The sequence below is a fragment of the Zingiber officinale genome, chromosome 7B (genome assembly GCF_018446385.1).
Source record: "Zingiber officinale cultivar Zhangliang chromosome 7B, Zo_v1.1, whole genome shotgun sequence".
Classification (NCBI taxonomy): domain Eukaryota; kingdom Viridiplantae; phylum Streptophyta; class Magnoliopsida; order Zingiberales; family Zingiberaceae; genus Zingiber; species Zingiber officinale.
In genome coordinates this window covers 91,171,773-91,236,434 of record NC_055999.1, presented here as the reverse complement: position 1 = coordinate 91,236,434, position 64,662 = coordinate 91,171,773, and the positions used below count along the sequence as shown (strand labels likewise).

The 64,662-nt window shown below is 37.5% G+C and overlaps 1 protein-coding gene and 1 long non-coding RNA gene across 2 annotated transcripts; both read right to left on the bottom strand.

Moving 5' to 3' along the window:
* Positions 1-25,793: 25,793 nt before the first annotated feature.
* On the bottom strand, positions 25,794-26,663 carry LOC122003925. Its single transcript, XR_006118162.1, has 2 exons — positions 26,412-26,663; positions 25,794-26,213 (listed from the first exon to the last, which is right to left on the bottom strand). It is a non-coding gene; the product is annotated as an uncharacterized LOC122003925 (long non-coding RNA).
* Positions 26,664-34,172: 7,509 nt separating this feature from the next.
* On the bottom strand, positions 34,173-37,530 carry LOC122004534. The gene is made up of 4 exons (XM_042559408.1): positions 37,101-37,530; positions 36,555-36,765; positions 36,229-36,319; positions 34,173-34,250 (listed from the first exon to the last, which is right to left on the bottom strand). Exons 1-4 carry the CDS (start codon positions 37,528-37,530, stop codon positions 34,173-34,175), a joined length of 810 nt encoding a protein of 269 aa, XP_042415342.1.
* Between the last annotated feature and the right edge of the window lie 27,132 nt (positions 37,531-64,662).

Below are 64,662 nucleotides of genomic sequence, written 5' to 3'. Positions count from 1 at the left end.
GGCACGCTCTGAGTGGGATGCAGATTGCAGGCAGTGCCCGCATCGACAGGATCGAATTAACCCTCCATCTTAGACTCAACTAACTAGCAGGGATGCAATGCAGAATGGTCATTTAGTTTATGAAGTATTCATGATTTAATTTCTAATTGTGATATATAACAAGATATTTTTTTGATGATAAATTTGAAACGCGGTGAGCCCTTCTGTATTTAATCTGATGATGAAAATTTATTGATGATTCTCATGGTTAGTCAGCCTAATGAACTAGATAATTGGTGCTAATTAAAAAATTAAGGATAGATTACTTTACAGGCATGGTGCAACGGTTAAAACATAACGAGAATTCTCAAAGTGTCACGATTCAATTTTCTATTTGGACATATTTGATGCTAAATTTAATAAAAAATTTAAATTGTGCGGCAATGGGCCAAAGTATCCATGGACCGAAAAGTGCATGAGTTTATCTTCATAAGTAGAGTACTGATTCAATATTGGACAATTTTACAGAATAATAAAAACCATGGGAATCTATTGTGATTTATCCTTGAGAATTGATAGGAAACTTTTATAAGATTGAGGCAGTGATCTTCAGTATTAGTCTCATTATCTGAATTATTTAAAAAAAACTAAGAGCTCTAAAAAAATATTATTAATTAATTAATTTTAATTCTTTTTTATTTTAGATAACTTAATTATCAGTATAAGTCAAAAGATATATAAATAGACATATCTTATTGTACTAATCGAGGTGGTTCTCATAGTGATTGAGGGATTTGAAGACCAAGAAATAAGTCATTTATACTCAATATTCTTCTTATTGCTAGTTTCAATCTCCTCATCCTTAGGGAAAGAAAAAAAAAATCACGTTCTTCCTTCGAAAATGAATACTTAGAAAAGTCATATTAATTGTTATTTTCTCCGGATCTCTGAAAGAGTGAAAAAAAAGGCTCAAATAGTTCTATCGCTCCATCATCCCAAACTGAAAGCGAAAGGAGCAGGGAGTCCAAAAAAAAAACTGTAAACAAATTAGGTTGAAAAAGTTTATAACGCATACATGCCATGATATAGTGATAGTTATGTGATGATGCTAATAAGTAGCACAAATCGATGGTATAATTTATTTCTTTTGTCAATGTACGTCTTCTTCATTTGATCGAGAGTCGAGACTTCATAGGTATATTTTTTTTTATTAATTGTTATACTCCATGTAACTTGAGATTGGTTTTGTTTCAATTTTGATAGATACATTTTCTTTCTAATACAACTTATTCAATCTTGGTAAGTGTTGCGGGGTTTAGGGACTTTTTAATCTACTTCAATTGGTTAATGAGGTAACTTGTGTTTTTTAATTTTTGATATCTTTGTATTGTTTAGTTAATTAATTTAATAATATATATTAGTTTTTTTCACGGTACAAATTCATAAATCGGGTGTAATCGAGATTACTTCATTGTTGCTTAATTGACTTGAGAATATGGAAGACTAAAAGATGATTCTACAAAGTTAGGTACTCATTAAACAATGACTCCTCAATATTTGTCTACTCTCAAAAGAGAAAAAACAAAGAGAAAATATTAATTCAAAGCTAGGTAAGTGATATTGATAAATATTTTGCAAGCGATAATAAAATATTGATAGAAGAAATAACTAATAATTTTATGAAGGTGGATCCAGAACTTCATCAATCTGCGAAGGAGAATGACAATAAAGAAGTAAGTCAATCTCTTATTGCAAATGAATTTAATGATGAAGATAATGTTAATATTATGAAAGTTTTTTAATATGAAAATAAAAATATAGATGATTTATTTCTCTTGAATATTGATGATTCATGAAATTAATATAAAATTAGTCAAAAGACAAGGGACTTCTTAGTTGAAGAAGGAATTAGAATTGATGTTTTTATGATTAAGAGAACGATACGAACACATGAAAATTTATTTCATGAAATTTCGATAATTCTAGGTCAATATTTAAATTTGTAGTCTATATTTTAAATTTTAAACACATTTTCAAACATGCGTTAAACGCTACCATAATTAATTAATACTAAACTATCTATGTTTTACTAAATATGGACCTAACGATCTCAGAATTTCATGAAACAAGTTTTTATGAGTTCTTAATTTTCTCATGATCTTAAAAATGTCTTCATCCATAATTTTAACATATTATATTGAGTGCGGTAAATTTTTTATTATGAATTAAGTTATATTCATGTTAAAAAATCACCACACTCAATATATTAGGTTAAAATTTATATTTTGGATATTTTTAAGATCAAGATAAAATTAGGAACCCATAGAAACTTGTTTCATGAAATTTCGAGATCGTTAGGTCTATATCTAGGCCTTCCAAATGATTTTTCTTTTATTTTTTTATTTTTTTTAAATTTGGGACGAATCTAGGATTCGTCCCAGAATTTGGGATGAATCCAGGATTCGTCCCAAATTTAAGAAAATTAAAAAATAAAAGAAAAATCATTTGGAAGGCCTAGATATGGACCTAACGATCTCAGAATTTCATGAAACAAGTTTCTATGGGTTTCTAATTTTCTTGTGATCTTAAACATATCTTCATCCATAATTTTAACATAATATATTAAATGTGGTAAATTTTTATTATGAATAAGGTTAAATTCGGGTTAAAAAATCATCACACTAAATATATGAGTTTAAAATTATAGATGAGGATATTTTTAAGATCATGAGAAAATTAGAAACTCATAGAAACTTGTTTCATGAAATTCCGAAATCGTTAGGTCCATATTTAGGCCTTCCAAATGATTTTTCTTTTATTTTTTTATTTTTCTTAAATTTGGGATGAATTCTAGATTCGTCCCAAAATTTCATCCTGGATTCGTCCCAAAAATTGGGATGAATTCTGGATTCGTCCCAAAATTTGGGACGAATTCCTGGATTCGTCCCAGAATTTGGGACGAATCTAGGATTTGTCCCAAATTTAAGAAAAATAAAAAATAAAAGAAAAATCATTTGGAAGGTCTAAATATGGACCTAACGATCTCGGAATTTTATGAAACAAGTTTCTATAGGTTCCTAATTTTCTTGTAACCTTAAACATATCTTCATCCATAATTTTAACATAATATATTAAATGTGGTGAATTTTTTTATTATGAATTAGGTTAAATTTGGGTTAAAAAATCACCACACTTAATGTATGAGTTTAAAATTATGGATGAAGATATGTTTAAGATCACAAAAAAATTAGAAACTCATAGAAACTTGTTTCATAAAATTTTGAGATCGTTAGGTCCATATTTAGACCTTCCTAATGATTTTTCTTTTATTTTTTATTTTTCTTAAATTTGGGACGAATCTTGGATTCGTCCCAAATTTAAGAAAAATAAAAAATAAAAGAAAAATCATTTGGTAGGCCTAAATATGGATTTAACAATTTCAGAATTTCATGAAATAAGTTTCTATGGGTTCCTAATTTTCTTGTAATCTTAAACATATCTTCATCCATAATTTTAACATAATATATTAAATGTGGTGAATTTTTTATTATGAATTAGGTTAAATTCGGGTTAAAAAATCACCACACTAAATATATGAGTTTAAAATTATGGATGAGGATATTTTTAAGATCATGAGAAAATTAGGAACTCATAGAAACTTGTTTCATGAAATTCTGAAATCGTTAGGTCCATATTTAGACCTTCTAAATGATTTTTCTTTTCTTTTTTATTTTTCTTAAATTTGGGACGAATCCTAGATTCGTCCCAAAATCTGGGACGAATCTTGAATTTGTCCCAAAATCTAGGATGAATTCCTGGAGTCGTCCCAGATTTTGGGACAAATCCAGGATTCGTCCCAAATTTAAGAAAAATAAATATGGACCAAACGATTTCGGAATTTCATAAAACAAGTTTCTATAGGTTTCTAATTCGTCTCAGATTTTGGGACGAATCTAGGATTCGTCCCAAATTTAAGAAAAATAAAAAATAAAAGAAAAATCATTTGGAAGGCCTAAATATGGACCTAACGATTTCAGAATTTCATGAAACAAGTTTCTATGGGTTCCTAATTTTCTCGTGATCTTAAACATATCTTCATCCATAATTTTAACATAATACATTAAATGTGGTGAATTTTTTATTATGAATTAGGTTAAATTTGGGTTAAAAAATCACCACACTTAATATATGAGTTTAAAATTATGGATGAAGATATGTTTAAGATCACAAAAAAATTAGAAACCCATAGAAACTTGTTTCATAAAATTTTGAGATCGTTAGGTCCATATTTAGGCCTTCCTAATGATTTTTCTTTTATTTTTTATTTTTTATTTTTCTTAAATTTGGGACGAATCCTGGATTCGTCCCAAATTTAAGAAAAATAAAAAAGAAAAGAAAAATCATTTGGAAGGCCTAAATATGGATCTAACGATTTCAAAATTTCATGAAACAAGTTTCTATGGGTTCCTAATTTTCTTGTAATCTTAAACATATCTTCATCCATAATTTTAACATAATATATTAAATGTGGTGAATTTTTTATTATGAATTAGCTTAAATTTGGGTTAAAAAATCACCACACTAAATATATGAGTTTAAAATTATGGATGAGGATATTTTTAAGATCATGAGAAAATTAGGAACCCATAGAAACTTATTTCATGAAATTCTGAAATCGTTAGGTCCATATTTAGGCCTTCCAAATGATTTTGGGATGAATCTAGAATTCGTCCCAGATTTTGGGACGAATCTAGGATTCGTCCCAAATTTAAGAAAAATAAAAAAGAAAAGAAAAATCATCTGGAATGCCTAAATATGAACCTAACGATTTCAGAATTTCATGAAACAAGTTTCTATGAGTTCCTAATTTTCTCGTGATCTTAAGCATATCTTCATCCATAATTTTAACATAATACATTAAATGTGGTGAATTTTTTATTATGAATTAGGTTAAATTTGGGTTAAAAAATCACCACACTTAATATATGAGTTTAAAATTATGGATGAAGATATGTTTAAGATTATAAAAAAATTAGAAACTCATAGAAACTTGTTTCATAAAATTTTGAGATCGTTAGGTCCATATTTAGGTCTTCCTAATGATTTTTCTTTTATTTTTTATTTTTCTTAAATTTGGGACGAATCCTGGATTCATCCCAGATTTAAGAAAAATAAAAAATAAAAGAAAAATCATTTGAAAGGCCTAAATATGGACCTAACGATCTTAGAATTTCATGAAACAAGTTTCTTTGGGTTCCTAATTTTCTTGTGATCTTAAAAATATCTTCATCCATAATTTTAACATATTATTAAGTGCGGTGAATTTTTTATTATGAATTATGTCAAATTCGGGTTAAAAAATCACCACACTAAATATATGAGGTTAAAATTATAGATGAGGATATTTTTAAGATTATGAGAAAATTAGGAATCCATAGAAACTTATTTCATGAAATTTTGAGATCGTTAGGTCTATATTTAGGTCTTTCGAATAATTTTCCTTTTATTTTTTATTTTTTTTTTAAATCTGGGATGAATCCTGGATTCGTCCCAAATTTAAGAAAAATAAAAAATAAAAAAAATCATTTGGAAGACCTAAATATGGACCTAACGATCAAGGATTCATCCCAAATTTAAGAAAAATAAAAAATAAAAAAAATCATTCGAAAGACCTAAATATGGACCTAACGATCTTGAAATTTCATGAAACAAGTTTCTATGAGTTTTTAATTTTCTCATGATCTTAAAAATATCTCCATCCATATTTTTAACCTCATATATTTAGTGTGGTGATTTTTTAACCCAAATTTAATCTAATTCAGGTAAAAAAAACACGTAACTCAATATATTATTTTAAAATTAAGGATGAGGATATATTTATGATTAAGGGAAAATTAGAAGCTCATAAACTCTTTTTTCATGAAATTCTAACATCTGTAGTTCTATATTTTAAGTTTTAAATACATATTCAAACATGCGTTAAACGCTAACATACTTAATTAATACTAAACCATCTATGTTTCACTAAATATTGACCTAACGATCTCGGAATTTCATAAAATAAGTTTCTATGGGTTCCTAATTTTTTCATGATCTTAAAAATATCTTCATCCATAATTTCAACATATTATATTGAGTGAGGTAAATTTTTTATTACGAATTAGGTCATATTTATGTTAGAAAATCACCACACTCAATATATTAGGTTAAAATTTAGATTTAGGATATTTTTAAGATCATGAGAAAATTAGAAACCCATAGAAACTTGTTTCATGAAATTCCGATATCGTTAGGTCCATATTTATGTCTTCTAAATAATTTTTTTTCTTTTTTATTTTTCATAAATCTGGGACGAATCCAGGATTCGTTCCAAATTTAAGAAAAATAAAAAATAAAAGAAAAATTATTTGGAAGACCTAAATATGGACCTAACGATCTCAGAATTTCATGAAACAAGTTTATATGGGTTTCTAATTTTCTCATGATCTTAAAAATATCTTCATCCATAATTTTAACATACTATATTAAATGCGGTGAATTTTTTATTACGAATTAGGTCAAATTCGGGTTAAAAAATCACCACACTAAATATATGAGGTTAAAATTATAGATGAGGATATTTTTAAGATCATGAGAAAATTAGGAACCCATAGAAACTTATTTCATGAAATTCCGAGATCGTTAGGTCCATATTTAGGCCTTCCAAATGATTTGTCTTTTTATTTTTTATTTTTCTTAAATTTGGGATGAATCCTGGATTCGTCCCAGATTTTGGCCCGATTATTTTTTATTTTTCTTAAAAAAATTTTCGATTTTGGGACGAATCCTGGATTCGTCCCAGAATCTGGGACGAATTTTGCAACGAAAGTAATGTTCGTTGGGAATTTGCGACGAAAATATTTTGTTGCAGATTTCGTATCTAATTTGGATCAAATTTTGTGTTTGTCGCCAAAATTGTTGCGATTTTGGGACGAAAATTTTTCGTCCCAAACTTTCATCCCTAAATTATTGTTTTTTTGTAGTGTTCAAAATTTTAAATTATTTTATATTTAAATAAGAAATTACAAATTCAGTCAACTAAAAATTAGGAGTTTGTGTATCATCAACAGGTAAATTCAACAAAAAGGATGATGATTTGAAAAATTCAAAGTTAGTCAACTAAAAATAATTAGTAGGTCAACTAATCACCAAGTCAGTCATAGTAAATGGTCAACAAATAACTCTAGCCTCAAAGTTAGACAACTAAAAGTGAAAGTTGGTTGACGAAATTTGAATTCAGCAGAAAAACTAATCAACGAATATAAGTTGTGAAGGGCTAGTTGACAAAATAGGGTAGATATGATAATCAAAGATGATCATGTTAATTTCAAAGGTTCTTAAGAGTCCGTTTTTAAATTACATAAAGAGAGATAAATCATAGGATCAATTTATAACCGACCGCCAAGTTGATTAAAAGGTGAAAAAGATTTTTTTTCTCCGAGAATATATATCTGTTAAAAATTAATCTCTTATTTCATTATAATAAATTTGTCATCCTCTAATTAAAGGTATTATAATAAATTTGTCATCCTCTAATTAACGGTACATCTTAGAAAGATACTCATCTAAGGACTTAGCATATAACATAGCCAAGAGAAATCGTCGGAATAACAGATTAAGAGGATGTTTGCCTAAACTTATTAAAAACAGCTTATAAGCTCGTATAGCTTATAAGTTATTTTAGGAGCTTATAAGTTGTTAGGTCTTATTTTAAAAATAAGTTGTTAAAGTGTTTGGGTGAACTTATTACAATCAACTTAAAAATATTGATGTGTTTGGTATTATAAGATCTTTTTATTAATAAAATTACCAAAAAGGGTATAATACTATTAATAGAGGGTTTTGAGATTTTTATTAATAGAGGGTTTTGGGCGAATTTCTGCACCGGGGGAGAGAAAATTAGAAAGAGGCGTTGGCGGAGAAGATGACACAACGTTGGAAGAAAAGTCGGCGGAGATAAAAAGATATTAGGCTTATAAAAATTTATGGAAGATAAGATGGGGATTTATGAAATTATATAAGGATATTTTAGAGAAACAAATTATTAAAATAAGATATTTTTTAAAAAAGTAGGGTCTTCCATACTTTTTTAAAAACAGCTTATAAACTCCAAAACAGTTTATTTTGACAGCTTATAAGCTGTTTGAAAAAAAAAATTACCAAACAAATTTGAAGAGTTTATAAGCTCCAAAATAGCTTATAAGTTGTTTTCGAGAGCTTATAAGCTCAGTCAAACACCCTCTAAGTCTCAAAGTCTATCCAACTTAGTTGACCAAAATTTACAAGTTAGTTGACCACAGAACATACTCAACAAACACATGGTTCAAATCTAGATGAAGCGGCCTGCGTGGTAGGAAGTTAGTCGACCAAAAAGGCAAAGTTAATTACTTAAGTTTAGATACGGTTGAAAAATTAGTTTTGGTGATTAAAAAGGATAAGATGGCTATTTCATAAGTAAATTGTTTTAAATTAATTTTTCGAATGAATGAAAAAGTAATGTCTAATGAAGGGTTGATTCGATATGATCGAATAGAAGTTTAACTCATATACGAGTTGGATTAATGGATGAACGGTAATTCAAGTATATGTAACTATTGAAGGGTATCAACTTATATAATTAATTTCGTTAATTAATTAATTGATTGATTAAAAAAAATAATTATTATTATATTAATTAATTGATTGATTAAGATTTACAATAGATTAAATAAATTATTTAATCAGATTAATCAATTAAATTAATTATAATGAAAAGATTTAAGTGAAAAAGTTTAAGAGAAAAGATATATCCCATATTCTTTTACCTCTTGGGAGAAACCTTTCATCCCTATAAAATAAATCTTATTCTTTCCATTCAACTTACTCAATTCTTAAGTTGTGAATTCTCTTCTTGGGTCCTCTTCTCTCTCATCTCTTAAAGAGTTTCAAGGTTTCAAAAGTTCGACAGGACCCAACTGATGGATCGAAACCAAGTAGATCCTTCAATCACATATAAAAATTTCCAACAATCTTAAGATGATATTAGCGATTATGGCGACCGTGGGTCCCACTCCTACTAGAGAGAAATTGGAGATATTCTCTGTAATCGTCTTTAAGCGATGATAGTAAAAGACACTGTATTATTTGAAGAAAATATATCTTTTAAGGTTACTATCAAAAGATGTCTTAGTGCATCTAAAAGTGAATCTCAAGAAATGTGAGAATTACTCGCATGGAAGAATAGAATTTTCCTATGTGAGAACCATGCCTTAAAAGGATAGACAACAAAATTATACCATGGGTATAATGTAATAATGATGGTCAAGGCTTTGTGGGGGTCATTTGATTAAAGTCACAAAGTTAAGGATAGTGAGTTTAAACTATCCAAAAAGATGGCTAATGAAAATCTTCAGATAGAAGATCAAGCCCACTTAGTAAAAAAACTAGACTTGAGTCTAACTCAATAAAACCTAAGTGGAGGTCAAAATAGATGAGTTAGAAGGATTGCATTACATGTGTTACAAGTAATGTGTCTCACAAAGAATAAATGCAATCATGGTCAGCACTCCAATCAAACGACTACAGCTATGGCTCGATAAGATTGGAAGACCAAGGGATGTATACTTCTTAAGTTGAGTATCTCTCGAAAAGTAATATAATCTTGGTCAACACTCCAATCAGATAATTACAGCTTTGGCTCAATAAGATTAGAAGACTAAGAGATGTATACTTCTAAGTCAAGTATATCTCGAAAAGTATTACAATTCTGGTTAGCACTCTAATCAGACGACCGTAATTTTGGCTTGATAAGATTGGAAGATTAAGGGATGTATACTTCTTGAGTCAAATGTCTCTCGAAGAATAATATAATCTTGGTCAACACTCCAATCAGACGACTGCAGCTTTGGCTCGATAAGATTAGAAAATTAAAGGATGTATATTTCTTGAGTCGAGTGTCTCTCGAAGAGTAAATACAATCTTGGTTAGCACTCTGATAAGATGATCACAAGTTTGGCTTGATGAGATTGGAAGACTAAGGGATATATACCTCTTGAGTCAATCCTGGTCAATACTTGAATTAGACAATTATAGCTCTAGCTCAGTAAAATTGGAAGACTAAGTGATGCATACTTTCTAGATTGAGCACATTTTTGAGAACAAGTATAATCATGATCATCATCCTAATTAGACAACCGTAGTTTTAACTCAGTGAAATTAGAAGATTGGATTTATAGAGACTTGCTTTTAAGCAAGATTGAAACCCTTGAAGTGTGTTATAAAACACTAGAAATGTGGTTGAAAAAATTAACTAAGCAAGATTATCTATGATAATTGAGGGAGAGAATACATGATATTGCTCAAGGAATGTTTCTCAAGGAAGAACAACATTTAATAATTGACTATATCACATTCATCTCAATTTGAGAAGATGATAAAAGTGTAACGACCACCCTTCTTACTACTACTACATTCTAAGGATGACCGTTACTTAACTACTAACTCTACTTAACTGGTATGATTAAAAATTACATGGAAACCCTACCGAAAAATTTCGACAGAATCTCCCCTGTACTGGTGACCATATTCAACAATACATGCAATATATACTCAGCCACAAGCGGCTGGAACACATATCAATCAACCACGCAGTTAAATAAGTATCAAACACACAACTATCTACTTACTAAACTGGACTCATCCTACATGCAATCTAAACAGAATAATCTCAAATGACATGAACTTAAAATACAACTCAAATGTTTACAATAACTAAAATGCGGAAACTAAAATTAAAACTTCTTTCCTAGTCCCAAGGCTTCCATAGTCCTGGCATCACACATCCTTCGAACACCTCCTTGTCGCCTTCCTTTCTATATCTTTTCCTTTCCTGTATCTGCAGTAAGAGGAAGTGCAATCTATAAGCAAAATTTGCTTAGTAAGCGCTATCTAACTCACAAAATCACGAATGTGCATGTATACGAAAAGAACTAGAAACTATATGCTCTAAAGAGAAATAAAGTATAAACATAACTGCTCATGTCAAACTAATAGCGAAGAAAAGCTAAGGAATTTACTCATGAAATTCTAATGGCTAATCATGTTACTCATCCAACAGGTAAACATGAAAACTACTCATCCACTAGATAAACATGATAGAATAAAGAACTAAACTTACTAATTTTTAGAACTATATGAAACTTATTTCATTTGTTCTAAACTTAATTTTTAATACTTTATGTTTATGTAAAACTCGTTTTACTTGTTCAAAAAACTTATACTTATAATACTTCAAAATAATAATCAACTTCTCTTGGGCCCGGCAACTGTGCTTTTACTTTTATAACGACCCGACCCATTTGGCGGCCCATTTGGCGACCCTCGGGTCGTCGACCGTCGGCCGTGCCGTTACTACTAGGTTATCTAAATCTAGGGACGACTATGGGAGTCCAACCCAAGGACAACTGAAAGTCCAGCACAGTGCCACTGATAAAAGTAAAATACTTGTTATCTTTTAATACTTCTATATAATGTCTCGGTATTTTCTTTTGCACCTTGTGTGCCAAAATCCCTAAAGTCTTGACTTTGGGATCTACTTAAGGCCTTGGCCTTTTTCTTTCTTTTCTTTATCTTTCTTATACTTGTTAATACTTCTAAAAGAATACTTCTTTAAAAGAAACTGAAATGTTTAAGCAAAATCTAACTTTGAAATGCTTAACCCAAAAATCTGCCTACTATGCTAATAAAATTCTGCATATTAAAATCTGCATACTATACTTATAAAAATTTGCATGCTATGCTTATAAAAATCTGCACATGTTCAGCTAAGGGTAAATGAATTCTACACACTAATACTTAATAAAAATCTGCACACTAACATGCTGCATATTAAGTTGACACAATTCTGCATATTAAGCTCTAAAGATACTAGAAACTGATTGTTTTAGAAGGAAGGCTACTCATGCACATCTAATAACATAAGAAACTAGAAATCTGCTCATGTTATTCCAATAGCAAAGGAACTAGAAATCTAAATCTGCACATGTTCATGTTATTTACTAAATCTAAATAGCAAAGGAACTGAATGAATATATAAATGCACACTTGAATGAATCTGTTCATGCCTACTTCTACTTGAATGAATATAAATGCTCACTTGAATAAATCTGCTCATGTTATTCCAATAGCAAAGGAACTAGATGCTAAAAGGGGACTAAAATTCTGTTAGTCAAATTCTCGCATGAACAAGAAGAGAAATGCATAATCGTTACCAATAAAACATGCATTGAGTTTGTAGCATGCAAAAGCATAAAACCAAAACTAACATAACCTACTAATTTATCTCTTAAACATGGTTAGGTTTGCCATTCCTAAACATTATTATATGAACTGAATATTATATAAATTAGTTTAGAACATGCACAATTTATATAGAACCAAAACATGATATCATGATAAGAAATCAATCTAACCTTACAAGCTGTAGAATTACCAAATTCACAAAATTATAAAAACTAATTAAGAGTATTAACATAATTAAATCATGCACAATTCATTTAACTTAAACATGATATCATGACCAGGAAATAAGCCAACCTTCTAAGCTATAAAATTTCCAACCTTCACCAGATTATAGAAGCTAATTAAGATCATTAATATAATTGCTCTACTGAAAATATAGCAGCCCTAAAGGACCACTGTTAATGCACGGCAGAAACAAAGGGAATTGCTACTGGAATCCCAAAATCTGCATTGTTTCTCATGCTCACTGCCAAGAACAGCAAAAATCCGAAGCAAGCAAACTACAAGCTAAACAAACAAACAAGCAAACCCCATTTCCTTTCATTGAAGCACACGGCAGAAATCTCAAGACCAAAATTTACAATATACATCGCATTCCAAGAGAACCAGATCCGGAACCCCTCTTACCACATGTGAGTAAGCGACTTACCTCTTCTTAAACCTACAACCGGAACAACTTCTAGGGCTTGCGGAAATTGCAAGCTTCGACTCCTTCGTGCTTACGGTTCCTCCTCGACGCAAGGATCACGACGGTGAAGAACCACCCCGAGTTAGCCACCCGCCGGCCGCCAGAATCGTGCCCTAGCCGCGGCTTGTTTCCGCCCGAGCTGCCTTTGTCGCGCGAGAGAGGAAGGGATCGGGAGGGAAAAGGATTAGGTTTAGGTCACAGGAAAATTAAGCCTTAAGTTTCTCTTTTAAATTCCCGGATTCTGAGAGTACGTCGATAACCGAAAGAGGATGCTGAGAGTATAAATGAGACAAGGTCCACATCGCTATAATGAGTTCCACTGGTTAGAGTCATCGACTCATTGTCAAGATGACTAACCAGATCCAACTGATGAATTGAAACTAAGTCTATCACATATAAAAATTTCCAACAGATACAACAAGGGACTAAATGCTACTCAACAGGTAATCCACAAGCTTCATTTATCACTTAATACACTCTTTAAGAGATTTTCTAAAAGCAGTGCATACCTCATTGATGCGGTCTGAATCTTTCGTCTTATTTCAAGTTCTTCTGGTTTGGCTGTACTACTTCCTTCAAATTTGAATATAGCAGAGCTTCCAACATCCTATGATCTACTATCTCTGATTGACTCCTCTTGTGACTTGCTATCTTTGAGTGACTCCTCTTGTGACATGCTACGCCCGAGCTATGATGTCACGCCCCCAGAGGAGTCCATGCAGACGAAAATTCGACAACATCTCTCCTGTACCGGTAACAATATGAATCTTGAATACATAGTCCTCAGGTCCTCTCAATCCTCAGCCAATACAGCCAGAACAATACAATAAAGAAAATACACATTCCATGCAGTTTATAGTAGTACAACCTTCGGTTGACTATACATCAAATCACAACCACGTAGTTTCATAAAGACAGCCTCTAGCTGACAACATAAAACAAAAGGAATACAACGATATTTAAAATATCATAGATATATATAATACCTACTCCACTACAACAAGGAAAAACCAACCCACCTAGAAAACCTTCGCAGTGGCAAATGAGGGTAGCATACCCAAAACTCGATATAAAAATCTACGGGTGTAAGAACTATACATCACCCGTTTGTAGGCCACATAGCAAGGAAACAAAAGATCAAACATAGAAATCGTAGTGACATGGAGAGGAGACTAGCAGTTGGAACCTCCTGACGGCTTCAATCTAAAATAGGTTTAAATCAATGGAGTGAGTTTAATGAACTCAGCGGGTATCAAGCAAACATGCATAGTAAAATATAATTATCAATAATAGTCATGTAGTACAGTCTCCTGAACATTTATAGGTAATGCAAGACTGGATAACGGAAGAAAACTATACTTACCAGGACTTCCTATCCTGACATAAGGGTGTGAATCATACAAACAGATGCAGGATCATCAGATCAAATACATAATGCCTCCTGTATGCATGTCAATCATATGCAGCCATCAAAATATAATATCCAAAATGCAGCAATCACACACAAATAAATGCAATCCATACATATGGTGCAAATGACATGGTCACCCCTGACGTTAGTTAGCCATCGCCATCGTGATGATGAGGTCGAGTGGGTAGGGCTATGACAACTATGCACTCTGCCGTCACTACTCCTGAGTAACCGAGTGGACAGGATGTCGTCGGAGTACACATATCCTCCTACCCCAACTAAATGAGGGAGCTGAAGCTCTGATCTCCCTATTTCATAGTGAAGAGGAGGGATCCTTGTCCGCTACCACGCTGCATCACCACTACCCATGAGCGACCGAGCGAAGCCTTGACAGAGCAATTGCACACACCCTGCATAATGTACCACTAACCCATGAGTGGTTGTGTGTGCAGATCATGTAACTGACGATGTGCTCAACTACAAAGGAGCCGACAATCGCTTAACATGCAATCATACAAGATGGTGCATGACACTAAAACATGTAACACCTGACAATATGTGCCTCCATCTAATATATACCAAAAAGAACAATGAATCCATAACAATAAACTAGGTATCATAGTCTAGGTACACATGCCAGGTATAACTAGTAGCTAGTCCTATACCAGTAATGCATTGTATGTCACTACTTCTATGAACATAAGTACATAGGGCAAGAATCAAGATGATATAGGTCTAAACGCATATCAAATAAAATAAAGGCATACCTTAGGTATCAAGTAGTGACATACCAAGGTAGATATAAACATAACAATTACTACTAGCTATAACATACTATGCATATCATAATGACAATATCAAAAGAAGATAAGTCAGAGGTACCCACCTCGAAAAGAAAAATTATGCTAACCAATCTCACGTCGAAACGCTCGTCTGAAATCAACATCCTGCAGACCACATGATGTATAGTTTAGCTAATTACATATGTAACAACTAGTTAAATCCAAAGCCAAACTAATTAGGAGAAACTCTAATCAAAATAATTACCCTCGACTATCTCCTTATTAATCATATTAGATCAAACCCAACATCAACCCTAGTTTAATCCATCCAATTGATTAAATTACATCCCTATCATCAATAGATTATTAAAATTCCAAATCTAACACAACTCCTAATAAATCCACATCTCCATTGATTCCTTAATCTAATCCAATACATAATGTAATAAATCCATAGCAAGACTCATCCAAATTTGGATTTCTCCTCCCTCTACTCACGTCCAGAGAGGTTCACCGTCAGAACAATATGGTCGGAACTGTGGTTCTTCGAGGAATAGTACTGACCGAAGCTACAAAGACCAGTCAGGTATCAAATCTCCTCATCCCAATATAAAGAATGTAAAACCGACCTCTGTTATTCTAATTTTAACCATACCTTACCTCAATCCGGGTTCAAAACTATCTAATGAAGAATCCACAAGTTGTTGCGATGAACAGGGGCTCTATACTCAGATCTGCAACCACCCGATGAAGATCCTGGATGCTGCTGTGAGGAAATGGAGATATCCTCTCATTGATTGCCCTCTTCTCTCAATCACAGCCGGTGATGGCACCGTCAGGCTGGAGATCCGTCCAACAATTGTTCGGCAACGATGAGGGGATGACAGTGATGGATCAAAAAGAGGAAGAGCTCAGCCGGAGAAGGATCAAGGCTAGGGCACGAGAGTGGTTGCGGTGGAGATCGTCGAAGCCTAGCAGTGCATCTTGCGGTAGGGGGCACGACGACTAGCGATTGGTGTCAGACCGTGGTCGACAACGACACAAGGAGGTGGATAGGAGAAAGAGCTCGAGAAATCTACCCCTATTGTCGGCTCGCATGCTCGGCTCTGACAAGCAGTTGGTGCCCGTGGCCAGGAGAGAAAGACAACACCATTGTCAACGAGGAGACGCGGTAATGGTAGATGGCGGTCTGCATTTAGGCAAGACAGCAATTGAGAGTCTCAGAGTGATTTAGGGAGAAATGAAATTGACGAGAATGAGAAGGAATCCCGAGTTTAGGGTTTAGGCTTTTGATTTAAATACCTAGGTTAACTTAATTAAACTCTAACTTAACTCTTTAATCAACTCCCTCTAAAGGGTTATTCCAAACAAGTTTTTCCCTGGCCTATAAATTCATCCTCTAAAATTACGCCATACGAGTTCCGAAAGATTCCTAGAAAATTTATAAAAATTTTGGTAAGGTTACTCATCCATTATACCTTATTATTATTATTATTATTATTTTGTTATGGTATTTTACATTTATGATATCAACACCCATCAATAGGTGCCGACCTCGTCACAATGCTGAAAGAAAGATTGCCCTCTTTGAGAGAAGAACTTTCATCGAAAGAGAGAATGGCTTCCTTGGGCGAAGCGATTTATCAAGCTAGAAGAATGGAGAAGAATCATAGTATGTGATTAGGTCAACCTACTGTTTTTACTCAGTGAGTGGTTTTGCTCAAAAAATGGCCGAGAGAGCCTCTTCATCAACCTTAAACTCCTTATATAATCACCTTTCCACATGGACTAGCCCATGCTTCTGTTGTAGTCTCCTGAGTGGGCGAAAGTGAACCTCCAGTGTGGGTAAAGGTAAGACCACAGTTATATCCAATCAGCTCCAGTCAAAGACGGGGTCTGACCTAGGTAAGGGTCCAAGTACAATATTGACTTCCTCTTACCATGTTTGCTGTCTGACCTGCTCAGTGTGCTGACGTTATCAGATGAAGGTACGTGGCTGACTTCGTCTCACCTCACGTAACAGCATGTACGTCTCACCTCATGAAATCTGAGATTCAAATTTTTTATAATCGAGATAAATATCTTCCTTATATATTAGTCACTATTCTCAAGGTTAGTAGTCATCCGTGATTTACCTCCTCCGTGTTAGTCCTTGAACGAATTAACCGGGGCAATAGAAGCGAATGTATTCATTTTTTGCCACCATGTACGTCTAATTTGATGATGTCATCTGGTGAGAATCCATGGTTGCCTTTTCTTCAACCACACCACTTGCTTCAATCCTGGCTTTGTCGCGGGCTCCGACCTTCTCAGGATTAGGAAATCATTAACATCAATGATTAAGCAAAATTAATAGAAGAGTCAGGGTCCATGGGAGTTATTTGTAGAGTGAGATATTCTTGTGGCTTGGAAGGAGTCGGAGCCCATCTGAGATATCAGTGGGTGGGGTCATTCTTGTGGCATGGATGACAAAGGGATCAAAGTCCAGGGAAGATATCTATGAGTGAGGACATTCTCGTGGCCGGAATAACAACCGGATTGAAATTCAAGGAAGATATCTATGGGTGGGAACATTCTTACTACCTGAATGATGAAGGGATCATAGTCCAGGGAAGATATCCATGGGTGGGGACATTCTTATTTTTTTTTATGCTTGCGCCACTTGTTGAATTGACAACGATAGACGTGTTAGCGAGAATGATAAGATAAAATAATTAGAGGCGTAAGAGTTCAGAGTAAGGGGGTGTTTGGTTCTCTCCTAGGGATCGGAATGAGAATGTGTATCATAGTATTATGGAATGAGAATGGGTATGAACTTGGGTATCATTCTTAAAAATGATGTTTGGTTAGTTAAATATTTTCAATCGGAATGAACCTAAATTTTCTTTTTTACCCTTACAGGAAAATAAGAGAAAAAATTATATGAGAGAGAAAGTTAAATGTGAGAGAAACATATGATGAGAGAAAATGATGAGAGAGAAAGTGTGATGAGAGAAAAATGAGAAGAGAGTGCATGATAGGAGAGATTGAGAAGAAAAAAGGTATGATGAGAGACAAAGTGTGTTGAGAGAGAAAGAGTGATGGGAAAAAATGAAGAGAGAGAAAGTATTATGAGAGAAAATGAAAGAGTGAGGAGAGAGAAAGTATGATGAGAGAGAAAGTAGATTGAGAGAGAAAGAGTAATGGGAAAAAAATAAAGAGAGAGAAAGTGTGATGAGAGAAAATGAGAGATTGAGGAGAGAAAAAATATGCTGAGAGAGAAAGAGTGAGGGAAAAAATGAAGAGAGAGAAATATTATGAGGGAAAATGAAAAGTGAGGAGAGAGAAAGTATGATGAGAGAAAAAAATTGATGGGAAAAAAATGAAGAGAGAGAAAGTGTGATGAGAAAAAATGAGAGACTAGGGAGAGAGAAAATATGATGAGAGAGAAAGTATATTGAGAGAGAAAGTGTGATTAGAGAAAATACAGAGAGAGTGTGTGATGAGAGAGAATGAAGAGAGAGAAAGTGTGATGAGAGAAAATGAGAGATTGAGGAGAGAGAAAGTATGCTGAGAGAGAAAGAGTGATGGAAAAATGAAGAGAGAGAAAGTATTATGAGAGAAAATGAAAAGTGAGGAGAGAGAAAGTATGATGAGAGAGAAAGTGGGTTGAGAGAGAAAGAGTGATGGAAAAAATGAAGAGAGAGAAAGTGTGATGAGAGAAAATGAAAGACTGGGGAGAGAGAAAGTATGATGAGAGAGAAAGTGGGCTGAGAGAGAAAGTGTGATTAGAGAAAATAAAGAGAGAGTGTGTGATGAGAGAAAATGAAGAGAGAGAAAGTGTGATGAGAGAAAATGATGATAGAGAGATTAAGGAGAGAGAAAGTACGATGAGAGAGAAAGTATAATGAAAAAATAAAGAGAAAGTGTGCAATGGGATAGAAAGTGTGATGGAAAAGAATGAAGAGAGAGAAAAATGAGGAGAGATGGTGTATGATGGGAGAGAATATAAAGAGAAAATGGTAGAGAATGTGTGATGAGAGAGAATGAGGAGAGAGAAAAGTATGTTGAGAGAGAAAGTATGATGATAAAATAAGGAGAGAAAATATGATGAGAGAGAACAAGGAGAGAGAGTGTGAAATTAAAAAAAAATTGAACAAATATACTAAGAGTATTTTTGTCTAAAACTTAATTCACATTCTTGTTCTATCAAAACCCAAAAGAGGGGGTGAGTTTTATCCATACCCAAGTTTTTGGGTTTCATTACAAAATTTTGATTTCATTCCCTTCAACCAAATACAAGGTTTAGGAATGAATCCATTCTCTCATTCCCAAACCCATAAACCAAATGTCACCTAAATATTTCCATGGGGATGTTCTCAGCCCGGCTGATGGGCTGAGGACGTTCCCTGGCGAGAATTCTCATGTGCTGTCAGTTGGTCGTGAAAGGGTAGCATTTAAGGGGTTTATCCAAGAAAGTACCTATGTGGATTTTTACTCGTGCTAGTCAACAAGGGCGGGTTGACTGCCACTTCCACACCCGAGCAATTCGATTGCGATGCCTCTCTGAAGATACTCCTAGGCTATGTAGTTCCAAAGCTACAAACTTTCCAAGTCATGAACTTTCAAATCCTCAAACTTCCAAGTCCATGAACTTTGGAGTCTACCAGTTTCCCAATTCACAAACTTCTTCCCATGCCATAATCTTCGAATCCACGAATTTTCTACTCCATAAAGTCCACGAATTTCCTAAGCCATTGATACGGTGCATGATCGTGGGGTCAGGGAGATGACGTGGTCGGAAGTCAAGCCCATGGGATGGTCAAAAGTCAAGCTTACGCGACGGTCAGAAGTCAAGCCCACGTGGCGGTCAGAAGTTGTTAGAGTGTATACTAAAAGCCTAGCTTTTGGTATAAACATTTATCTAGAAATAAGAATCACATTGGTCAAATGTTTACATTTATGATAAATGTAGTTGTTCAATTAATTTATATTGTAGATAACATGGTGTGTGGTGTCACACACAGAAGATCATGTTATCAGTACCTTATAAATTATAAACAGTAGCTCACGACCATAATGGAAAGGAACAAACCATTGGAAGGTCGTAGTGTAATTAGGTATTAGTTTATCTTAACTATATAATTACACTAGTACACTTAGAGTGTATTGAGTAGGACCATTAGAGGTCGTTTCTTTTATACTGACTTTATAAAGAAACAAAGACCTCAGTTATTATGGAAGTGTGTGCTCTTAATCCTAATATAATAACAAGCACATATATTTGATATTTATTTCTTTAATTTATCAATGGGTGAGATTTAGTTCGATGAATCAATAAGCCCGATAAGTTGGGAAATGATATCACTTATAGTGTGTGTTGTTGATTATAGAAGGAAACTGTGTCCTAGTGATCTAGGTTGAGAATGTCCCCAAGAGGAGCTCATAAGGATTGTCATGTTAAACCCTGCAAGTGGACTTAGTCCGACATGACGATGAAGTTGAGTGGTACTACTCTTGGAGCTAGATATTAATTAAGTGAGTTGTCAAGAACTTACTTAATTAGTGGACATTTGTTATCTTAAACACAGGGAGACTAACACACTCATGATAAGAAGGAGCCCAAAATGTAATTTGGGATTGGTGCGATAGTTCAATAATAGTTCTCTAGTGGAATGAATTATTATTGATAAAATTAAGTTGTGTGTTCGGGGCGAGCACGGGATGCTTAATTTTATCGGGAGACCAAAACCAATTCCTCCTCTCGGTCCCTATCGTAGCCTCTTAATTATAGAGTACTATACCCACCTATACCCACCTTCTTACCCATCCTATAGGGGCCGACCAAGCTAGCTTGGAGACCAAGCTAGGGCCGGCCATGGGTATGTTCATGGGTGAATTCATGTGGCCGTCCCTATTAAAATAAAAAGGAATTTTAATTTTTCTTATGTGGATAATATAATTTAAAAGAGAGTTTATAAATTTAAATCCTTCCTTTTATAAGATTCTACAAAAGATTAAGAGAAGAGTTAAAATCTCTTTCCTTATTTGTAGATTAAAAGGTTGATTTTAATTTTGGTAAAAACTTTTCTTTTAATTATATTCATGATTTAAAAGGAAGTTTGAAAATTAAAAATTCTCTTTTATTAGTTTCTACAAAAGATTAAGAAAAGATTTAATATCTTTCCTTATTTGTAGATTGAAAGGAGATTTTAATTTTTAGAGATAACTTTCCTTTTTGGAAATTATCCACATGTTTAAAAGAAAGATTTTAATTTATAAAATTTCTTTTTATTAACCAATCATGAAGGGATTAAAATTATTGGAGAAATTTTTATAAATTTCTAGAAACAAATTAGGAAGTTTTAATTTTTGTTTTAATTAAAACTCTCCTTGTTTTGGGGAGAAGAGTGGCCGACCATTATAATTTGAAAAGAGAAAATTATTTTAATTAAATAAATTTTCCTTTTCAATGGCAAAAGAATTAAGGAAGTTTTTATTAAATTTTCCTTATTTGCCAAGACCAAAGATTATAAAAGAGGGGGTAGAGGAGGCTTCAAAGTGAATGACTCTATTCTATTTTTCCTTTCTTTTCTCCTTGGGTGTGGCCGGCCCTTTCTTTCCTCTCCTCTCCTTTGTGTGGCCGAAACCTTCTCATGGTGGAGATATCTTTGGTGGCCGGATCTAAGAAGGAGAAGAAGGAGAGAAAAGAAGCTTCTTTTCTAGCATCCCTTGGAGCATGGTGGTGGTGGCCGAACCTCTTCATCCTAGGAGAAGTTTTGATGGCCGAAACTTGTAAGGAAGAAGAAGGTGCTTGGTGGTTCTCATCTCGGAAGATCGTTGCCCACACAACGTCCGAGGTTAGAAGAGGAATACGGTAGAAGATCAAGAGGTCTTTCTAAAAGGTATAACTAGTAATTTTTGTTTCCGCATCATACTAGTTATTTTTGGAAATAATACTAAATACAAGAGGCATATGATTCTAGAGTTTCGAATTTGTTTTCGATATAGTGTTCTTTTGTTTTTCTTTCCCTTGTGATTTGATTGTTCTTTTCGATTAACTTAAAGTTATTTTAGGAAATTAAATATTAGCTTTCTATAAAAGGTTTTGTCTAGTCGGTGGTGGTTGCTCCCATATCCAAGAAGGCCATGTGCCTCGCCACGTCAGTACTGGAACCAATTATGGAAATTAATATTTAATGGAATTAATAACTTAAGGTGACTTGGGTCGAACGTGTTAAGTTCCGCAGGAGATCCAAGTCAAAACCTAAAAGAACAAATAGATTAAGTTTTGGATCAAACGTGTTAAGTTCCGCAGGCGATCCAAAATTTAATTTAAAAGAACACATGGTAGCTAGGAAAAGGTTCAGACCTTTGTACAAAATTTTTGTACAGTGGAACCTCTAGGTTTTCCGAGTAGCAACCAATAGAAGTAAGGCCTATATGGAGGTCAAAAGTCTGGCCTACGTGGTAGACCTTTGTACAAAATTTTTGTACAGTGGAACCTCTAGGTTTTCCGAGTAGCAACCAATAGAAGTAAGGCCTATATGGAGGTCAAAAGTCTGGCCTACGTGGAATTCAAAGGGCCCAGTCACAAAATGATCTGAGTCGGGCACAGGTGGCGTTCCGGGGTTAGGCCTACATGGCGAGTAGGAATTCGGAAACCAGGATCACAGGCCAGGACTTATAGCCTTACTGTACAAGATACAGGGATCAAAGCGTACAGGTCGGGATATGCAAACTAAGGATACAGGTCAGGACTTATAGCCTTGCGATACAGAATGCAAGGATCAAAGCGTACAGGGCGGATAGGCAAACCAAGGATTACTAGGCCAGGATCACAGGTCAGGACTTATAGCCTTGCGGTACAGGATACAGGGATCAAAGCGTACAGGTCGGGATATGCAAACCAAGGATACAGGTCAGGACTTATAGTCTTGCGGTACATGATACAGGGATCAAAGCGTACAGGTCGGGATATGCAAACCAAGGATACAGGTCAGGACTTATAGCCTTGCGGTACAGGATACAGGGATCAAAGCGTACAGGTCGGGATATGCAAACCAAGGATACAGGTTATGACTTATAGCCTTGAGGTACAGGATACAGGGATCAAAGCATACAGGTCGGGATATGCAAGCCAAGGATCATAGGTCAGGACTTATAGCCTTATGGCACAGGACACATGGACTAAGGCGTACAGGTCGGGACTTAGGATAAACGGAATCGGACTGAGGCGTACAGGGACTCAGGATAAACGGAATCGGACTGAGGCGTACAGGGACACAGGATAAACGGAATCGGACCGAGGCATACAGGTCGGGACTCAGGATAAACGGAATCGGACTGAGGCATACAGGTCGGGACTCAGGGTAAGCGGAATCGGACTGAGCCTTACAGGTCACAACTTACAGGGTAAGGCAGATCGGGAGTTCACAAAACAGGATACGCAGGACAGAGATGGAAATGCAGGTCTGGAGTTATGAAGCGGCAGACGTAGGTCAGGAAAGGTAGGTCTACACCCCCAAATCGAGGCCGACAGGCATAGGGACCCAGTCCAGGGTTAATAGATCGGGGCAAGATACACTACACGACAAGCAAGTTAGGGAATCATAATAACCTGTCAGGAAATAATCACTACCTGTCAGAGAATATGCTAACGGTCTGACGCTCACTGCTTGCTGATTCCTTCCCAGACCTATAGGAGGATGTCACGTGTCATTCACCGCCAGACAAAGCCTGACATCCGACATTTCCTGACACCCGTCATGTTCCAGAAGCACCCATTGCAGTATAAAAAGGGAAGCTTCGTCCTTACGCAGGTACGCTCACTCGTCTTTTCGCACTCGTCTTTTACTTTTCGTCCTTTCTCTGTGCTTCTGAGGAAAAAGTACCTGACTTGAGCGTCGGAGGGCCTGACCCGGAAACTTTTTCCCTGATCTCTGGTCTCTAACGACCTGTGGGCTCGTCTGAGTGTGCGCAGGGTCCTTACTTCATTGTCTCCGTCATCACCCCCCGTCATCCGCCCGTGTAAGTCTTTCCTGCGGGTGCCAGATCGACTAGGTTTAGCAGCGACTTTTCATCAACCTCGAGGACAGTGCGACCCGCCTCCATCCGACTTAATTTTCAGACAGGATCAATTATGAAGACTTAATTTTTTCAAGAATGTACCTAAAAGGGTTATTCCCAAATTACCATCCTTCACAAGCCGTGATGTTCCCAAGCTGTGAAGTCTTAACGTCACGTCTTGGATCTGGACAGATCTACAATATGTGTAAGGGCGAGGACTGCAAGACACATCAGTTTCATTTCATTAGTACTTCGATATTTTAATTCAGTCATTCTTTGTAGTATTATCTTTTTCACTACTTGTTTTTAGATATCGGCTTTTTTTGGTGCTCTGAAAGCCTTATTTTTCACCGTGGTTTTGTAAAACGTTTCTCTGCTTTGGAAAGATTTTCTAAGAGAGAAAATGTAGTGGTTTTCTCGAGGAGTGACTCACTGAATGAGTCATAGACTGTGGAATAGAGGCTAGGGAATTTCTGAAGCACATTAAATACTTGCGTCACTTTTACCTCTGTGCATCTTACTTTCTTCACTTAAATGTTAGTTAAGTTTTAGAAAAACTAAATTAATTTCAAAATTAAAATTGAATCTGTGAGAAGGTGTTGGTTTACTTTCTATTGCATTTCTTGTTCGACTTTGATTTTAAAACAATCATCGAACAATTTTTTGAAAATCTGATAAAATAAGTTTCTCAAAAATTAATAAACAATATTCACTCCCTAGTATTCTTACACGATTCAATAGGTTTTCTGAGAGTGACTCGACAAATACTTATAGACTATGAAATAGGAACGATGGTTTCAAACCACATTACATGATCGAGTTAACATTGCGATGTGCTTAAATTCATTATGGTTGTACTGCTATTCTTGTTTGTATGACCTTACTAAGCTTGTAGAAGGGTAGAATAAATTCAATTATAGGTTCCATCACTATTTACTCCCTCCTTTCTAGCTCATCCGATCATCCTTCATAACTGGTCCCAACAACCAGTCTTGACAAAAAAAGATAGGCCAACTTTAACTTAAAACTCTTAAACAAATACATCAAAATAATTTGGTCGAATGTGACCATTGGGGAGCATTGTTCCCCCAACAATAATTTCGAGATGTAAGAGCAAACTAGTGCCAGTGACTCCAAAAATTGGAGTCAAGCCAATGAGTTTTGGGATATGAAAAGGCGATCTACATTGTAACTTGACATCAAAGAAGTTTCACACTAGTGATGTGGCAATTGATCCCAACCAGAGGAGGTAGTGTTAGGGTCACATGAGGGCTAGAGATTGGATCAGATTGAGGTTTTTGTGACATGATGAGAAGATCAATGGTGAAGGATACGAAACATATATATATATATATATATATATATATATATATATATATATATATATATATATATATATATATGTTTAATGATTTTGCCCTTCATCAGATGCATGGTGAATGGGAGTTACACTCTACCTGCAGTTTCATATATAGCCTAAATTCAGTTCTTGAATTTCATTTTGTTAAGTGTCTGCAAACCTTTGATTAAATCTATCCATTTCAATTATATTTTTGCACACACATCATCACATGATCACCTAGTTCATGAAATCTCGCTCAACATCGAGCTACAAGAAGCTACTTAACTACATAAAAAAAAATTAATTTATCATCAGATTCAAGCCATGAATTTTTTCATGTGAAATGCCTGGCACAAGTAAAGCAACTTCTACTAGCTCGATTGAAGGAAACATGGAACAACAACCTGCCGTTTCCTGTTGAGGATCAAATAGGATTGCCAATTAACGTCGACAGTCTAAATTATCTCTTTTACTTAGTTTCATGGGGTGAATTAATCTTTTAAGTTGGATGTACTTCTCATGTTTTTCTTCTTCCTCCAACTCCAACTCTTGCCTACTGTATCTCGGTCCTTCATCATATCCTTCGCAAACCATTTCTCCTTTTTCATCTTTGTAACAAATTATTCCCATGTCCTCAAAAACCATCTGAAAATCAAGTAGTAACACATCATTAATTCAACATTAGTTTGGAAGATAGAGAAAGTCGGTTTGATTTGATGAATTTGGTTCTACCTTTCAATTTCAATATGATGAGTAATATCAAAATCAAAATAAAGAAATAAAGAAATAAAGAGGACTACGGCTGGAAATTGAAAACAGAAACTTGCTTAAAGTAGATGAAACCTTGTTTTGAATGAAAGATCTGGTCGAAGGTGTTGCTGCTTTGGGTGATGGTTGCACCTTATGGATCATGGAAGATCTAATAACTGCTCTGTTTGTCTTCTCTCTTGAAAACATAATATTTGGAGCTAAATATCTCAAGGCCATAGAGATTGGCGTTGCTCTGTTGCATAAAGAAGAACAAGAGGCAACCCTGGGTGAACTAATTATATTGGTAGGAATCCCTGTTATCCAATGTTCATAAATTATAAAGTCGCTCTCACGGCTTGACATAGTTGGTATCTACATAGATGTTTACTTTAATAAATTTTAGAATCAATTCCAGATGTAAAATATTTTATTGGATGTTTAACCTTCCTCGTGTAAAGGACCGTTATGTTAAGATAAAATATCGTTCATAATTTACATACTTGTATCTTATCATGGGACATGTAATACTGACCGTTTAAGTGAACAATATCATATTTTCTCCAATAAATTATAAAGTCAATAGATTTTGAGATCAATTCTTAATCAGTATAAAATATTTTATTGGATAAATATTCCCATAATTTATCCTCTTTAGTAAGGTTATCATGGAGAGATTATTAAGATCACGATTTTATTTTTGCTCCAATAAACCATAAAGTCAAAGCATGTGGTAGGTCCTTCCATCAAAGCATGACATAGGTGATGATGATTTTTGGAATAAACTTATGTTAGTGGTTGATGAATAAAACCAGCAAAAGAGACCCCCATTGGTTAACCTAAATCTCTATTAAAAAAATAAGAATGCCAAAGTCCGCTTAGTGCCAGAAAAGCAAGTATATTCTATCACCACATTTTGTTTTTAATGTTATCCTTGTATTATTAAATTGAAACCCACTAAGGCTTTATCTAAATTGTGAGCTTGCTTCTGTAAACAAACTACTTCTTAAACAATATTTATGTCTTAACCACAAATCAAGAATACTTACTGGATATTCTTTTATAAAACATAATGTTGGAATCACAAGTGTCTTCTGACATCAAATATAAGACAAAACCCAATTCAATATAAAACACTATAAATAACATAAAATTAGGAAACTAACATTAAACTATTGGAATGCATAAACGAATACAAATGAATGGCAATTTAATTTTGTTGCTAAATAAATTAATTTTATAAAATTTAGATAATTTATTTTTTAGAAAAGTTAATTATTTATATTCTTTATTGATATCGTGGATAATGATCTCCTAGTAGGAGCGAAGCCAATACATATGGCGCCAGGACTCCTACTGGCTCAGTCGGACTAGCATCTCTCTCTGTGGTGACGTTAGAGCTTGACAACCCAAGCACCTTTCTTAATCCCCAAAGTGATTGAAGATATGAGTAATTAGCCTCCATAACTAGCAGTCTATTAGACTCAACCACCTATGTCTCTGGCGTTGATGTTGGGAGTACCATATTGAACCTATGTTTTAACGTATGACTAAATTTAAAGTTAGTATATTTGTGATATTATGATTTTTGTCGAGTTTGCAGGTGCAGATAATTCGACAAGAGGTAAAATCCTGGTTAAAAGCTAAACAATAAAAGTTATGATTGAAAACTAGGGAAGAAAGGTCTGATTCAAAATCAGGAAGGAAGTCCTGATTGAGAATCAAACAAGGAAGACTTGATTGGAATCAGGCAAGGTTGACCTAGTTAGAAACTAGGTGAAAAAAGTCCAAGATAGTGGAGTTGAGGTCCTGACAACTAAGTCTAGATGAATCAATTAGGAGTTGAACATCTAGCAAAGATAAGGGAATCACTTATAATACTACTACTTATACTTATTAATGTTTATTGTGTAGGGAGCTACTTAATGATTCTAGGCGATCGGATGTGATTCAAGGTGATCGGATGGTATTTCAGGTGACTGACTAGGGATAAGTCTTGACTAATAGAGTCGAAAGAGTCAAGGCGACTAGAGTGAGGATCGGGGCCACCTTGGAGTTCGGACAACCGAAGAAGGCTTTTAGGTGATCGAAGATGATGTGATCCAATGATTCGAAGAAGGTAGTCAAGATTGGAGTTTGACCATGCTCTAGGTGCCCCGAGGGATGTTATGCTATTGCAAGTGCATGGTTACGTCGTCAGTAATAAAAAGTTATCGATCCTATAGGGATTAGTTAAGCACTAGTGATTTCCCACAGTGTGCTATCTAAACGATCCAAATGTTTGTAAACGATTGCACTAAGAGAAAGAAAAAGAGAAAGAGAAGTAGAAGAGAGAGTTAAGAACTGTTGTGAGGAACTTGGTCAAGGGAGATGTTCTAGGGATTCAGTTTCATTGTGATGTTAATTAATACCCAATAGATTACACATCTCCTACCCTCTATCCTTATGCATAAATAGGAAGTTTAACTAAATCCTGATACTCCCCCGCAATGGTCGTATCAGAGCATTATCCTCATTGCTATCTAATGTGACTAGGCAATCAAGGTTGTTAGAACCCCAAGGTTGTTTTGGTGTGGTCAACAAGTTAAGTTAGGTCCTATGTGTTTGTAACCTTGTGTCTAAGTGTGCAGGAGCTTAGGAGCACAGGTAGTCGAGCGGAAGACGCAGCTAGCGAGAAGGATGACACGCGGTGCGTCCGAGGGACGAGGCGCTGCGGAAGAGTACATCGGCGGACGAGAAGGAAGCGTGCGGTGGTTCCGAGGGACGAGAAGCCGGAACGGAAGACTGCTCGGGGAGCAAGAGACGTAGCTAGCGAGAAGGTCGACACGGGGTGCGACTGAGGGACGAAGACTACGGATAAGTACACTGGCGGACGAGAAGGAAGCACACGACAATTCTGAGGGACGAGAAGCCAGAACAGAAGCCTGCTCGAGAAGACCGGAAGTTGGGTTCGGGTGAGCCCTATTCCAGATGGCCGAGATCACCCAAACGAGCGAAAGACTCGGATTGAGGCGAACGGAGCTAAAGCAGAAGACCCGGGCTAAAAAAAGTCAATGATGTTGACTTTCCCCATCCGGGGCGCTCGGAACTGTCAAGGGCACCCAGAACAGTCCGGGGCGCTCGAAACAGTCCGGGGTGCCCGGACCGAAAATATATCCAGATCTTGGTCTAACCGAGATCTGTGCGTTTGGTATAAAGTTTTATCCTCCCAGGGCGCCCGGAACACTTCGGGGCGCCCCGATCAAGGCTATAAATACAGCCTTGGTCCAGAAGCTTTACATTCATTCCAAGCAATTCATTTTCCAACACTTGTATGCTTCAGTTTAGTTAACTTCTTTCTTTTTATGCTTCATCGTTGTAAGAGGCTTCTCCGCCTGAAGGAGATACTAATGCGACATCTTCCTTGGATTAACAACCTCCCCGGTTGTAATCAAGTAAATCCCTGTGTGCCTCTTCTTTTACTTTCTGTCTATTTAATTATTATGCAAGTGTTAGTTTAAGAAGTTCGAGAAGGGTTGGTCTTTATTTTTGCAAGCTATTCAACCCCCTTCTAGCCAGTCCTAGCGGTCCAACAAGTGGTATCAGAGCCAAGGCGCTTTAGGAGGACTAATCGCTGAACGAAGCAATGAAATAATGGCCTGACCAAGCATCTACCCGCCGAAGTTCGAAGGAGAATTCGCTAGCTGGAAAAAGCGAATGCAGGTATTTTTTTAAGACTGATTTTGATTTATTATTAATTATGGAATTCGGTTTTACAACACCAGAGGGCAAAGAAAAGTATTAGTGGTCGAAAAAGGAGCAGGCTGACTACGTTGCAAATGGCAAAGCAGAGTACCATCTGCTGAACGTTCTCCCACCACAAGAAGTCAACCGGATCGGCAACTATGACTCCGCGAAGGAACTTTGGGAGAAGTTCCTTGAGCTGCACGAAGGAACGCCCGAAGCTAAGCTCGCGAAACGAGATTTACTCCGCAACCAGCTCACCAACCTGCGACTTGGGGAAGACGAGACAGTTGCACATCTGCACTCAAGAATTAAGAAAATCATCACCGGACTCTCGAATCTCGGAAAAAAGGTAAGTAACCGAGATTCGCTAAGGTATGCCCTCAATTCATTTCCTAGAAATACAAAATGGGCATCACTAGTAGATGCCTTTTACATTTCGAAAGATTTAGAAAAAATTACATTAGAAGAATTCTTTTCCACATTTGAAGTGCATGAATCAAGATGTGCATGTATGAAGGAGGCCAAGCACAACATCACCCTCAAAGTATCGAGAGACGAACCTGAGTCAGAGTCCTCTCTCGACGACGAGGAAATGGTAACGATGGTAAGGCGATTTAAGAACTTATGTAATTCTAGAAAAACTAACCATCCGCAGGGTAGAAAGAAAAGGACAATCCGCTGCTACCATTGCAATGAAGAAGGACACGTCAAGGATAACTGTCCCAAGCTAAGGAATAAGGACACGGATAAAGGTAAGAAACATGTTTAAAAATGCAAGGCATTAAAAGCGACGTGGGAAGATACGTCGTCCGAATCGGAAGTCAAAGCCTTCTCCGTACTTGCACTAATGGCAAGTCATCAAGACGACGATTGCGAGTCAAGCTCTTCCGAAATGAGCATCGAGAGCATCGATGAAGGGGGAGCCACGTCGGAAGATAGCAGCAGTTCAGGGGGAGAAATGGACAACGAGATCGACAAGGTAAGTCAGGTACGATCTCTTCCTCCCGACAAACTATTTAACACTACAACAAAAACCCTCATAGACATCGGTTTTCCACCGGTGTCTATTTCATTTTCGACCGATGTTTATGAAGCCGATGTTAAAAGTCTGTCATTTTAGACATCGGGTTAAAACCGGTGTAGTATCACTTAACGACACCGGTCTTCGAATCGGTTATTAACCGGTGTAGTATCACTTAACGACACCGTTTCATCAACGGTGTAAAATCGATGTAATATTGTATGTTAATAACACCAGTTTTGGCAGCGGTAAATGACCGATGTAATATTAGTTAATAACACCGGTTTTGCAGCAGTGGAAAACCGATGTAATATGTATATTTTTTAACAGCACAAATTTGATTTCCGAAACAATGAAAAACCGACAATAATAAAAAAAAAATACACAAATATTCACAAATTATACAAATATTCTTCATTCAACAATATCCATAAAATACACAAATATTCACAAATTATATAAATAATCTTCTTACAACAGTATCCATAAAATACCCAAACATTCTTTTTACATCAAAAGCTAGCTAATAGATATCAAAATCAAGGTAGAACATTCTTTTAACACATCAAGGTAGAACCACACTTCAAATGTAATCTAGCATGCATTCAGCCCACTCAAACCGCACTTCATCAATTTCAACTCTGGAGTACTTGAGATTTGTAAACTGTAAAAACACATAAATCCACCATATGTCAAATAACTAAAACAAATGTGTACATGTATCAAATAAAATAGAATACTGAGTTTTTAAAGGCTGTTGTGGAAGATAACGAATATAACATAGAATCTAAAACTTTCATATATGACACTTAGTATATGCTGCTTAGAATATAACATAGATAATTTGCTCCTTCTAATTCAAGTGTACAGATTGATAAGAACCGACAGCATCATACAACAACTTACTAGGCATGATAATGGTTGAACAAATAAATATGACTACACAACAAATCCAGTGAAGTGAAGGAAGCATAGAAGAACAAAGCTACCTCTGATGAAGAGATATACTATTTATTGTACTACCTCTGATGCCATCTTGGTATCCTGAATATCCTGCACTAAGCCCCCTATTTTCTGTGATTTCTGCTACCAACCACAGCAGCAAGGAATGCGGCAAGAAGGCAACTGCCTCCTTAGTTCAGCACCCAAAACAGCAAGTTAGAGCTTCCTTTTGGGTCCCTTCAATCCTCTAGTAAGTAGAAACTATTTTCCCTTTGGTTTATGATGAATTTGGAGTGTCTTGACCTAAGATATAATCCTCTTGTAGCCCTCTATATTAAAGGCCAACATACATGGAAAATTCAGCATGTTCTTCTGAAGTCATAACAGGGTAGGTAAACTTTACTTGTAGTTTTTATTCATTTGCTTCATGTAGGAGTAGATTCTAGTAAATTCCCACACATTTAATGTTTAATGATCGGCTAGGGATAAGATTAGGGATCAACCTGATCATTTCCTCACTATGATTCAGTGTGTTTCTTTTTTGCGATTTCTATATAAATTCCATAAAATCATGGTTTAGTAAGTAATGAAGTCCTGTTGGGAGAAATTTTTCTTGCTAGTGAATTGATACAACGGTTACCGTTGAGCTGGGTGATTTTTCATATTTTCTTTATTTAAGGCTGAATTTGGATTCAGAAAAGGGTTAATCAGATAGATTGATGTAACAAGTGCTAGATTTCATATACCATTACTTGTTAGACTCTATATAATATTGATAACATTTTTATACCATGATCTTGGTTGTTATCACATTGATAAACTGATTATTCTTGTAATATAAATTTTATGAAATTCAGTTGCATAAAATTATTTAAATGAATATGTAATCAATGTCATATTATTGATAACTTGATGAATGGAGAACAAAATAAAAGTTGAAAATTAAATACAAGAAAATTTTCCCTATAGCCATGTGGTAGAGGTCGAGCTTGTAGCCTAAATAATGTAGTTAGGGGTCTCTATCTGATTAATGAAAAACATGAATATAGGTAAAAATAAAAGAGGTGAGTAAAATAATGAAGAGGGGTTAAATCATAAAAACAAAGAGTTCCCTATTCTTGAGGTACCCACAGGCATATTGACACTCACTCTTACTTCTAGTTGAACTTGAAATTCATTGGTATAGCTAAATATGGTAATGGGTACCCTTTAGGTTTGATTACCCATTTATCTTAATAGGTTAGGTTAAATTTGAGTATCAACGTGTTAGATATTTTGAGGAAGTTGAGCAGGTTCAAAAAATGTAATCAATACTTTAATCCTAAGGTTACCATTTAAGATAGCTTATCCAACCACTCTACTCACTGCAGCTCCTAATCTCTAATTCCTTTCTTCTTAGGCAATCATTAAGTCTCCAACTAGTATCTGGTTTGTAACAAAAGCATAACATCCGGTTTGTATCAAAAAAATCATTGTAACAAAAGCATAGCATCCGGTTTGTATCAAAAAAATCATAGCAAGCACCAGGGGAAAAGCATAGAAATTATCAAAATCACCAGGGGAAAAGCATCCGGTTGTTCACAAAAAAATCATTGTAACATAGAAACACATCAAGTACCAGGGGAAAAGCATAGCAGCAGCAAGATCTCAAAAGCTAAGAGACGTTCATAATCAATCAAAATCAATGAGTTTGTATCAATTATGATACTGAAACATTGTTGGAAAATGCAACAAATTATCTTTAGGGCTTATATGCAAAATGGAAAATATTGTATTATTACCATTGCTGGAAGTGAATCCTTGTGGTCAACTCCAAAATTTTCAATTATATCTTTCATATATCGCATGATATAAAAACCACATTGCTCTGCATCCGGTTGTTGAGGAGCCTATGTTAGAAAAGAAATATTGGAATAACTCCTTCAAGGATAGTGAAACAGTTGCTAATCAAAAGGATATACCTTGACAACTACCCATGTTGGTTGTTTTTTCCCTTTCCTTCCAGCCTCCACATTATACATTTTCAAGGCCCTTCATGCATATAACCCGTGGGAATTGTATTGCCACATCAAAATACTTACATGTTTCAACAAGGGTAAGAAAAGAAGCCAAAAAACTTACATGTTGACAACATATTTCCAATACTATCACCTATTTCCTGGCATCTGTTAATTTCTGCCCCCTTGATTTTCCTCAAAGGACTGTGTAGGAATCCCATGACCAGCATGAGGAGACAAAGACATGTTCTGCATATGATCCTTAAACAGTCAACACTCAATCCTGATTGGAGAATAAAAGAAGGAAAACATATAAAACACAGTTTACGTTTTAAAGAATTCATAAGATGGTGATGTCTTAAAGTTTGATTGGTGCATCAGCAAGTTGGATAAAATGTTTTAAAATCTACAAACAGATAAGCTAGAAACCTAGTCTAATCACTGTAGGATCAATAAATTAGAAGCAGCTTGACATCTACATTTGGCAAAGTCAAGAAGGCAATAACCACTGAAAAAAGAGATTAAATTAATTGAGAATCTTAACTTGTAAACGACCACATAGGACCACACTATATTGTAGGAGAGAGACTCACTTGCTGCCATAATATTTTTCCTTAATGGAGTCCATGCTGTAGTACGTTCAGAGGGGAAGAAGCCCTTCATAGCAAGAAAAAGACATGAAGGATTAATAGGTTGCCCTATTTTTAGTATAGCTTTCTCCAAACAAAATGAAAGCATAATAGCACACTAGCTCCAAATTGGAAAAGAAAAAGAAATATTCGTTTACACGGAGCCCATGAGAGCACTGGGCTCTATTGGGATCTAATGCAGTTGAGCAAATAGAACAGAACCAAAAAATATGCAGTGAAATGATAGAATTTTTTGAGTGAAGCTAGCCTAATTTAGGAACTGACAGCGACCAAATAAATGATTTTGATACAGAAAAGAAAGACAATATGCCAAAACATGTATTAGTGAAAGATTAATGTTGCCGACCAGAAAGAAGAAGTCTTTAGATGAAGTCCCAGAAGGATTCATATAAATGATTGTTGCTGAAAGGAGGAATCTTCTAGTAACTACAAGAGAGATTATAGCACAAGATTTGTTTCACTCTGCAAAATCACTGTGATTAGCCACACAAATACAGTCGAAATCTAGAGAAAGCATCAGCTCGAACAACAACAAACCCTAAGCTTACATTGGACACCTCCAGAAGAGAAGAAACAGATCGAGAGGTGGGAACTTGTGGTCGACACGAAAATGAGAGATCGAGAGGTGGACACCTTCAGAAGAGAAGAAATCAAACCCTATTCACCGACAGTAGCGAACAACACAATCTGCTCTCCTTCTTCCTCGTCGGTTGCTGCCTCCGTCGCCGCCGCCGTTGCTAGCGTTGGGCAATATCAAAGTCAGTCAAATTTGTGAAAATAGTTCTTCACTTGAAAAATGGTAAATCTATATAGTTAGCGTCACATAGCACAGGGGCAGTATACAAGTACTACCAATCTACCATTAAGTATAAAAACTGTAATATGAAATCCAAATCAACTGAACTGGTTAAGAATGTTAGAAATACAAGCTTAACCTTTTTTATCCCAATCAAATTAAGCCTATCATCATTGCCAATTGCAAGGATAGCCTCCACAACCATGTTTGCAAAAAACTCCTTCTCACCACCAATTAACTTTGAAGAAAGTGTAGTAGCTGCACATTTAGCCAGCAAGGATTTCTTCTCTTCAAGACTTTTTCCCTCTATGCTTACGACAAGATCTTTAATTTTGTTGATGGCCTAGAAAATATGACATGTGATCTTTTTCCCTCTTTTTATGACATATGATTTTTCAGCAGTTTCTAAAATACATTTTTAGTATGATAGGAAAGGTGATCTTTAATTTTGTTGATGGCCTATAAATATCTCAAACATTTCTTGTATGAACAATTAGTTTTCTACACACTGCAGAATATTACAAAGAGCACTGTGATATATAATGCAAGTAAATATTCAGCATCTTCATGTTAATCCCTAAAATTTTTACCTACTTTTTCAAAATGCCTTGCAGAAATTTAAGATGATCAAAATGTCTTTAGAGTTTGAAAACAAAAGTATCATTTGGTCTACTTAACTACAGAAGAAATATACATGCAATAGAAGTCCTAGAATATCACCATCAGAAAGAAAAAATCACACTTGGTGGACATAAAACCTCAAACATATCTAGCAAACTACCTCTTGCAGTTCCCTCTTGACATTTTCCAGCCCACCAATATCATCCGAGCTGACATTTGGTACTTCAACAACCTGATTAAAACCCAACAAACTATCATAATATCTCAAGGTAGAAATAGAAGTGGTTTTTAGGCCATTCATCAACATATGACAGTAAATACAAGTTACCAACCAGACACATAAGGCTATAGAATTTCTTGAGTTGAAAAAGGTAAGTTTAATTTAGAAAGAACACCAATGTCAAATTTCTCATTTTCAATTCTTGCAGCAACAATTTATTTTAAAAATTCATGTAGATAATCATATTTAGAAGGAAAAAAACTAACTGAAAATGATTATGGAGAATCTCCCAACTTAAACAAACTTGTGAAACATAAGCAGCTTCAAGATTCTCACAAGGGCTATCTTCCTGCTGACTTCTAAGAATTTCATTGCCATCACAATGTCCATTTTGTGCCTTGATAGGGAGGTTAAGCAGGTTCATATACAACTTCTTTGACAAAGAGCTTTGTGAATGTTTTGAAGCACCCAACGATCCTATAATGTTGTGTGTTCCATAAGCTTAAAACAGCATATAATATAGGTTTCATCAAGAAAAAATCTTAGTGACCTATATGCATCCCATTGCATATTTCACTAGAGAAAAATCAGCTTATAACAATGAAAGGACTACACAGAAATATGTTGATACAAAATTACTACTAATAAAATATATCTAAGCGTCAGGCTTTTTGCATTGACAACCGAGCATATTTGAGGAAAGTAATTACAGAATAGATCAGGCAATGCGCGAGAAAATAAAAATCATAAAATGAGTTGATCTTCTAAGAAATGGATCAAGAATTATAGTTTTGGCTAACAGCAGAGCATACCAGCTTCTTTGAGACTCTTGACCATCAGCTTGTCAAAGAACGTCATCCGCTCCGTGTACTTAGCATAAATTGCATTAAACGTGCACCATGGAGCATCACCACCCTCTTCCGACTCCCTCCACCCGCTCGAGCTGCTCCCTCTCCCCTCTTCCTCTTCTGGATATCCTTCTTCAGGTATGAGCACCATGAAGCTGTTCTTCCTCAGCTCCTTCAGACGCCGCTTCACCTCATTGGTGACGAAATCATCATCATCTTCATCCTCTACCGCCTTCACAACATGATCAGAAGCATCCGCTTTCGGCATTGTGCCCAATACCTCGTCATTTGGCTTTTCCAGGTCTAGATTCATCAGATCCCGATCCTGATTCGAGTCTTTCTTCACTTTAAACTTACCGATGCCTCGAAAGCTTCTTATCTTGAGGAACTCCATTGAAACGAATGCGAAACAGAAATAGATGGTAGCGAACTCGCTTCTGAAGACAAAAGCCAAAAACCCAAGAATATCGATCCTACCTTTTTTTCCTCCCGTACGAAACCAATGCGTCAAATTTACACTGACCTGACACGTATGTTCGGGATTCAAAGCTATAAACGACAAGATCCGCTCGAGGAGGAAAGGGAAGAAGAAACAGAGTGGGAGGTCGGAGATCCGCTTCCAGGGAACCTCCTTGAGGAGCCTACGGTGCTAGGAACCGCTTCCAGGGAACCTCCTTGAGGAGCCTGCTCCCTCGCCTTCACAACACGCGCAAACTCCAGAAGCGCATTCTGCGCATCGAAAAACATTGGTGTGGAGAAAAAGCCCCAATTTTGGGAGAGAAAAAAAACAATAATTAGGAGGAGCGCGAGACCTGTTTCTTGTTGTGCTCGTCGACGGCGAAGCGAGCGAGCTCCTGGATCTCGGTGCTGTTCTCTCTTCCTTTGGATTCCCTCACATTGCCGACCAACCATGCCAGGGTGGTCGTGGGCGTCCTCTCGCTGTTAGGATCTCGTCGGCCCCTGCCTCAGCCGGGAAGAGAGAAGAGAGGAAGGAGGAGGAGGAAGAGATGATCAGACGAGGAGGCAGAACGGAACGATTTATGCTGCGGTTTTGCTTAGGACCGAAGTAGGTGGTTTTGATCCTGATAGAGAGAGACAGGTGCATCGATCTAGAAGGAGAAGAGGGAGATGAGGCTGAGAGATGGCCGGAGGAAAGTGGTAGTGCGTCGTGACGATATAGGTTTAGGGCTAAGTATGGGTGGACGACGCAATATAGGTTTAGTTTGGAGGGAAGAGTGAAGTGTTGTAAATTTTGGCTAAGTATGGGTGGAAAAATTAAATTATTTTATTTTATCATAGACACCGGGTTTTAAAAACCGCTATTAAAATCGGTGTCTATTAACGAAAAAAAGGCGCTTATAAACATCGCCTAAAAAACCGATGTCTATGAGCGAAAATCTGCGCTCATAGACACCGGTTTTTAGAAAAACCGGTGTAAAATACTCAAAGACATCGGTTTTTGCTTAAAACCGTTGTTGTTCCACCGATGTCTATGAGAGTTTTTCTTGTAGTGCAAGTTTATTAAATTGTTAACTAAGGATTGCTGTAAATTAGAAAAAGAAATTAAGAATTTAAAAATAATATTAGCTAAATTTTGCCCAATAGAAGAATTCGACAAAATTAAATTAGGAAATGAAAAATTAAAAGTAGAAAATGATAATTTAAAAGTACAAGTAAATAACTTGAAAAACCATGCATGCTTATCTAATACCAATGTTAGAAAATTTAACAATGTAAATTGGTATTTTAGATATCATAAGAGATAAATTAGGAATATTTCAAAAAGATATGTCCCTAAGAAATTCTTAGTTAATCCAGTTGATTGGAACCTATATTGGGTTCCTAAGTCTTACTTAATCTAAATTTTAATCGGATTTAGCACTCTCAACGAGAAAATTAAACAGTGAGTTTCTTTATGAGACTTTGTCTAATGAAGTGATTGTTGCTCCAATAACCAAGAATGCCTAGTGCCTCGCTATGACCTGGAAGCCAAAATATTGAAATAAAATGTTTAATTAACTTTCTGATAAAGCATTAAGGTTGAAATTTAATAATGGTTTAAAAAGTATTTTTGACATTTTTTTTGAAAGTTTGTCAAATATTTTTTATTTTTGCATAAGTTAAAATTTCTTCTGAAATTAGAAATTTCTGCTTAATTTTTTTTACTTAGAGACTCTTTATGTGAAAATTATTGCGAATTTTTTCTTTTACTTAGAAAATTTTCTTACTTAGAGTTTTCTTAGAAAAATTTTTCTTACTTAAAGTTTCTCTTAGAAAATTCAAGAATTTAAGTTAGAAATATTTAATATTTCCTTCGCAAATTTTCTAACTTAGAATTTATCTAACTTAGAAATTTTTAATAATTATTTTCAAAATTTTCTAAGTTTTAACCCTTAAATTTTTTTCGGAACCCCAATATTTATGTGATCAAAGGGGGAGGGGGAAAAGTATAAGTCTAGGGGGAGATAGACCAAAATTTAAATTTTCTATCTTTTTGTACTTTTATTTGCAAAATTTGTTAGTTTACTTTTTATGTCTATTTACCTTAGCTTAACTTGGGTTGCTCACATCAAAAAGGGGAAGATTGTTGGAACCTTGATGTCGGCCTTTTTACATGTCACGTGGAACATCAAAATTAATAAAGATTGTAACTCAATTTAACTAAAGAATAGAGTTGTAGTAAGGAGTCTCAAGTCGTATTTTTCCAAGGATGACTAATAAATGTGTGTATATCCTAGAGTTGGTTCCAATCAATTTCTTACATCAACAAGTTCTATTAAGCACTTCCATTTGATTCACATTACAAGGTAAATTCATCTAATAATATCAAGAATAGAATCGAAGGAAGGTTCTCTCATATAAACATTATTCTTTTGCATCTCATCAAACTAATTTGTAAAAACCAAAATATCCCCCAATTCACAATAACATCCAAATTCAACTATTAAGTTCACACAACAAGTATTCCATTCTCAACTTTATTCAACAATGTGAAATAGAGGTAAACAATAAAAAGCTTAAGTAATTCTTGTTGGTGCAGCGGGACCGGCAAGAGGGTGGGGGGGTGAATTGCCTGTAACACAAAAAGTATACCCTCCTCAAACTTTCAACTCTAAGATAAAGCAACAGGAATAATAAAATAAATAACAGAAAAGAAAAGAGATGACTCAGTGGTTTTGACTTGGTTACAACCAAGAAGGTTGTTAATCCAAGGCGGTTGAATGAGCGCACTAATAGAGTCTCCTTCTCTGAAGGTGGAGAAGCCTTTTATACAATTGAAAAGCATAGAAGTTGCTAAGAAATGAAAGTACAGAGTTGTCTTTCGTTGTTGTTCGAGGCCCCTTTATATAGGGGTTCCAGAGCTTATCAGATCACCTGATCTTCGGGATCAGGTTTTGACTCGAGAGAGATCGGTCGACTGATCCCCAGGTTCAGTCGACCGAACCTGCGTATTTGGCTAGCCTTCCGTCCAGATGCAGTATGTGTGGATCGAGCCTGCGTTCGATCGACCGACCCCATTATTCGATCGACCGACCCCATTATTCGATCGCCCGATCAACCAACAGTCTTTCCCTGAGCTGGCCCGATCAGAATGCTTGACTGAGTCTTGGGTTTATCTCCGGTTCGGTCGATCGATCAGAGGATCCGGTCGACCGATCAGAGGATCTAATCGACCGATCAGCCAACAGCTAGTTGCTGACGTGTCTGTTGATGTGTCACCAATGGCTGCCTTCTGTTGATAGGGGGTCGGTCGACGGATCATGACGTTCAGTCGACCGAACACTTATCAAGTCAACTCCTGGTTGACTTGCTCTGGTTCAGTTTGTTTGGGTGATTTCAGCCAACCGGAATAGGGCTCACCCGAACCCAATTCCCGGCCTTCTCCTCGAGCAGTCTTCTGTCCCGATTTTATGTCCCTCGAACGCTGCGCACGTTCTTCACGCCCACCGGTGTACTCTTCCGCAGCTCTCTCGTCCTTCGGACGCACCGAGCCCGTCAGCTCCATTCCCGTGCCGTCCTTCTCGCTAGCTGCGTCTTACGCTCGACTTCCTGCGCTCCTAAGCTCCTGCACACTTAGATACAGGGATCAGACAAACATGACCTAACCTAAACTTGGTTGATCACATTAAAACAGCCACGGGTCCAACAATTCATTCACAACTTGACTCAATGTCAGCCATAACAATCCAATTCACAGAACAAAGGTAGCAAGTATCAATTGAACTTGAAATCTCAAACAACTTGTAAAATCGAAGTATCATCCAATTATCAATTACACTTAATTCATCAATTGAAATCAAATACCTCATCGTAGCAACATTGAACAGAAATATATAACCAAAAACATCAAGTTAAGCATTCAACAATTTAAGCATATTAACAGCCACAACTAAATCCAATGAATCAAATAAGAGTTTTCGAAATTCATTAATTGAAACTAACTCTAACTTATAGAAACTGAAACAAAGAATTCTAAATAAAAAGGAAAATTGCAAACTAAGTTAGTAGCTAAACATTGCTGTAATTGTAGAGATTTTAAGGAATCAGAATTTCAAATTGGAAATCAGAATTGGGTTTGCAGCAAAGAAATTCAGAAAAGGAACTGCAGTAAACTGAAACAAGAAGAAATGAAAAGGAAAACGAGTCAGATCTGATGATCTGATCAATGTAATGGAGAATTCAAACTAATTGCAAAAAGGGTAAAACGTTCACAAACAAAAATCAAGAAACTAAACTTCTTCCCACTACCGTCACACAATGCCTCCTCTGGGAACGCCTCTTGGGAAATCTCCGGAAATCAGCCAAGCTCACATCTAGCACAGACGAATTGCACAGCTCCTGGGAACGCCTCTCAAGCTTGCAATTGTAACACCCATAGGATCTCTAATAATTTCATATAAATTTTATCATGATTAGAATAAACCTTATGTGAATTTTCCCAAAAATAAGAGAAAATAGAATTTAAAAAGAGGCATGACCAAGGTTTGAACCTTGGACCTCTTGTTAGATGCATGTATATGATAATCAGCAACCCCAGCAGGGGTGTGCTGTTAGGAAAAGAAGGGAGATTGTAGTTAAAGTGAAGGCCCTTTCACTTAGAAGGAGACTTAGAAGGAAAAGTTTGAGTTGCCTTCTTCCTCCCTAATGAAAAAGATGAATTTGCTTTCTTCAAATAAGAGAAAGAAAGGGAAAAATCTATTTTTTCTTCTTCCTTCCTTCTCCTTTCTCCCTCCACCGAAACCTAAGCTCTCTCCTCTTCATTGTGCCAAACTCAAGCCAAGGAATTCTCCCTAGGGAAAAAGCTTCACAAGCAAGGGTATTTTCATTAGTAAACCAAGCAAAAAGGATGTAAGTATTCCCTCACCTGCAGTACAAGTTGCTCTCGTATGTTTTAGGTTTTAAAAATTGTTTGAAAATCTAGAGATTTACCTTGAAGTTTTGGCCAAGTTTAGATACAAGGTCTAGGGCAAAGTTTTGAAATGAAAACATGCTTGTTTATGCTCCTTCATGATATATGATCCCTTATATGTTGTTAGTTAAAGTTTTATTCTTCATGTGGTATTAAAAGTTTAGGAACCCTACCTTGAAGTTTCGGCCAAGTTTAGATACAAGGTCTAGGGCAAAGTTTTGAAATGAAAACATCCTTGTTTATGCTCCTTCATGATATATGATCCCTTATATGTTGTTAGTTAAAGTTTTATGCTTCATGTGGTATTAAAAGTTTAGGAACCCTACCTTGAAGTTTCGGCCAAGTTTAGATACAAGGTCTAGGGCAAAGTTTTGAAATGAAAACATGCTTGTTTATGCTCCTTCATGATATATGATCTCTTATATGTTGATAGTTAAAGTTTTATGCTTCATGTGGTATTAAAAGTTTAGGAACCCTACCTTGAAGTTTCGGCCAAGTTTAGATACAAGGTCTAGGGCAAAGTTTTGAAATGAAAACGTGCTTGTTTATGCTCCTTCATGATATATGATCTCTTATATGTTGTTAGTTAAAGTTTTATGCTTCATGTGGTATCAAAAGTTTAGGAACCCTACCTTGAAGTTTCGGCCAAGTTTAGATACAAGGTCTAGAGCAAAGTTTTGAAAGGGAAACATGCTTGTTTATGCTCCTTCATAATATATGATCTCTTATGTGTTGTTAGTTAAAGTTTTATGCTTCATGTTGCTTAGAAATTTCATGCTATACTTTAGGGTTTCGGCCAAGGAAAGATAAGAGGATTAGAGACAATTTAAGACCTCAACTATGCTTGTTTATTTGTCCTCATGATATGTAGACCATGATATGATGTTAGTGTAAAATTTTCATGCTTCTAATTGTTAGTTAGAGCCCTAGAGCCAATCATTTGATGATTGTATGGACTCATGTATATCATATTCTTGTATATTAATAAAGGCATTTGTTTGGTTATTATACTTATTTATATTAGTGCCAAATAGACTAAGTATAATAGCGTCCTTGAGTAGAAGGTTCTTACCTATATCAATCGATTGGTTGAATCGATAGTGAGATGATATAGGGAACACTACTCTAAATCATTCCTAGTCGAGTATTAACATTCAGGGACAATGTTAATATAATAAGACTAGCATGTAAGTTAGCTCGATGACTTGATCTCACAAGTCATGGATATAGAGATATCAAGCTGACACATGGGTATGCATTAGAGAATGTATACTGAATGACCCGCCATGAGAAAGTATCATGGATCGTTATATGAGTGTCATATACTTTCTCATGTGGCTATTAGTATGACTATTAGTCCTTAGACCTGAAGTCACCATGGATCCCTACATAAGGAGTTATGTACTTTGGTTTCGTCAAACGTCACCCGTAACTGGGTGGACTATAAAGGCGATTACTGGGTATATAACGAATTATGTAGAGGGATGTGAGTGATGTAGATGGGATCTATCCCTCCCATATGACGGGAGCGACATCGGTATTCTTGATAGAGTGAGACCACTAAGTGCATGGTCATGCCCAAATGAGTCAACATTAGATGTTGAGCTCATTTGATCGAGTGAGTCTACTTGGAGTTCAAGATTTAGATTGATTAGAGGATGACACGGTCTATGCCTCATATTGATCAATCTAGATGTCTAGGATAGAAGGACACTTGTCATATATTGTGAGGAGTCACAATTAGTAGTCACAAGGTGATGTCGGATCTCGACATTCTTGTAACTTGGGTAGTAATGATGTGTTGCTAGATACCGCTCATTACTTATGCTCCTAAATAGGTTTAGGGCATTGCCAACGTTACAAGAACCTATAGGGTCACACACTAAGGACAATTAGATGGAGATTTGGTTCATATGATGAACCAAGAGAATTAGATTTATTTGATGAATCATATTGGATTAAGAGTAATCCAAATTGGGCTAACTGAGTTGGACTCAAGTTGATTCATGTATTCAATGAGTCTAATTTAGATTATGACTCATTAAATCAACTTAATTTAATGAATTAGATTCATTATATTAAGTTGGCTTGAATCATATGGTTGGATTAGATCAACCATGAGAGAGATTTGATCAAGTTTGACTTGATTTGAGAGGAAGAGAAAAAGTCATGTTTGACTTGACTTTTTGCCACATCACTAGTGAGTTGGCAAGATGTGGACCAATAGGATTGCTCCACATCATCAATGTGTGCCACCTCATGGAGGTTACAAGCCTCCATAACATTTAATGTGGCCGGCCCACATTAAATGAGGAGGTTACACTTGTTGCCATGTCATTTAGTGAGGTGGCAAGATGTGGACCAATAGTGTTGATCCACATCATCCTAGAGTGCCACCTCATGGGGGTTACAACTCTTTAATGGCTCCACATTAATTGCATTTAATGTGGAAATGGGAGTTAGACATGAGAAGGTGGCCGGCCACTTGAATGAGGAGAATAATTTTCATTTTGAAAATTATTCCATCATTCATTCCTTCTTCTTCCTCCTAGAGTTCTTCTTGCTCTCTCCCTCTCCTCCTTCCTTGGCCGAACCACATAGGTGCTAGCACACCTTGGTTTTTGGTCACCTCCATCTAGTGTGTCCGTGTGGATACTTCTAGAGGACCGTACGCTTGACGGTCTTGAGATCCGGCACCATTTGGACGAGCGGGATTCACGTGGGGCGCGCATCATGGGTAATGATCTTAACTTTAGTGTAGATCTAAAGTTTTTACAAACTCGTACAAGAAAAAGGTTTTTCGAAAAAATTTTGTTTACGAATCTTTGCACGAGATCCATGGCTTTAGGTGACTCGGGGTTTCCGCGACGCAAAAAAGCGATTTTCGCGGCCCGACGAACCCAACACTAATTGCTTAGAAATTCCATGCCATCCTCTTAGGGTTTTGGCCAAAGAATGATAAAGCGGTTAGAGATAATTTAAGACCTCAACTATGCTTGTTTATTAGTTCTCATGATATGTAGACCATCATATGTTGTGAGTTTAAGTTTTTATGCTTTTTGTGGTATTAGAAGTTTGAGAACCTTACCCTTAAGGTTCGGCCAAGATTGAATGAAAGGTTTAGGGAAAAGTTTTAAAACCTAACTATGCTTGTTATGTTTCCCCATGATGTATGATTTTTGATATATGGTTAGTTTAAGTTTTCATGCTTCATGTTGGGTTAAAAACCTAGAACCCTACCTCTAGGCCTCGGCTAGGTTGTGATTTAGGTTTTGTAGGAAGATCAAAACCCTAACCATGCATGATAATGACTTACTATGATAGAATAGGAATTATGTCACCATGCTATTTGATATGTATGCTCATGCTATCATGTTACGATTCCTATGATATGTTATTATGTTATGTGCACTTTATGCCATCATGTATGATTCCTATGATATGCTATAGGCACTTTATGCCATCATGTTATGATTTCTGTGATATGCCACATGTTATGTGCACATTATGCCACCATGATATGATTCTTATGATATGTTATATGTTATGAGCACCCATTGCCATCATGTTATGATTTCTGTGATATGCCACATGTTATGTGCACATTATGCCACCATGATATGATTCTTATGATATGTTATATGTTATGGGCACCCATTGCCATCATGTTATGTTTGTGCAAGGCTTAAGTATGAGGAAAAAAAAAATCCTAAGAGATGCTTCCCTTAAGTTGGGATTAAGAGCACTCTTCATGATAGCCTAAGAGATGCTTCCCTTAAGTTGGGATTAAGAGCACTCTTCATGATAGCCTAAGAGATGCTTCCCTTAAGTTGGGACTAAGAGCACTCTTCATGTTATGACAAGAGATATGATATGCTATGTTATGACAAAAAAAACATGTATGCTATTTTACTTTTGTATGGCTTGTACCAAGGGTGGGCTCCTAAGCGCCCCTAGGTCGATGGTCTATGAAACGGGCCTAGTAAAAGGGATGTGCTCCTAAGTTACCCCTAGGTTGATGGTCAATGAAACGGGCCTAGTTCCTAGTAGGTTCAAAATTTTCTACCTTAGATCTACTTAGGATGCGCGCATTCATGTATGTATGTGGTACAAAGCCGAGCCCTCATGATGAGATTATGTTTAAGTATTTATATGATATATATGTTTTCAAAGGACATCTTGCATATACTCATTTCATGATACATGTTTTCAAAGGACATCTTGCATATGTTTATTCATGCTAAATGGTTCTTTATGTTTTAGTAAGATGTTTCTTTTTTTAAATATGTCTATGATGCTTAGATGATCATGCTACTCCTTATGTATGAGTTTCTCACATGCTATGTTATGATTTACTTACATGAGTATGACTCTACTTTATGCTAGCATGCAAATTTATATCTAGATGTTGATTAAATGAACATGTCACCACTTTATGTTAAGATGCATGACTTATGTTTTGTGAGTAGGAAAGAGTCTTACTAAGCCTATGTGCTTATAGTTTTATGTTTTCCTTGTACTACAGAAAAGGGTAAGGAATGACTACACTAAAAGGAGCAGCAGGAAGGGCGAAAGATGTGTGTGGAAGTGGCATGGTGGAAAGAAGATCTATTTTATATTTCAAGACTTATTTATTCTCTAAGTTTTTCTTATGAACTATTTTCCTACTAGATACTTTTGGATGATTTATACTTGAGGTGAACTTATGTTTCATGTTTTATGCTTTAGTAATATGATCATGTTGCAAGTAGAAAATATTGAATCAAGTTATATGCACTAGCATGTTGACATGTTTACTATGTTACATGAGGTTATAGCACACATGCCATGTTTTATTAGTATGCTGTTATGATAGCATGATCAGTAGTTAGTTTTTCTTATGTATGTATGTACTTCCGCTGCCATGATTTTTATATGTATGTATGATTCAAGTAAGTAACCCCGTCCCTCCCTTAGGGTAGTAAAGGGGCGGGCGTTATAGCAATCGCCTGGTAACTCAACGCGTGAAGAACAGAGATGTTGAGTTCTGGAATTTGCAGACTCGAATCGATTGATCAGATCGATTCGGATGTCCCGGATGGAATGGTAGCCGGAGGAAGATTGGAGCTACTGGGAATGCCTCTCGAGCTCCCGTGATGGTGGAAATCGTGGGCTGGGAACGGCTCTGCCAGATTGCGAAATGGACAGATCATCAACTGCGGACTGGGAACGCCTCTACCGCTCTCTGTGCCCTAGGACGCTGGTCGCCACTCACTCGGAAATCACCGATGATGAAGAAGTCCAGCTCTCAGATCTGGAAATGTGAACGGGAACTGCGACCATCACGCGGAAGATGGTGAACAATATGGAAATCGCGAGGAACCGAGCTCGATGACATTGTGGCTTCTCAAACGATTTAAATCAACTTCAAAATTGATCGAGCGGTACATATTGTTTCTGGGCTTGATCAACGACTAGAACATCTTAGATCTGGATCAAAGCTTCTAGATCTTCATCTACGGCTGTGATGTGCTTCCTCGTAACTTGGATGGACCAGATCCTCAACGGATGACTCAGATCTCTCTGATCTTCAATGGACAGTCCAAATTGTTGGAGCAATCTAGTGACCCTAGGTTTTGATGTTTGGGCAAAGGTTTAAGTTAGGTTTATTGTTGTATTTGATATGCATTATGAGTGTGCAGAATACAGGTACAACAAGGAAGTCCAAGTGTGATCTTGGCAAAGGAGGAAAGTCCAAGGATGAGTCTTGGCAGTGTAAGTCCAAGCATGTAGTCTTAGCAACGTAAGTCCAAGTGTAACTTGGCAATGGATGAAGTCCCGGAGGCGCGACCTCTTGGCAAAGGAAGACCCGACAACAATGACAAGGCCGATGGAAGCTCCAGAAGGCAAGACGTGAAGGATGGGGAGGCATCCGAGGGACACAAGGCTGATGGAGGAGGCTAGAAGGCTAGGTCTAGGTTGGTCGGGCAGGGACGAGTGCTGAGAGATTGTACTCGGAGTAAAATACTAGAATTAGGGTTTACTGTAGCAGTACCGTAGCGTCACTGTAGCAGTACCGTAGCGTCACTGTAGCAGTACTGTAGCACTACTGTAGCAGTTGACTGCATGTTTTAGCAGTCGACTGGTAGGCGGGGTTTTCAACCCGCGGGCTATAAAACCAAAGCTTGGGAGCTTGGTTTGAGTTGATGAAATTAGACTTGGTTAAGGTCTAATTAGTAGTCTACAAGTGCTCAAGAGTTTTCCTTGTGTCCAAGAGGTCTTGGTGAGTTTGTGGTGAGGTTTCTCCACCCACAAGGAGTTTGAGCTAGCCGGAGGTCTTCCGGGGAGTAATCCACCGACGGATAGGGATCGTCCACCTTATGGACATGCCGTGGAGTAGGAGCTTTATCTCCGAACCACGTAAATGATCGTGTAGCTTGGTTTGCATTCTTTCTTGTCTTATATTTTGTTTAGCTTGTTTATTTTTGTATTATTCCGCTGCGCAAGCTAACAACGTAGGAAGCGAACGATTTGGGTGAGCCGCTATTCACCCCCCTCTAGCGGGCACATCGGTCCTAACAATTGGTATCAGAGCGAGGGCGCTCTTCTACGGACTAACCGCCAAGAGAGCAAGAAGCTAGAGGAAGAAAAAGATGGAGTCCGAAGGACCGCTCGGATGGGATATCCGAATTCCACCTCCGTACGACAAAGAAGACTTCAATTATTGGAGGAAGCGGTTGGAGACATGGTTCCAAATGGATTGGAACCAATGGGTTGTCTTGAGTGACCCATTTGAAGCTCCTACGGACAAGAAGGGTAAACGCCTCCGACCTCGGCATTGGACCGAAGAGCAACGGGAACAAGCGGAGGCCGATAAGAAGGTAATAAAAATCTTGTTAAATATATTACCTTCTAACATCCTTTTGAGCGTAGGTGAATACACAAGTGCATGTGATCTTTGGAAAAAGATCATTGTCCATCATGAGAACCCTACACAAATCCAAGAAGAGGAGAAGCCCAAGGAGAAGGGCTCATTGGTCCAAGAAGAGAAGGACCAATCGACTGTTGACATAAGTTCAACATTCGAGGAGGAGAAGGAAGATGAGGAGGTATCATCCACATCTTCAAGGGAGGAAGAAGTGGAATCATCCACATCTTCAAGTGAAGAGGAAGAAGAGAAATCCGAGGAAGAAGAGAAATCCGAGGAAGAGGAGATCTTGGAAGCTCAACCCTCCACCTCAACTACCAAGAAGAGCACAAAGGACCGCATCAAATGTTTTGAGTGTGGTAAGATAGGGCACTACAAGAGTAGGTGTCCTTCACTCAAGAAGGTAAAGGAGGTAAACCCTAAACTCACTAAAGTTAATTTAGAAACTAATGTGAGTTGTAGGAAGAAGAAGAAGGAGAAGAAGCACATTAGTTGCTTTACATGTGGTGAGGGGGGTCACTACCACACAAAGTGCCCAAGGAAAGGAGAGCTCATGAAATTGGCGTACTTGAAGAAGTGGGAGAAGAAGGGAGCTTCCAAGGTAAAAACCAAGGTATCATTTAATGAATTCATTCTGTTGACACATGATAAAAAGCATGCTAGAAACAACTCTTATCATCTTAATGTTATTTATCATGAGAATAGGAGGCATGATAACCTTAAGGATAAATATATTCCTCCTCATGCTAGATTTGCCACACCTAAGGTTAGGAAGGTAAATAACAACTTAGGCAATAACACCAAGGATTTTAGATATATGCCTAAAAATAGAAATGCTCAAGGATTCAATGAAAAACCAAAATCTAGGGATTTATGGGGTGAAAATCAAGTCTTGAGGACAAGACTTGATAATTTAGAAAGGACCTTAACAAGAATGGAAAATATTCTTAGGGGTCAAAATGAGCATAACCTAGGAAAAGCTAGACAAGAGCCATCCAATGGCTATAGAGGTTTGGGATACAAACCTAAAGCCAAGAAGGATGTGACTTCCTTTCATAGGGTTCCATATAGTTATGGGACCAACCTTAGGTTTAGAGGTCAAGTTAAAGATACTAGGGAAGGAATCCCTAAGAGTATTTTTGGCAAGACCAATGTGACTAAGACTTCTAAGAAGTCCAACAAAGTCACAAAGAAGGTCACAAGGGAGGTCATCCCTAAAGTTGATCTAATAAAGGTGACTAAGGCTCCAAAAAGGCCTAATAAAGTCACAAATAAGGTTACAAAGGGAGTTAACCCTAGAAGTGACCTAGTGGAAGTGACCAAGGCTTCTAAGAAGCCAAGAAAGGTCCTTAGGAAGGTATCTAGGGAAGTCATCCCTAGTGAGTACCTAGAGCATCCAAGGAGCACCAATAGGTATTGGGTTCCTAGGAATATATTATCTACACCCTAGATGGGTTTAGAGAGTGTCAACTCCAATTGGAAAGGTAGTTAACCCAACCTTGGGAAAGTTGACACTTGAGAGTATTTTCAAGGTGATTGTTAACCTTTGAAAATGAAAAGGATGATAAGTGTTACTCTTTGAAAAAGTAAAATGTGTCAAAGTTTGAGGAGTTGAATCTAATTTAAATTGACACACTTGATAGAAGCAAAAGTAATGCCAAATTTGGAATTCGACATTTTATTATGGAATTAAGGGAAATGTAAACCTTAATCCAAATTATCACTCTTGGAGAGAGTAACATGTGTCAAATCTTAAGGAATTATCTTTGAATTAAATTGACACAATTTGGAGAATCATAAGAAATACCAAGTTGGGATTTTGGTATCTTCTTAGTGATTTAAGAGAAATCTAGGTGCTAATGTAAAATATTTACTCTTTGGAAGAGTAAAATGTGTCAAACGTTGAGGATTTGAACTTAATTTAAATTGACACATTTAGAAAAGGATAAGAAATGCCAAGTTGGGGTTTTGGCATTTTCATGAGAAATCATGGGCAATCTAGGGTTAAATTTTGAGTTAGCTAGGTTTAAGGACACTTAGATAGGTAATCTAGGTATCTTATGTATACTAATTTGTCATGTTTTGTTTTCCCATCATATGTCATGACATCATATCTATTTTTTTTCATTCATCTTTATTATGAAAAACATAAAAATATCATGTCATGTCATACATACATCATGTAGTTATAGCATGTTTTTCTTTTAAAAAGTTGCTTATTTTGATGTATGCCATAAAACATCATGCATTACTTTAATTCCCTTGTTATTTAAGGACAAATGGCATCTATTATAAATGGTAAATATCCCAACAAGAGGGATTATATCAAGTGGCATCCTAGATGGATGATCATGATTTTTACAATGCCTAGATAGAGATGCATGATCCCTTAGTTTAGGGCAAGACCAAATATACATCTCACAAAGAACTATAAGATGAATTGTATGTGTTTTAATACACGTTAGATACAAGTGAGATGTTAAGATGGTGAACTAAACTCAAGATGTTGATCTAGTGCATCTTGTTGAGTTTTAGGTTCATCAAAACACATAGTTATGTGTCTTCCAATCATTGGGAAAGCTAATGTACAAGTCATGTGCATTGAGCCCAAAGAACGTGGTTGGATATTGGCTTTAAAAAAGATTTCAGAATACTTTTGAAAAACCTTGGTGAAGACTATCTTTTGATAGTAATCATCATTGGAAAGTTAGACACAAACTAGGAGAAAACATTGAAATTTTCAAGAGTTTTCAAATTTATGTCAATCTTTGAAAATAGGAAGTATTTTCATAGAAAACTATTTTTCCTTGATAAAGTATACTCTAAATAATGTCTACATGAGTTTTCATGATGAAAACAAGTATGGTTTGGTTAAGAAAAACCAAAGTGAAGTTTCGGTTGAGGTTAGTTTCATTATTGAATTTTTAACCTCAAAACTTCAAGTTTTGGTTTTCCTAATTATTTAGGAACCCCAAGTCATTGTTGGTGCAATGATAGAAGTTTAATCATGTTTTTAGGGGGAGTTACTCTTTTAAAACATAAAAATCTTTTCCAAGACCAAAAGGACGTCAAATGTTAAGGTAGCACATGACATTGGTATGGGAGGTGTTACCAAGGACAAGGGAGAGTCATCCAAGGCCAATAAGAAGGAATATGCTAGGGTAGCATATAATTATAGCAAGGATGAGGTGTCCAAGATTAGGTACAAGAAGAAATTAATCAAAGACAAGGTGTCTAAGGTTAAGAAGGTGAGTTTAGTAGGCCAAGTGTCACCCGAGGTGCATCGAAGTGACCTAGCTATAGTGGATGAGTCACCAAGGGAGGTGACTAAGGTTAAGATTCCTAAGGTTAGGAAGAGCCTTTGGGACCCATGGTAGATGGGTTATCAAATGTGCCAAGTGGTTAGGAGACGGACTTAAGTCTCTAACATAGTGGGTTGACACAATTGAGTTGAGTTTCATGCATAGAAATATGAATTGGGTTCATATTGCATGAAAATTAGTTTTTGATGTATAGATGCCATATAAACTAATGCTAGTGATGCATTATGGTTTAGTATGGGCAAATACATCAAGAGGAAGCCAAAACTAGGACTTTAGGTCAAGGTTCAATTGAACTTTTTAGCTAGTTTTGTGTTTTGTGTCAATCTTGGGATTGGTGATAGATATATTTTTATATATATTTTTCCCAAGTAGATATTGATATAATAGACCTCTCTACAAAATTTGGGGATTTTTGGAGGTCTGTGGAATTTCTGGCGCATTTCTGAAGTTGGCCAGAAAAGGTTGATTTTTTCATGAATAGTGTACCTGTCGACTGGTAACACTGTTCACGGGCACAGAATGTCTCTGTAAGCTCGTTTTCATGGGGCAGTCGACTGGTACTTCTTGCAGTCGACTGATACGGTCTGAAAATATTTTTCAAGCATTAGAAAATGACCAAAAGAGTGGTGAACATGTATGTAATCTTATGGGGGATTAATACATGATGTTTATGGTTATTAGAGGTCAAAGAGTCCAATAATTGGGATATTGTTGGAGTTTTTTTGATGTATGGCAAAGGGGGAGAAGTTTAGGTTTAAGTGGGAAACTTACATACCTTTGCAAGAAATCCTAGCTCAAGGGGGAGCTTAGGTGAAGGGGGAGCGATTGCTCATTTATTAGCAAAAGGGGAGAAGTTTACCTTTGCAAGAAATCCTAACTCAATGGGGAGCTTAGGTGAAGGGGGAGCCTAGGATTAGGTTCCATGATTTATGCATGTGTAGATTGCATGTTTATTTGCATTATTATTGATATATTGTTTCCCTAACTTAAACGGTTTGCCAAACATCAAAAAGAGGGAGATTGTTGGAGCAATCTAGTGACCCTAGGTTTTGATGTTTGGGCAAAGGTTTAAGTTAGGTTTATTATTGTATTTGATATGCATTGTGAGTGTGCAGAATACAGGTACAACAAGGAAGTCCAAGTGTGATCTTGGCAAAGGAGGAAAGTCCAAGGATGAGTCTTGGCGGTGTAAGTCCAAGCATGTAGTCTTGGCAACGTAAGTCCAAGTGTAACTTGGCAATGGATGAAGTCCCGTAGGCGCGACCTCTTGGCAAAGGAAGACCTGACAACAATGACAAGGCCGATGGAAGCTCCAGAAGGCAAGACGTGAAGGATGGGGAGGCATCCGAGGGACACAAGGCTGATGGAGGAGGCTAGAAGGCTAGGTTTAGGTTGGTCGGGCAGGGACGAGTGCTGAGAGATTGTACTCGGAGTAAAATACTAGAATCAGGGTTTACTGTAGCAGTACTGTAGCAGTCGACTGCATGTTTTAGCAGTCGACTGGGGCAGTCGACTGGCAGCGAATAAAATGTGTGAAATCGAGCTGTTAGAGTGTAACGGTCGAATTTCCACAGAGGGCAGTCGACTGCATGTTTTAGCAGTCGACTGGTAGGCGGGGTTTTCAACCCGCGGGCTATAAAATCAAAGCTTGGGAGCTTGGTTTGGGTTGATGAAATTAGACTTGGTTAAGGTCTAATTAGTAGTCTACAAGTGCTCAAGAGTTTTCCTTGTGTCCAAGAGGTCTTGGTGAGTTTGTGGTGAGGTTTCTCCACCCACAAGGAGTTTGAGCTAGCCGGAGGTCTTCCGGGGAGTAATCCACCGACGGATAGGGATCGTCCACCTTACGGACACGCCGTGGAGTAGGAGCTTTATCTCCGAACCACGTAAATGATCGTGTAGCTTGGTTTGCATTCTTTCTTGTCTTATATTTTGTTTAGCTTGTTTATTTTTGTATTATTCCGCTGCGCAAGCTAACAACGTAGGAAGCGAACGATTTGGGTGAGTCGCTATTCACCCCCCTCTAGCGGGCACATCGGTCCTAACACAAATCGCTTAAAGGCTTGATCGACTTGTTTATCCCTTGATTTGAGCCCAAATGTGGTCTGATCTGATCGGGTCCATGATCCTTTTGATTCCTACAAAATAATAATCAAATATTAGCATCAAATACCATGATAATATGTTAATTTGTAATTAAGTCCAATATCACATGCAATTATGAAATATGATGTAAATGTGAAATTAAGCTATGAATAGACCATAAAAACATGCATTATGAATCAAAATAATATAGCAAAATCATAGTAATCAAATCCCCCACACTTAATCTTGGACGTTATGTTCAAGTCAAGAAAAACTAAAAATCATCTCCACACAAATTCCCTAGCAATACCTAAAAAATAGTAAAAGGAATTTAACTAAGACCATCTAAAGATCAGAAACAATCATGAATACAATCCAAACAATAATCAGTAGGTATGGTAGTTTCAATCCAATTGAAAAATTAAGCAAGATGCAATCTCACAAGGGATTTACCTATTCTATCTCTCACACTAAAAAATGCATATAAGTGGAGCTCACTCAATGTCACTCACAACATTTCACTACCATAAGCTTGCTTAATTTCTAATTATCCACCACTATAAAACATAGCATACATGAATCAAAAGAATTTTATCAACAAGAATTGAAATGGAATAAAAAAGAATAATTAAAGTGGATGAAATAGGCAAAAGAAAATAATTTAGTGAAGAAAATGAGAAGATGAGAGTATTGGAGGAATATACTTTATGAGTTGACCATTTTGATGTGGAAAGAGATGAATACCATTTGTTGTTACCAATTCAAAAGATCAAGCTAACCACTCCTTCAATTTGATGACTATCCAAAAATCTTGATACTCTATCTTCACACTTGATACTCTCTTGATTTGCTAAAAAAAATTTTCTTCACTATTTTTTTTTTCACTTAATTCCATCACTTGAAGGCTAAAACAATCTCAAATTATGAGGAAGAATTCCCTCCCCCACACTTAAACTTTGGCCGTCTCGGACAATGAAACTCAATAATAATTTCCAATTACTTGATACTCTTTAATGTATTAACACATCATTAATTCAATGCATTCAATGTCTCTCTTTCTGCAGATTTTTTTTCTCTTTTTTTTCTGTATCTTCTTACTGTTTCATTTCCAGAGGAAGCCAATTTTATCATTTAGCTCTTGAACCACTAACCAAATTCAGAAATCAAATTCCCAGTATCAAATTCATTAAACATCAAAAACTTCTAATATTTCTGCAATTCTAATTGTTCTATTTGAATTAATGATGTGCTGCTAATTTCTGTGAATGGATTCTGGTACTGTAATCTGCAACCAAAGTATCCAGTTTCAGGATTTCACAGCTGGATTGGTGTAGAGATAGGAACTTGACTCAGCATTCTTGCAACACACAAATTCAAAGATCTAAGGATTCAAATTCAGCAATGTAACATGCTCATAATCATCTGCAGCATTCACATAATTGCAGCAACAAATATTCAAGATTTTAGTTGGCAGAATAAAGAAAAATGGGCTGTCTTAACTACAGTGGAGCTGGACAATTCCAGCAATCTCTTCCATTGTTCATGCCAAATACTTGTAATACATCTGGTACACCAATTTAATACTCCAATTTTGCACATTTCGCAAAATTCCAACAGTTCAATAGTTTGTTTAACATTCACAATTCTTTTCCTTTTCTAATCTCCTCTAGTTTTGCTCTTGCATAGTAATGGAAAACAACCATTATTTATTTGTTCACACATATCCTTAGAATTATTGACTAGCACATAGGGATGGCAACGGGGCGGGGCGGGGGCGGGTTTGTCATTCCCATCCCCGCCCCGTTCTCATTTTTTCAAGTTCGGGGATTCCCCGAACTCGAACCCACGGGGATCAAATCCCCATCCCCACCTCATTTCCAAATTTAATTTATATTATTATTATTATTTAATAATTATTATTAATGATAATATTAATATCAATATTAATAATATTATTATTAATAATATTTTCAAAAATTTTAATGTTAATATTAACACTATTATTAATAATTTTTTTTTAAAAAAATTATATTATTATTTATTAATATTAATAATAATAATATTCGAGGCGGGTTCGGGGATGGGGATAGTGTAACGACCCGCCTTCTGGGCACTGGCTGTAAGGCCGATCGTCACAATAATGCTAAACTATACTGTGCGGAAAGCTGGGCTAATTAAAATTTTACTCTACTAATGACGGATACAACTGATAAGAAAGGTCTAAAGACCTTCTTTGCTGGTGTACATATGCTAAGAAGGGGAAACTGAACATCCCAACTGAGCTAGGGACTAGAAACTAACTTCCCAACTACCTACCGGCCTGCTGATCGATCTACAGATCGATCGAAGCTGGGGACGTTCTGTTCCCAACTGGATCGGTCGGCTGACCGATCCAGGTGTGGCTGGATCGGTCGGTCAGACCGATCCAGGTATGTCTGGATCGGTCGACTGACCGATCCAGGCACCCGAAACACCTGCAATCGCTACTGTATCGCGCTGGATCGGTCGGCTGACCGATCCAGGAGGATACAGTAGCATACTGTATCTGCCTGGATCGGTCGACCCAGGCTCTGATTGGTCTGGAGACCGATCAGAGTTCTGATTTCGCCCGGGAACTCTGATTTCAGCACTTTGGCGTGCCAAAATCTCACACAACAATTCTAAAATCAATAGAAATACATTCTAACAACTATTAACCAGCATTCTAACATAATTACTAACAAACTAAATGAATCTCTCATGATTTAAACACTCTAAGCTTCAAAATTTCATAAAAGAAGAAATACTAAGACTTCTACTATTTAAGCTTGCTAAAACCCCTGAGGATCTTTTATTCCAGTTCCTTCCACACACATCCTAATCTGCATTGACCTCCAGCCTCTGCTACTGATCCACTTTTCCTTTACCTGTATCTGCAGTATAAGAAAAGTAGTATCTATAAGCTAAAAAGCTTAGTAAGAAACCATCTACCTCACAAAAACATGCAACGATGCAAATATGATTTTAAATCATGCTGTTTAAAACCTATGCTGGATATACCGAATAAACTAAGCATGGCATGGCATATAAGCATACAATCATGGCATTTCTAAAGCTGAACATATAAACATGGATAACAACTGCACATAAAGTTATCATGCATATTCACACGGAAAAACTAAGCTGGAGCATGATACTGACTGAAACTGAACTAAGCCAAAACTGATCTTAAACTATAATCACTGGATTAGATTAAGAGTTTGAAAGCTAATATCATAATAAGTGAAAATAGTAATCATGCTGCTGTTTGGGCCCGGCAACTGCACTTGCTATGCACGCATCTCTAACTAGACCCGGGGTTGCAAATCCCGAATTTAGTAGAACTACTAGGTTATCTAAACCTAGGGACCGACTATGGGAGCCCAGCCCAATGAATATCTAATCCAGTACAGTGCCAACTGAAAAGTAAAATACTGAGTATAGCTAAACTGTTCTAAATAGCTGTTTCTAGGTTATCTGAACCTAGAACTAGGTTGTCTGAACCTAGAGGCGACTGTGGGAGCCCACCCATTGGACCGTAGTCCCATATAAGCTAGGATAACTGATTTACTGATTTAGATGCTTCTAATGCATTCAACTGTGCTAATAAAAATACCTAGGTTGCATTTTTTTTCTAAGCTAGTTATTTAATCGACCACCTAGTGTGCTTTAACTCCCCTCTCTATTAGGGAGACTACCTTTAGGCACCCAACAGCATCTAAACCTCCAACTGAAGGAGAAAAGACGTGTCTGGCCCATCTAAAGGTACTCACTAAATCCCTAAACCTGCGAGGAAGGTTAAATACACCCTATATGTCGAAAACATACGCATATAACTAAACTAATGCACAGGAAATCAAACAGTAGCTATTATACTGCAGGTGAGGGGTTTCTTACCTCCTGTTCGTAATTTCTTACGATTCTATTCGCTAGAATTCCAGTGGAGATGACCTTCTCGACGATCCGCTCACGTCTTTGCGTTCCTCTCGCGGAGAAGAACCTCTTTCGTGTTGGAGTCGTCGTCGGAAGATGACCCGAGAGTCCTTGGGGCTTGGGCACCGAGAGAGGAGGAAGAAGAGGAGTGGGCGGCGGTGAAGGTTTTTGGGAGAGGGATAGGTCACGGTGAAATTTGATGTTGCCGAACCCAGTTCTCAAAATAAACCAACCCCCAACTTAACATTCCTATTTATACTAAGTAACTAATTCGGCCAACCCAATTATAAATATAATTGGTCCCCTTTCCTTTCAGCATGGCCCAGCTGGGTTCAACTGGTTCCTAACATTATCCCTAAGCCATAGGTCTCGGGTTCGATTCCCGCCTAAGTTATTTTGCGGTTCTAATTATTTTTGTTGCTTCCGCTACTCGGAAAATTCCGGAAAAATATCTAAAAATTCCAGAAAAATCATAGAATATTTATAATGCAGTTTCGAGAATTTTCGGGCGTTACAATCCCCCATACCTTATAAAAAGTTCATCCTCGAATTTAGAACAATTCTGGGTACTTCTGTCTCATGCTAGCTTCTGTCTCCCAAGTTGCCTCTTCTGCTGTGTGACTGTGCCAAATGACTTTGACTAATGGTACTTCCTTGTTCCGTAATTTCTTAACTGCTCGGTCTATTATCTGAATAGGCCGACTATCATAGCTGAGGTCCTCGCGGATCTGTACCGACTGGGGCTCAATCACCTGGGTGGCATCTGGGGTATGCTTCTTCAGCATAGAGACATGAAATACGTTGTGGACAGCTGACATTTCCTGGGGTAGCTCTAGCTCATATGCTACCTTGCCCACTCTTCTGCTAATAAGATATGGTCCCACATATCTGGGACTTAGCTTGCCCTTTTTCCCAAAACGCATTACTCCCTTCATGGGAGCCACTCTGAGGAACACTGAATCCCCAACTGAAAACTCTAAGGGTCTGCGCCGCGTATCAGCATAGCTCTTCTGGCGGCTCTGAGCTGTCTCTATCCTCTGGCGGATCTGCTGTATGGCTGCTGTGGTATCTGCGACTAGATCTGTCTGAAGCTCTAGTTCCTTCTGTTCACCACTCTCATACCAGCAGATTGGAGATCTACACCTCCGCCCATAGAGAGCCTCGTAAGGTGCCATGCCGATAGTGGCCTGATAGCTATTGTTGTATGCAAATTCTGCTAAGCTCAGATATTTGCACCAACTTCCCTTGAAGTCTAGGGCACACGCTCGGAGCATATCTTCGAGTACCTGATTTACTCTCTCCGTCTGACCATCTGTCTGAGGATGGAATGCTGTGCTGAACTTTAACTTAGTGCCTAACACTGACTGTACACACTCCCAGAAGTGTGATGTGAATCTGCTGTCTCTGTCTGAAATGATGATTCGTGGGACTCCATGTAGTCTGACGATCTCCTGGAGATACAACTGAGCTAGCTTCTCCATGGAGTAGGATATCTTGATAGCTAAGAAATGGGCTGATTTAGTCAACCTGTCGACTATTACCCAGATGGCGTCAAAACCATTCGTGGTTCTGGGCAGTCCCACTATGAAATCCATAGAGATATCCTCCCACTTCCACTCTGGAATTTGTATAGGCTGCAGAACTCCCCCGGGTCGCTGATGTTCTGCATTGACCCTCTGACAGGTGAGGCAGGTGCTAACATATCTGGCGATGTCTCGCTTCATCCCGGGCCACCAAAAATGTTTCTTCAGGTCTTGATACATTTTAGTGGAACCTGGATGCATCGCATAGGGAGTCTTGTGAGCCTCGTCTAAAATCTGTCTCCGTAGCTCCTCCTGATCGGGAACACAGAGTCTGTCACTGAAATACAACACCCCGCTATCGGACACTCTGAATTCTCTACTTTCTGATTCTGCTAGCCCTTGCTTGATTTTCTGAATTCCAGGGTCCTTCTCCTGAGCTGACTGAATATCACCGAGCAAGGTAGACTCTAAGGTCATAGTAGAGAGCTGTCCAACGATGAGTTCGAGACCGAAATCTACGATCTCCCTCTGTAGGGGCGGTGACATGGCTGTAAGAGATAATAAGGTAGCACTGGATTTTCTGCTAAGTGCGTCGGCTACCTTATTGGCTTTCCCTGGATGGTAGAGGATGTCTATATCGTAGTCCTTGACCAGCTCAAGCCATCTGCGCTGTCGCATGTTCAGATCCTTCTGAGTGAAGAAGTACTTCAGACTCTGATGATCTGTATACACTCTGCACTGAGCTCCATATAAGTAATGTCTCCAAATTTTGAGAGCGAACACTACTGCTGCAAGCTCAAGGTCATGAGTAGGGTAATTCTTCTCATAATCCTTGAGTTGTCTGGAGGCATAGGCGATCACCTTGCCGTTTTGCATCAGTACTGCTCCTAGTCCCAACTTAGAGGCATCACTATAGATGTCAAAGCTGGTGTTGTCTGGTAGAGCCAAAATGGGAGCACTGGTCAATCTCCTTTTTAGCTCGCTGAAGCTGTTCTCACAGTCCTCTGTCCACTGAAATTTCCTGTTCTTTCTGGTAAGAGCTGTCAGTGGGGAGGCTATCCTGGAGAAGTCCTCTACGAATTTTCTGTAATATCCTGCTAATCCCAGAAAGCTCCTGATTTCGCTGGCGTTCTTAGGTCTCTTCCAGTTACTTACTGCTTCTATCTTGCTGGGATCTATCATAATACCATCCTTGGAGATGATGTGAGCCAGGAAGGACACCTGATCTAACCAAAATTCACATTTCGTGAACTTGGCGTATAGCTGGTTCTGCTGAAGTGTCTGTAGTACTGTCTTCAGGTGCTCTGCATGTTCTTCCTGAGTTCCTGAGTAGATAAGAACGTCATTGATAAACACAATAACAAACTTATCTAAATACTCCCTGAATACTCTGTTCATGAGATCCATGAATGTAGCTGGAGCATTGGTCACGCCAAAGGGCATGACTACGAACTCGTAATGTCCGTATCTGGTTCTGAATGCTGTCTTGGGTATATCCCCTTCTTTAACCTTGACCTGATGATAACCTGATCTGAGATCTATCTTGGAGAACACTGCTGCTCCCTTCAGCTGGTCGAACAGGTCATCGATTCTGGAAAGGGGATACCTGTTCTTGATTGTGACTTGGTTCAGTGATCTGTAGTCTATGCACAGTCGCATGCTTCCATCCTTCTTCTTCACGAACAACACAGGCGCTCCCCATGGTGAGTGACTAGGGCGTATGAAACCCTTATCGAGCAGCTCCTGTAGTTGCTCCTGAAGTTCCTTCAGCTCTGCTGGAGCCATGCGATATGGTGCTTTAGAAATAGGATTGGTGCCGGGGAAGAGCTCTATCTCAAATTCAATCTCCCTGACTAGTGCTAGGCCTGGTAACTCCTCAGGGAAGACTGCTGGGTAGTCACATACAACTCGGACTCCTGCTAGTTGTTGGTCCTTGTCCTGGCTGGTATTGACTACATGTGCTAGGTACCCCGTACAACCCGAATCCATCAACTTCTGTGCTTTCATAGCTGAGAGAAATTTTCTGGCTTTTCTCTTTGGTTCTCCGATGTACTCGAACTGTGTTTCTGCTTCGGGTTGGAATACGACCTTCTGTTTACGACACTCTATGGAAGCACCGTATCTGATCAGGAAGTCCATTCCAAGGATGACGTCGTAGTCAGTCATTTCCAGCAGGATCAGATCACAAAAGAGTTCCCTGTCTGCTATAATGACCGGCACTGCTCTGAGCCAGTGCGTGGATGCCATGATCTCTCCCGAAGGTAGTGCCGTCAAAAACTGACCACTGAGTACCTCTGAGGGTATTTCTAATTTTTCGGAGAACACCCTGGCTATATATGAATGGGTTGCCCCAGTATCAAATAGAACAATAGCACTATACTGAAAAATGCTAATCTGACCTGTGACCTGCCGAGGCATTGGCTACGTCCTCTCCGTGAGTGAGTAGATCCTCGCATTCGCCAGAGCTGGAGGGGCTTCTAATCTGCGATAAGTGGGCCTTCTAGAGCCTGCATCTGATATAACCGAGCTGGCTGGCACTGAATCTGCTGTGGCCGAGGAAGACCGGTCTTGTTCGGCACCGCTTGGCCATGTGCCCTTCTTGTTCACATTCAGCATCCTCGTGTGCCCTTGCGACAAACCCCGGTGGAATTTCCCACAAGTAGCACACTTTGGATAACCGGGTCACTTGCTAGATGGTCCTCCTTTGGGTCACTCCCATTTGCGCTTTCTGTTGGAGTTCCCTTTCCAGTCAGCCGTGGCCTTCTTGCTTTTGAGTGTGAGGGTTTCCTTGGCCTTTGGACTCGAGGAGACTTGCTTTTATGTTTTGGTAATGCTCTGTGGTCAAGGCACCGCTCACTAACTCCTCCGTGGTTTGTGGCCTATGTATGCCACCACCACGTTCACTGCTATCCGGCCTCGGCATCTTGAGCATCAACCGGATTCGCTCCTTCTCTGTGCCGACTAGCTGGGCATAGACGAGCCAACCTGCTGAATTTCTTCACGGCTTCCTCAACCGAAAGGTTGCCCGACGAAACTCTGAACTCGTCGTAGTGGCGGTTTCAGGACCCGATGTGAAAGAACTCCTCAAGAATTCTTTCTCAAGTCACCCATGACATCCGGTTCACCGGGCGCTTGTTCGATCCTTTCCCACCACATGCGCGTCTCCGTGCGAAGGAGGCACACCACTTTCGTGTTACGGCCCGTAAGCTCCATCATGCTCTCCGTGTTTTGAACCAGCTTGTGCATCCCATGGTTCACTAGTGCCCGAGAAGTTCTCTGGCCTCGCTGCCACTGGATCGGATAGGCTTCCTTTCTTAGCTCAGGTGGCTGGTGGTGGAACCTCTAAGACTACGGAGTCGTCAAATTCGGTTCCGGGTGACTGGGGTATTCTGCCGATTAGCCTTTAAGGTGGCTATTTCTGTTCTGTAACTGAGCCACTAATGCTGTAAGGTCTGGAGGAGGCACTGAACTGCCTGCCTCTTGCTGGGGCTCAGTAGCTAGTGCCCTTCTAGCTGGGCATCCTCGTGCCATTTCTAAAGACATAGAGAACATAACATAACTAATGTAATCACAGTTATATAACTACTGATATCATGTTTAAAAGACTATCACATACTAACAAGCAGTAGGCATATAAACATGAACTGTAATAGCAAAACCTGGCTCTGATACCACTCTGTAACGACCCGCCTTCTGGGCACTGGCTGTAAGGCCGATCGTCACAATAATGCTAAACTATACTGTGCGGAAAGCTGGGCTAATTAAAATTTTACTCTACTAATGACGGATACAACTGATAAGAAAGGTCTAAAGACCTTCTTTGCTGGTGTACATATGCTAAGAAGGGGAAACTGAACATCCCAACTGAGCTAGGGACTAGAAACTAACTTCCCAACTACCTACCGGCCTGCTGATCGATCTACAGATCGATCGAAGCTGGGGACGTTCTGTTCCCAACTGGATCGGTCGGCTGACAGATCCAGGTGTCGCTGGATCGGTCGGTCAGACCGATCCAGGTATGTCTGGAACACTGCTCTGATACCACTCTGTAACGACCCGCCTTCTGGGCACTGGCTGTAAGGCCGATCGTCACAATAATGCTAAACTATACTGTGCGGAAAGCTGGGATAATTAAAATTTTACTCTACTAATGACGGATACAACTGATAAGAAATGTCTAAAGACCTTCTTTGCTGGTGTACATATGCTAAGAAGGGGAAACTGAACATCCCAACTGAGCTAGGGACTAGAAACTAACTTCCCAACTACCTACCGGCCTGCTGATCGATCTACAGATCGATCGAAGCTGGGGACGTTCTGTTCCAAACTG

Bases quoted from the DNA above. Each gene is read 5' to 3' on its own strand.
- LOC122004534 (XM_042559408.1), bottom strand. From the start codon at position 37,530: ATGGAGTTCCTCAAGATAAGAAGCTTTCGAGGCATCGGTAAGTTTAAA. The intron at 36,766-37,100 runs GTATGCTCTGCT...ACAACATTATAG, and splicing joins CAAGAGTCTCAAAGAAGCTG to GATCGTTGGGTGCTTCAAAA. The intron at 34,251-36,228 runs GTAGTTTGCTAG...GATCATATGCAG, and splicing joins TCAAGAGGGAACTGCAAGAG to AACATGTCTTTGTCTCCTCA.